Consider the following 72,089-nt stretch of genomic DNA (forward strand, 5'->3'; position numbering starts at 1 on the left):
TATTATTTGACTAGATATTTTTCAAGACACTTCTATACAGCTTAAAGTGACATTTAAAGGCTTAACTGGGTAAATTAAATGAACTAGACAGGTTAAGGTAATTAGGCAAGGTTTTGTATAACAATAGTTTGTTCTGTAGACTATTGAAAAAAAAATAGCTTAAAAAGGGTAATAAATTTGTCCTTAAAATGGTGTATAAAAAATAATATCTGCTTTTATTCTAGCTGAAATAAAATAAAAAATACTTTCTCCAGAAAAAAAATTATATAAAATATATTATAAAATTATATATATTTATATATATATATATATATATATATATATATATATATATATATATATATATATATATATATATGAGCAATATCGCACGAGTAGCAGTGCGATATTGTTGTATATCGGCACTGGTGGGAGGCATGCGTTGGCATGAGGCTGCAGGCCAAGTGCCTTAGTGCAGATATACAGCCATATCGTACTACTACTCGTGTGATATTGCGTTTATACAACAGTTTGACGGCAAATTTGTGTATATAAAAACAAAATCAAACATGGAGAATCTCAAAAACCCTTTTGTATGTGGACTACTTTTTTCCACATTGGATTCAAATCATAAGCTGACAGTTAAACAGTTGAGCGTGCATCTTTTAAACTTTAGATCTGTAGTGTCTGGTTTTTGCTGGCTGTATGTGGGCGGAGTAATACACAAAGGTTAAAGAGGCTGTAGGAGTTCTAATATTGCAGAATATCGCACGGCTATCAGCCAATGAGATTTGAGAACCAGAAAGAACTGTTGTATATATATATATATATATATATATATATATATATATATATATATATATATATATATATATATATATATTTTTTTTTTTTTTTTTTTTTTTTTTTAATGGAGATTCACAAAGAGTGGACTGCAGCTGGAGTCGGTGCTTCAAGAACTACTGCGCCATGACCTATACAAGACATGGGTTTCAGCTTCGGCATTCCTTGTGTCATGCCACTCTTGAACAACAGACAGCATCAAAATTGTCTTACCAGGGCTAAAGTCGGCACTGCTGCTTAGTGGTCCAAAGTTATGTTTTATGAAATTTAAGTATGAAACTAAATTGTGCATGTGCTTTGGAAATCAGGGTCCCACAGTCTGGAAGAAAAGAGGAGAGGCACAGAATCCTTGTTGCTTGAGGTCCAGTGTAAGTTTATCCACTGTGTTTTCTGAAGGCCAAGGTCACCGCAGCTGTATATGAGGACGTTTTAGAGCACTGCACGCTTCCTGCTGCTGACCAACTTTATGGAGATGCAAAATTTATTTTCCAACAGGACATAGCCCCTGCACCCAGTGCCAAAATCTACCAATACCTGGATTAAGGATCATGGTATCCCTGTTCTTAATTGGCCAGCAAACTCACTTTTTCATTTTAGAAATTCTTGGATATTGTGAAGAGGAAGATGCAATATGCCAGACCCAACAATGCAGAAGAGCTGAAGGCCACTATCAGAGCAACCCAGGCTCTCATAACACCTGAGCAGTGCCACAGACTGATCGACTCCATGCCACAGTGCATTGCTGCAGAAATTTGAGCAAAAGGAGCCCCAACAATGTATTGAGTGCTGCACAAGCTCATACTTTCATGATCATACTTTTCAGATTAGCAAGATTTCTAAAAATCCTTTCTTTGTATTTGTCTTAAATTTTCTGAGATACTGAATGTATCTGAGCACTTCATTATTTTGTAAGAAATTATTTAACCCTCATGATCTTTAGTCAAATATTTCCTCTCTTCCTCTAAACTAATTTTCTTTACTTCTGGTCACCTTTATAGTGGAGCTTTTAGTGCATGTCTTGCTCCTGCCATAACATTGTGGGACACAGTGGTTCAAACGATTAAGATATTCCTGGCTGCTGGTTAAAGCTGTTTTAAGCTGTTCATATGCTGGACCAGTTTAGCCATACAGCAACCATATTATACATTACATATACAGTGCTCAGCATATATACACCCCTCACAAATCTACCTTTTAAATTCATATTTTTAAAAGGAAGCTATACAATATTATATTTGTGCATATACATTGGAGTAGCGAGTACTGAAGCCAATTCTGGAGCTAATCTAACAAAATAACTTACGATAATGGTCCAAAAACTAGTACACCCAAATGTATATGTTATAGAAAAATATTAAATGCAAATAAAAAAAAGGAAAAAAATTGTAAAATAGTTGTTGAAATTTTGTAGGTTGCATTTTTTTTTTTTTTTTTTTTGCAATATTTAGCTTGACTTTATTTGTATTATCTGTCAATTTCTAAATATGTTCGGTGACTAAAATATTATTTTAAAAAATATATCTGTTTAATAAATCAACTTTGTTCAAATGCGCCAAAATACATTGCCTTTATTCACTGAGAAATAAATACAAATATTTATTTTCAAAATGGGGTGTACTCAATTATGTTGAGCTCTGTAGATATACATATTGTACTTTTAAACATACAACCAACATTTTTTCATCATGAAGATCATGCAAATTAGAGGAAAAAGAAACTCCTGTTAGTTTTATAATTACTTGATGAAAATTTCATACCACCTTTTATCATTTTAAATGCATTTCTATCCTAAGTTAGTATGACTGAGAAAGGATTTCATAGTTTAGTTAAAAATGTATATTATTCTCTGTAAGAAATAAAGGATAACTATAACAGAATAAGAGAAAACTTTAATGGCGTTGTTTAAAGAAGGCTTGTGATTAAAAAAAAATGGGAATGTACTTTAAAAAAAAACTCTAAAATGATGATTAAAAACCATTACTTTGATTGATTATACCCTCGAAACTCTGAGCTGGAAGCCCCTGCTGGCCCTTTTAAATCCCTCACTCACACTGACCAGCAGTTGAAATATGGCTAATAGTTTCAGATTGTTGTAAAAGAACTGTGTTTAATTTAATTATATGATTTGGATTTTATAAACTGCAGAATTAAAATAATACACAAATTTCAAACATAAGAGGGTTAAAAAACAACACCAATGCATCCATTTACAGAAGAGATTTCATGTAATATAGGCCTACACAAAAGAATATAATAAATGAATCTAAACGTGTTATATTTTGATTGCTAATTCAGATGACTTCATATTTGAAGAGTTCAGATGCAAGTGCTATCTTGAATTTTCTTCTAAAATGAGTTTTTTTTTCCTATGTTCATGTTCCGTTATTTCAGTTTAAAGGCTATGAATAAAATAGATGCTTTGCCATTAAAGTGAAATGAATGAACCAACACAAAGGAGTCTGAGAAAACTGCTCACTTTTGATAAAAATTTTCAAATGGCACTTGAAGGTTTTTGCACCTGAACAGTTCATTTAAGTCCAAATATTACGAAAAAGTATTTAGGGTTACAAAAGAGGCATCTTTTCAAAAGACAGCAGTGAACCAGTTTGATGCAGTTTGATTTTGTACATTATAATGCATCACCTCAGATTTGTGCTGTGGTGGAGGCCTCTACTGGTTAGCAGTAGTAATGCAACTTGTTTACCAATCCCAAACGATGCCGGAGAATGCCAAACCTTTCCTGATGAATGAAACGCCAGAGTTTCACCTTTGTTGTGCTAAACATTAAGCGATAGGATCAATAATTCAATCCACGTTGTCACTTTGTTTCTATCAAAGAAAATCTAAAACAGTCCAGTAAGCTTATTTTAGATCAATGAACCTTATACCTACAAAAGCTAATACACATATGGGTGTCCTGCAAATGTTGACTTTTTGAGATTCAAATAGGCTAACCTAACTTAACCTAGCATACGCCAAGTGCACTTTGACTGTAGCAAATCTATTTTTGTCAGCACATATCATTGATCTATTTAAAAACTATGTAGAGTAAATGTGTCACGTTAGCAAAGCCAAAGAGGCCTCAAAATCAATCCAGTGCATGAACTGAAGAATCATTACATTACCATATAGACAAAACATTAAACATCATAGATCAGTTTTTGTTTTATGCCTGTGTAAAGCCTGATATCAGAACTCTGCCAGCTGTCTATCAGAAATTGTGCAGTTATTCACAAATCAGTGTTGTTTCTTTTTGTCTGTGTTGATTGGTATTGAGGGGTCTGAATATATTCTTACGTAACATCTTTGCACAAACTTTTGCTTACTAGCCTATAGACTGGAGAGAGGTCAGAGTTGCTACTTATACTTTGTCTTGCATCATTGGTATTCCTATGGCTTGAGTGAGCAAAATAAAGCCTTATTAAATGGTTTATATGGATGTCACGGTGGCGCAAGTTGTTTTGTAAGCAAGAAGGTCGCTGGTTCGGCTCGGTCAGTTGGCATTTCTGTGTGGAGTTTGCATATTCTCTCCATGTTCGCGTAGGTTTCCTCTGGATGCTCCGGTTACCAGACATGTCCAAAGACATATGCTATAGGAGATTTGGGTTAGCTAAATTGTCCGTAGTGTATGTGTGTGAATGCAAAAGTGTATGGATGTTCCCTGGAATGGGTTGCAGCTGGGCATCCGCATCGTAAAACATATGCTGCATGAGTTAACAGTTTATTCCACTGTGGCGACCCCAGATTAACAAAGGGACTAATAAAATTTTTTGGGTTTAGGGAAGGAAGAGGGTGGGTCAATCGATTGGTCAGTCAGTCAGTCAAACAGGCAGTCAACAGCGGTCTCTGGTGGGTTTATGCGAGAACAGCAGGCGCGATTGGCACTCGCAAGAGATATGAGAATGAACCTGGGTTGAAATTTCAGATGGCACTTAGGGTGCTTTCACACCTAGACTTTTGTTTTGGAACCTTGCACATTTCCCCAGTTTTTGCTGTTTTATTGGGATATGTGAATCCAGCAATGGCGCTCGGATCTCGGAACATTTCTTTGTGCAAATTGCATTGTTTTGCACGCACACGCATTTTAAAAAAAATCCAATACTAGATTTGGTAAAAACATGAACTCGCTTTCCATATCAACTGAAATATATGTAAATGGCACATAGGGGCCTATGTTTGCTTTACTAATATTATTGAGAAGTTGAACATTACATATTCTATTCTAAAACATAAAATTACTTACAAAAGCTAACACGTATTCTAATATCATTTAAATCCTATAAATAAATAAATAAATAAATAATGAGGGTATTTATTATATAATGAAATGTAATATTTATTGTTTATTAGAAATAAAAAACATAATAATATTAATGATGATGATGATAACAGTAACAATTATAATTACTATTATTATTATTATTATTATTAAGTAGGATATTGTTTATTTATTTATTTATTTATTTTTTAAAAGTCTACTTTTACAATTTGACACATGTAAACCACTTCAGAAAGTTCTAACCAGCAGGCCCATGTCGTATACAGTACAGATATTTAATAAAAACCCACTAATTAAAAGAATTAACGTATATGCTTTTTGTTTTCACAAGCTTTTGGAGACGTAACATAAATTCCGCTTTTAAATAATTGGTCACCCTTAGCTTTCGTCATAAGGCTGTGTTCAAAATGACATCAATATTTTCAAAGTGCACTGCGAAGGAGCACAATTGTAAACATGAAGATCGCTAAAACTAAACTGTAAAAATAGTTCGAAAGCAAATTAGACCTAAGAGAGATGAGCTAAATGCTTTTTTATTTTTAATAATTCCAACTTTGAATGTTAAAATATTCTAGATGAATAGGGCATAGGGGGATAAGCGAGAATAGAACACAGCCAGGAACTATGCTTCTAACTTAAGCTCCAGAGCTGTAGTTGCGAGTGCTCAAGTTTGCGACGCAGTTTGCGAATGTTCGTTGGAGCGACGGATTTGGGAAACAGTAAATCAACAAACTATGTTTGTAACGACGGAACTTGCAACATTAGTTCGCTAACGATTGTTTTGGGAAACACACCCCTGATCGTATGTAGTGAGAAAGCAATACGATCCAAACCAGACTATATTACAGTGTATTATGGATTTGTAATAGGCAAATGTACGGCTATATGAAGAGAGAACTATGAGTAGGGCGGGATGTCATTCCTACCAATGTGCGTCTCATTTCAAATACAAAAGTGAAAGCATGTTAACTATTAACAAGAGTTGTTTATCGGTAAGTAAAATTAATTAAACTGCAGTCTTGGTTTATCTGTTATTTCTCTCTATAAAGTGTTGCCTATATTGTATAATTCTAGTCAACGACTATGCATGAAAAAGTCTTAACATTACCTCTGATTTAAATCTGGTGACGATGTCTGTGGGTGTCACTATTTAAAATTAAAGCACAGATATTCACTTATAATGTCTTATCTTATCGTCATAAATTAAAATAAAAACGAATTAGAGCTGAGCGAGACTCTGCAAAATAAACCGAGAAACTCTGACCAATGTGGGGGGAGTTTACTCGCACCCGACTTGTTTTAGCTCATTTAGTCCAATTAGAAACTTTGCCGTGTAAAAGTGAACCGCACCAAGAACAAAGAGCAACATTGTAACAATTCCTGTTGCAGAACAAGATAATCAATCCACAGGTGTGAAAGCACCTTTAGAGAATTTTTGATTTTATTGTATTTATTTATTTGTTTTTGCATCTGAGCTTTTCAAATTTGCTTTGGGTTCTTTCAAGACATTTACAGTCTTACAGTTGTTCAATTTTTTGTTTTGTTTTAGGAAAGTTATTGTCTGTGGTAAACATAACTTGACAATACATGTTTGCTCCACATGTATATTAGACACAAATTTGATAAAATGGCCGAAAATTCATACCTTAAGATCAATTTAACTTTTGTTGTGGGTCATGACCCAAATTTGAGCAAAAAGAACATGAAAACACTACAAATGGTGTACATGGTACATTCATTTATTCATTTTCTTGTCGGCTTAGTCCCTTTATTTATCCGAGGTCGCCACAGCAAAATGAACCGCCAACTTATCCAGCAAGTTTTTACGCAGCGTCTCCCATCTCTGGGAAACATCCACACATACACACACATTTCACACACACACTCATACACTATGGACAATTTAGCCTACCCAATTCACCTGTACCGCATGTCTTTGGACTGTGGGGGAAACCAGAGCACCCGGAGGAAACCCACGCGAAGGCAGGGAGAACATGCAAACTCCACACAGAAACATCAACTGAGCCGAGGTTTGAACTAGTGACCCTGTGACCTTCTTGCTGTGAGGCGACAGCACTACCTACTGCGCCACTGCCTCGCCCTGCATGGTACATAATAAAGTTATATATGTTCACGTTATTTCCCAGTGATGGGTTGCAGCTGGAAGGGCATTTGCTGTGTAAAACAAGCTTGATAACTTGGTGGTTCATTCCGCTGTGGAATAAAGAGACTACGCCAAAAGAAAATGAAGGAATGTTCACGTTAGGCCAGAGCAGGACTGATTCACCTCATTCAGACAGGTGAAAAAGCCTGCATATTGGTTTTAATGATCAAAAATATATTTTGTAAGAAAGATGCATGACTGAAAAATTAAGATCCACATTTTGTCAAAAAACAGATAAGCAGTGCTGGTATTTTCACATAGTGATCTGTTCTTTGGTGGCTTAGCTCATTCTCATGCTCCAGTCTCCACTGGTCTTTCCCAGTATGCGTTAACTTACGTAACCATTGTCTGCTTGCATTGAATCCATGCAGCTCGTCTTCCCTTAATCTCTTCTGCTTGATTATTCTCTCTCTCTTCCTAAGCTCCTCCCTGACACACTCAAGCTGGGGACACAGACGAGGTTTCTCTCTCTTTTACACACAAACACACACACAGAGACTCACTCCAGCAACCGCCGGGGTCCAGTTCTGAGCAGATCGGGAAGACTGAGGAAACCCGTCTGTCCCTCAGGGGAACGAAGAGGATTTGACATAAGAGTATCACACCATGCTATGTCACACACACACATACACACAATTGTAGAGCTATCTTTATGGGGACTTGCCATAGATGTAAAGATATATCATACAAACAGTATATCCTATCCCCATACCCCAAAACTCTCATATGTGGACATAACAAAATCTAAATCAAGTCATTTTAGCATATCAAAGTTAAATTTATGCACATTATATATATTATATATATATATATATATAGTGAAAATGCCATTACTAGAGTGAGAGTGACTAGTATTGTTGGTAATCTACTAGCCACAGTGGCTGGTGATCAAAAAAGTTAATGTCAGGCCCTGATGATTATTTTTATTATTATTAATATTATTATTATTATTATTACAGTAAAAAATTCAATAAATATGACTCGGTGCAACAGAGACAAGAACTGTGACACCGCAACTCTGAACATACAGGTTTGGTTTTCAGCAGCGGTGTAAAAGCAGCCTCCACTCTTTCAAACAAAACATTGACTCACTAGCTTTTCTTAATGGTATTCCAATAGTAGAATATAGCCTAACGTGGGTATATAAAAATTATGGTATGGTATGGTGTGTTATGTTGTGTGCGTTCTGGCCAAAACTGAAGCCTGGTTTATACTTCTGCGTCAAGTGACCGGCGTAACCCACGCCGCATGCAACGCACGTAGCTGTGCATTTACACTTCTGCGCGCTGTCTCTTTTGGTCTGCATTAACACTTCCAAAAGGCTAGTTGGCAGTGAGGTGTGAATGAGGCAGGAACCGGCGGACATGCAACAACTTTAACTATGAGGTAAACACAAAACAAAACTTTCCATCCGGAGCTCCTTCACGGGACTCCACACTTGTAAACAATCGCTCCATCAGGCTGTCGACATTCAGGCGGCTCTCGGTCCCGCCCAGATTCGTCAGCGCTACCAAGCCAACCAATCACAGAGCTTGCGCTATGTGTCGTTGCAACGTGTAGTTACATGTTTTGAGAGGTGCACGTAAGCGACACCGATGGCCACGGCGAAGGGCTATGCGTCAGCGCCGTAGCATACGCCGGCGTTTGATGCAGAAGTATAAAGCCTGGTTTATACTTCTGCATCAAGTGACTGGTGTAACCCACAGCACATGCAACGCCCGTAGCTGTGCATTTATACTTCCGCGCGCTGTCTCTGTTGGTCTGCATTAACACTTCCGAAACGCTAGTGGGCAGTGAGGTTCAAAATCGCTCATTTTGAGGCAGGAACCAGGAGACATGCAAGAACTTTAGCATACGCCGGCGTTTGACGCAGAAGTATAAATCAGGCTTAACTCTTATTATTATTAATCAATCTTTGTATATACTATTCCATATATTTATGATGTATTGTTTTTTTAACAAATTTAAAATGTTTGCCAATGTAAACATAAATATGTTGCATTTAGGCATGTTTATTTACTTATTTATGAACTATTTATGGACATAAAGTAAAAAAAATATATATCCTGGATTTGAAAAATATTGTGCTCCTGGCCTTCACTGAGCTCAAGTGATAGTTTTGTATAAAAATTGTGAATAAACTTGACTGTTGATGTCTTAAATAATAGTCTCAAATAACCAACATTTCTCAAAATGGAAATTTCTCCTTTTGCAACAAAGCTCTTCATATAGTGTTTATTAAACTGCTTTTCAAATTTGATGGAAGAATCACTTAATACGTCTAGATTCTTCGGCACAGGTTTACAGTAGGGAGTCAGGGCCTACTTACACTATGCTATCTGAACCGTGCCAAGGCCCATTTCCCGAATCATTTGAGAAGTGTGAGAGCTCTGAATTGGGGGTGGTTCACTTGGGCTTTGACGGGTTACGCTTGTGTGTGAGTGCAAAACGCACCCAAGCCCGAAACTGAAAGCAAGACTTGAGTTTTAAGTGACTGTTTCATATGGATTTATTAATCATTCTTACCGTTCAATGAACGCAAACTGTCGTAGTTTATTAAAGACACAAAATACTCACTGCACTACAGCTTAGCCTTCAGCAAACCTCCTAACTTCTGCAGCACGAGGACTTTATGATTGTTTATGAGCATCAAAAGTGGCGGATCTGTTTGGCGAAATATTTGACTGTGTGTCACCGCATCCCAAACGAATAAAACAATATAACTAGAGAAATCATCACTGTGCTGAGCAAGAGCGCTTACTGAACAGTGCATCATCGATGATGTAAAGCATGCGCAGGCCCGAATGTAATGTGAGCGCGGGCCGTCGGGGAAGAGAGGAGGGACAAGCATGCTTTGGCCCGGTTCAAGGCAACTGTACATAGTGTGAGTACGCCCTCAGATCTCCTAAACCAAACTGTTCAGGTTCAGCAGGACCTGCAAACTATTCTTATTAAAATGTAAAACTTTTGCAGACTAACTGAAAAAACAATATGTCTGAAAAATTGTTGTAGGTGTTGAATTTACACAAACAAATAATAAAAAAAAAACTTTATTTGTTTGTTTAAATTCAGCCCAGATAAATTGTTTACAACGACTTAACGTAAAAAAAATGGTTAATCCAAGGAATCATCTCTGAACCATTTTGTTTTCAATGTACCCAGACTTTAACTTCCTTTAAACAGCTTAGAAGAAAGTCTAAAGAGTTTACATCTAAGAGTCTGGGCAAACAATTTAAGTATCATCTGCATAAAAACGATACCCAATTTGGTAACTTTATAATAACTACACACTATGAATTATCTATTAAGCATTAGGAAATAGATAATTCATTATTTGTTAAGCAGTAACTCTACATAATAGATGCTGAGCAGTTTATAACTGCAAATACGGATATATAATACTGCAGCACACGTAAAATGTGCTTAATAATTGCTCTTTCATACTTAGTTACTGATTGTTTTTTTTTCATGACTTAATTATTATTGCAATATCTACAAGCCATTTGTATTGAGGGGAAGTAACAAACTATTAAAATTAACATTCATATGTTTGATTATTCAGGCATATACTAATAGTTCATTTCTATGTTAATAAATGCTTTATTAAGTCAATTTCATCCAGTTTTGTTACCAAAAGTGAGAACTATTTATACTTCATAAATCCTTGATGAATGACAGTTAAGAGCTTAATATCAAATGAACAATTAAAATTACTGTAAAGTTTAAACATTGCCAAATAACAGAAGTGTCAAAATATGGCATAAAATTTAATAAAACAACAACAATATAATAATTGAACAATAAATTATGATACACAATTTTAACGTTATTGGCGATGTTTAAACTGCACAGTCATTTTATTTTAGTTAAGTGTATTTTTAGATTATATATATTATATTTAGATTTTTCATTTGAGACTGATTCATTTGTGTATCTTCAAATAAATAGAAATAAATAGAAATAGAAACCAACTACTCTCAAATAACTTGTTTGTAAATAATGAATAGAGCATTTGTATCTGCAGTTATAAACGCCTTATAAAGTCTATTAATGTAGATTTAATGCTTTACAAATAATCAATGAAGTATTTGCTAATGCCTAATAAGTTATTCTTAGTGTGTAATTATAGGAAATGTTACTAAAAATTCCATACTTCTGAAAAATTGCCACAAAGGGTAAAATATACAGGAAAAATAATATACGGGCAAGAATAGATCCTTGCAGGACGCTTGGGAAAATTTCAAATCATTGTACTTTATCTTTTTTGTGACTCTCTCATAGACTAAATTGTGCACATTTCCAAACTTTATACCAAAATAGGATAATCATTGTGAAAATATTTGTCAATAGTAATTACTTCCTCTACAATATTATCCATTAAAATAAAAATAAAAAACAATCAAAACAAACTACAAACATATACGTATATATGGAGTATTTTGTAATATGTATTTCGTTTTTTGTACATGAAAAAATATGTTTTTTCTTTTTTTTTTTCTTCTTTTTTTTTTGCACAGCCTTCGCTCCACACCATTTCAACTGGTTTATTGCAACACTTTTTTTTTGTTTTGTTTTTGTGCTGGTATGCTAGGAATCATTATCTTGTTGCATGACCTATTTTGCTCTAAGATTTAGCTGTCAGGTGGGCATTGTGTTTGAGGACAGCCCCTTCCTGGTTAAACCTGACTTTGCACCGTGGACAAAGCAAGGTTCATAAACACTTGGATGAGTGCGTGTGGTGAAAAAGAATCTGACTGACTATAACCCAAAGAAAAATAAAAAAATAAAATAAAACACATATGGGGTGAATTAGACTGCAAACCAGGCCTTCTCATTGAACATTAGTAGCTATGTTTCCATGCACTTATTTTCATGCGCATTTTGCATATGTGCATAAAAAAACAGTTGATGGAAACGTCATGATGCGCATAAATTTTGAAAATGCGCATAAAAAACGTATGCAAACATATGTGATATTGCATTTATCAACAGCTAGACAGCATAGAGAGTCTTCGAAAAAAAAATTCTGCCATCATTTACTCATCCTCCTGTTCCAAACCTATTTGAGTTTTATTCTTTTTCTACGTCTTCAGTTAAACACAAAACAAGATATTCTGAATAAAAGTGGGGGGGGTCATTGACTTCCATAGTACTTTTGTGCCAATTACAGATGTCAGTGGCTGTTTTTTTTTTTTTTTTTTTTTTTTTTTTCAACTTTCTTTAGAATATGTCATTTTGTGTTCAAAAGAAGAAAAAAGCTCATAAAAGCTTAGAATCAGTAGAGTGTGAATATTGCTCGGGTGACTTCATTCCATAACATTCCACATTACTACAGGACAGCTCTTCTCCAGCAGGGCCTGCCATTAAACTTTACAGACAGTAAATCATTATCTCCAGTCACGTACTGTAGGGTCACGCATGATGCTCAGGATTGGCATGTGACTAATTGATGCTTGTAATCAGTTGTGCCATAAAACAATAACTCCAACATGCTGCAGACATCTGGATCATCACATGAACACATTCTCCAGAGAGCTCTTGCTGAGTCACATTATTGCTACATCCACAGTTTTTGGTATGAGAATACTGTGTTAAATCAATTATGCATTATAGCATAATACGGTTGTGCTAAAAATAATCCATATACAGTACATGGTGAAAACTTGCTCTATTTTATCTGTCATAAAAGTAATGTTACACTTGGTGTTTTAATATGACATTATCACAAGCATATATCTGTAATATTACTGCAGAAAGACTCGCTTAAAGTTCATTTCTGGTCTTCTAGATGGAACTTGTTAAAGAGATTGTCAACGCAAATTTACTCAAAAATGAAAATTTACTCACACATCCAAGTAAAACCTTTATGGGTTTCTTTCTTTTATTCATTCATTTTCTTGTCGGCTTAGTCCCTTTATTAATCCGGGGTCGCCACAGTGGAATGAACCGCCAACTTATCCAGCAAGTTTTTACACAGCAGATGCCCTTCCAGCTGCAACCCATCTCTGGGAAACAAACACACACTCATACACTAAGGACAATTTAGCCTGCCCAATTCACCTGTACTGCATGTCTTTGGACTGTGGGGAAAACCGGAGCACCCAGAGGAAATCCACGCGAAGGCAGGAAGAACATGCAAACTCCACACAGAAACACCAACTGAGCCGAGGTTCGACCCAGCGACCCAGTGACCTTCTTGCTGTGAGGCGCCAGCACTACCTAACTGCGCCAATGCCTCACCCCTCTTTTATTCAATGCAGACATTATTTTGGAAAAGGCTGAAAAACTTGATTGGCTTCCATAGATAAAAAGATACTATAAAAGTCAATGGTTACAGGTTTACAGCATTCTTTAAAATATTTTCTAAGGAGAAGAATAATGACAAGAATAATGACACCTTATGTATTTAATGTTTTTTTTTAACAGAGTCCTTTTTTTAATTATGCATTATAATACATTTAAATTTTAAAAATAAGTATTTTTCTTTTTTCTTTTATTTCTTATTTCATATCTTAAAACACTTTTTTCATAACTTGAAATTTTGATAATTCCCCATTTAAAGGCATACTTCTAAATAAACGCTTTGTGGTAAAATAGCATGGTAAGCACTTTGACAAAATTGTGGGAAATGTTTTTGTTGGATCAAAAAGTGTGGTTATGAGCACCATCTGACAAGCTAATGCAGCACAGATTAGGGCTTTAAATGTCACTAAAATGAAGTATTTAAACCTCACAATTTAATGGGAATTGAGGAGCTCAACAAAAGCTCAAAAAGAACCACTCCTTTTCACTAGGCTGGCAAGGGCCTGCCTATTAAAGCATATCACCACAGTGACAGCTTTTGTACCTTTATTTCTGAGAGTGTATACCTGATTTATGTTTGTGTCATAGGTTCAGTGTTTCCCACAGTTTAATTGAGCTTTCAGAAATGTGTATACCTGCAAATCTTCCTTTTTAAACACTGGATAGAATTCTTTACACAGTTTTGTCTCATTTTTCTAAATTTTTAAATGCTTTTTTACGTGCTTGATGATGAAAAAATACCATCACATTTGCACACATACAAGCATGTTCAGCCCAACACACATCACTGCTTTTTTATGTTTAATAAGCTTTCTGATTAATTATTACAGAAAGTGAACAACACGTGAAAAAATGCTTAAAGCAGTTAAATACACTATAACTGATGGCATCTCTGAAGTTTTTATTTGTCTTGAAACCTTCTTCTATCAGTTATTTTTACAATTTATGATGGCATATTGACCGCAGCCATTTGAATCTTTTTGGCATGAGACTTCCGGTCTCATTCACTTCCGTTCATTTTTAGACATTAAAAACTGCTCGTTTCCCTGTTTGATGTTGCAAACCGATATTTCCTTGTTATATTATCTATACTTGGTCTGTATAGTCATGCAAACATTTGTTTATAGAGCAAGTAGTTTGACCGTTTTTTGCTGTTTATTTATACTTCCATAGAACCTACATATCAATATTCTTAACCACACCCATCTTACCGTTAGTTTGCTATGGGGGAATAATGTGCAAAGAAAGCCCTGTTCCAATTAAATATTCTTTTCAGCTAAAGATCTCAGCAATTTCCAGTTTACCCGTATGAGGACCTATGTCTAACTTTTAAAAAAGGTTGATTCATCATGACCTTTTTTGTACCTTAATTTAAGTGTATAATTAAGACATCACATCCTGTTTTTTGGTTCATTTAGATGTCTTTGTTTAGTGTTGAAATTATATTTTAATTAAACTGCATTAAAGTCTATTTGGAGCTGGACCAAGACCTGTCTTCTCAGATGTTTCAGTAACTAGTATGGTCAAAAAGTTCACTAATAAAAAGCATTAAAATATTCACACCAAAGTTTGTTTTAACCCAACCATACCTGCCAAGTGTAAACACACCCTATAAGACCAGTTTCAAAGGACACAATGAAATAAAAGATAGTCATAATGTGCTGCTGATAAACACAAGTTTAATTCTAAAGATAGTTCAATGCTTACGCAGAAGTACTGTACTTGCACTTCAAGAGAAGCCATTTGCTCTTTGTTCGGGGTCATCTGATATTAGAAAGAGCTGTGAGTAATGAATGTGAGTAGTGCATTGCGTCACAAGATAATACCTGGGTCAGGTAAACTGAGATAGTGATGTGAGAGAAATAATCTTAATGACATATCTAGTATAGACTCCTTGGATATATGTGGTAAAAGATATGTGAGTTTATTTAAGAGATACAGTAATCTACCTGTGTGATACTGATACAAAGTGTCATGATGTCTTTTTTGTGCCATTGTTCTGGAACAAAAAGACTATTAAAGGATGGTACAAATAAAGTTTTTATAACGTACAATTTAAGCACAGATTTAAGACAATTTTTTTATTATTAGCAGCAGAACAGCAATTAGCAATACTTAAAATGGCAGATGGTTAAGATTAATACAAAGCTGTAATATACATTTGCATTTTTCCCAATGAAAACTTAGGAGAAAAAGAGTGTTATGAAACAATTGTTTCTGTAACAATCTGAAATATAGGCTATATTGTGGATTTTTAATTGGCCACGTTTCAGGTTATTGGATGTCAGACAATAAATGAAATGTCAGAGATTAAGAACAACACTGAACTCGTCTACTAAGACCGTTCTGTTTAATACAATTGGGGTGGGTGTTTCAAGGGAACCGGTGAAGAGTATGAGTTAATTATTTCAGATGAACCCATGTCTAATGGTATTATAAATTTGTGTCTGGCACCCTCTGGTGGTGAAAAGGCTAAATTGTTCAGAGAAGAAACTCAGAAAACCAAAGCAGCAGAGCTGATAAAGATAACCAGAAAAAAATAGCATGTTGGATGGATTTTTTTTTCAAACGATTATATGCAAGTTAAATGTTAAGTTAAAAACGTTAAAATGGCAGACAAAAGTAACAAGAAAAGATAAGTACATCCAGTTGATAACCTCGTGCCAGCTTTATGACATTTCACATTAGTAATTTCGAACCAACAGAAGGCGCTGTCGGCCGGTAAACCGCTGGAGAAGTCACTCGCGCTGATCCACCAAAAAAAATTATATATATATATATATATATATATATATATATATATATATATATATATATATATATATATATATAATTTATTTTTTTTACATTCAAAAGTTGTCTTTTTCGTCATTTTCTGTTAGCATTTGTTGGTGGAACATTAGCATATATTTATATGAGCTGAAACGAATTGCCATCTGACCTAGTTAGCTGTTGGAAAGTGAGTATTTCCCTTAAGGAAGTTATACAGCATAAATGCGTTAATTTCACGTAGAAATTTGAGCAAACACGGGCTATATTTAACATTACACTACACATTTACTTCTTCGAACTGCCATTAATTCCTATTCCACCAAACATTTCTGGAAAACAAGCTCCTTTACTAACAATGAAAATTTTTGCTGGTCAACCAGCCTTTCAGAGGGCTCTCTGCCTTTAGGCTGGTTTTGGTTAGGATGGGTCCTAACTGTTCAGACAGGCTTTGAAACCTGCGGTAATGACCAGGTTGACCAGCCTGGAAATGGTTAAAACCTTGACTTTTTACAGCAGGGCCGTGAATGAAAATAAACGGTTGTTCTAAATAATTTCTGCAAAGGGGCTAAAGTCTGGAAAGAATACATCTGCGGCTACTGGGCATGTGCACACAAATATACAGTGCCGTAAATTTTGTCACATGGTACAACAAGCCTTAAGCCTACTGTTTTTACATAATGGTGAAGGGTAGGTTTAGGGTTGGGGTAGGGTAAGGCAGGTGTAAACGTTAATAAGACACAAATTAAATAATCATATAAACTTCAGATCGCAGTTAAACCATTCTTAATTTACACTTCTAGTACTAGTAGAGGCTACAATGCCATCATTGTTTAATTGGGAAGTTTTACTTGTGATGTTTTTTTTTTTTTGTTTTTTTTTTAATTAGAAAGAAATAAAAATAAGCTTAATAAGTTCTTGCAGCAATACTTTTTCGCCCTGCTGTTTTCAGCTGTGGCAGCAGGTAAATTAATATGCGGTATAAAAGCTACAGAAAGCTAAACATTTCACTGTCACATGTCACACCTTGAAGCAGTACTGTATGTTCGTGTGCAGCCACACAGCAAAAATGTCACTGGTTTGAGTCCCAGTTGGCGTTCCTGTGTGGAGTTCACATGCACCCCCCTTCCTCTCCACACCCCCCGCATTTGTGTGGGTTTCCACCGGGTGCTCAGGTTTTCCCCACAGTAGATATGCGCTATAGGTGAATTGAATAAACTAAATTGGCCTTAGTGTATGTGTGTGAATGAGAGTGTATGATCGTTTCCTAGTACTGGGTTGCAGCTGGCATCCGCTGCATAAAATATATGCTGGAATAGTTGGCGCCGGTTTAGTTTGCTGTGGTGACCCCTAATTTGTCTGCTTTACTACAAATTAGCTGTGATCAGAGTGGCATCACTGAGAAGTCACTGTAGCCATGACTGGTGTTCCTACTCACCATTCAAAAAGTATTTAACACGTTTTGATGACAAATGCTACTTATCAAGTTCTGCCTCCAGTGTGGAGTGATGTAATATGAGGCTGTAATATTGCCAATGCAACCCAATCCCTAACCCCAACAATTCAAATACCCTGTTGCGAGCATAATCTGACAGGTATGACAAAATGACAGGACACCTGAATGATTTCAGTAGAATGAATATAGCAAAAACTGATATGTTGATAACAAACATCCACACTGCTGAGAGAAATATTTAGATATTTAAATATGTGCTGCACACTTTATTCTAAATTACAAAAAGCATCTGATCTTAGGGATGTGGATATATTTGCACAAACTCTACAGTTTACTGGAATTATGTTGACAAATGAAGTAATTAAAACCACTTTGTTCTGATAGTTTAAATATAATGTGTATTTAAGAATACAGACTCTAGATCTGTCGATGTGAGACTACAGTTTGCTTTAATTCTTTCATTGCATGGCTTTTTATGTGTCTTAAATAGGAAGAATGTCACTTGATTTTTTTGTCTTGATAAATGAAAATCAGTCTATAGACTTTGACAGACAGGCAAACTCGTTTTTCAAGGTTCGTTACAAGCTGTTCACACGTTTGCAATACTAAAAAGAAAAGTGTTTCAAATATGTAAATTCTTTCATACAGCCTTTTAAAATATGATAATTAGCTCACACCTGTCTTGTGAACCGTTTATAAAGCCAACACACTCTGATAGCAGTGTTTTTAGTTTTGGCTCATTACAGTTGCAAACAAAATGACATTAAGCATCGGGTAAAATTTAAATTCGTTTTTGAATATTTCCCAAGTACTAAGAAAAAAGAAATTTGCTTTAAAACATCTCTCGTGTTAAAGCACATTTCTTTCTTTTTTGCCAAGATTACAGTACATAACATTTTACTCTTATTGTTGCAAGATACAAGTATTCAGCTTTAAGTGAAAATTAAAGGCTTTGCACTCTACATTAACAATCTAGGTGCAACGTCTAAAGCGCATGGCACAAAAGCATTAAGGGCATGTCCGAATCCACTTTTGATATTTCAAGGACGGAAACATATGTTTTGCGCCGTGGCGCATGGTCTAACAGGGTTGTGTTTATTCTCTTAAAAAGTTATGGGTGTGTTTTGAGAATAAACCAATCAGAGTCTCATCTCCCATTCCCTTTAAGAGTCAGTTGTGCCATGGTGCATTTGCTATTTACATGGAAAAGGTGTTTGCCGCGACGTGTTGCTATTTTTCAGACCAGCACAACAGTAATTTTCATGATTTTTCCCCACGTTGTTTAAATAGTAAATCTATTAGCGCTATACTTTGTGGACTCATGGGTGTATCGGCCTAGAAACGAGGTGTGTTAAGGCACATTGTTGGAGCGTCGCCATTTTGAGGACCTAAAATAGACTGCGCAATAGACCAGGGGTCTGTTTCCCGAAAAAATGAAGTTACTCACGGGTGATCTATTATAGTACAATGCATCATTTGGGAAATGAACGATGTAGTGACAAGTGTTTGCCAAAACCCATACTTTCTCTGTCGCAGATCCATCATTGAACCACGTTAGTTATAACATAAAAGGCCCTTAATGCTGTTCTAAACGGGGTGGAGTAACAGCTTTCTTAAGAGAAGAACACCATAATTTATTTGTGCAAATGATATTGTTTTACACGCACATTAAAAAAATTCAATATTAGTTTTGGTAAAACACGCACTCATTTTCCATATTAACTGAACTATATGGAAATGGCACATTTGGACCTATGTTTCTTTTACAAATATTATTAAGAATTTTATGAATTCTATTCTAAAACACAAAATCACTTAAAAAAGCTAACACGTATTCTAATCATATATATAAATCATATAAATAAATAAATAAATAATGAGGCTATTTATTAAGAAATAAAATGTAATATTTATTAGGAAATGAAAAAAATCCTACTTTAATAATAATATTAATAATAATGATAATGATGATGACGATTATTATTATTATTATTATTATTAGTAGTAGTAGTAGTAGTAGTAGTATTAAAGTAGAATATATTTTTTTCAATATCTTTTTCAAATTTTTTTTTTAAGTCAACTTTTACTATTTGATACATGTAAACCAATGCAGAAATGTGCTAACCAACAGGCCCATGTCATAACAGTAGGCTACAAATGGTAAAACATTAAGCTACTAAAAATGAAAAGCATTAACGTATGCTGTTTTTTTGTTTTCACAAGCTTTTATTCTGCTTTTAAATAATTCTGCTTTTAAATAATAGGTAACCTATAGCTTTTGCCTAGAGCCACGACTGTATTCCAAATGGCATCTATGTTTTTAAAGTACACTCGGAAGGGAGCACAACTGTAAGCATGAAGATCGCTAAAACTGAACTTTAAAAATTCTTTAAAGCAAATTACACCTAAGAGAGATGACCTTGATGCTTTAAAAAATCATTCCAGGTTTAAATGTTAGACTGTTCTAAACACATAGGGCATGATGGGTATAAGTGGGAACAGAACACAGCCAGGAACTATGTTTCTAACTACTGCTCCAGAGGGGTAGTTGCAAGCACAGAAGTTTACGACGCAGTTAGCGAATGTTCATTGCAACGATGGATTTGGGAAACACCAAATCAACAAACTATGTTGGTAACGACACAACTTGCGACTCTAGCTGGCTAACGATGGTTTTCGGACACGCTTCCCAGCTGAAAGCCTCGCTTACACATTGCTTACACACAGGATGTACAGCAATATACAAACATCTTTACAACTGAAATAGAATTTAAGGAATAAAATATTACAAAAAATATATATTATTTTATACATTAATATAAAAAACACTGCCTCCATGGGTTCATCATCTCGGTGAGCTTTTTCAGTTTATTAATGACAATTTGCATTTGTATAATGCTATTATTAATGTGGCGCAAAACAGCAAAATTAGGGTTGCGTTGGTCTGAAAATAGCAACAAATTGTGCCAAACACGTCTTGCGCCTCATTGCACAATAGGACCCTTAATGTCATTAGATTTAGGAAAGTCACTGGATATCGATGGTTTGTTCTGTTGCCAAATGAAAATTCCAGACAAACTAAAAGAAATAATACTTTATTTTATAGAAATATACAATGCTTTTCACTGACAGATGGAATTGAAGTGGACATTCATGCTTTTTCAGGAATCATGTTTAAGTTTAGTATGAAACAAATCCAACAAACTTGCATCAAACTAATTCAAATGAAATCACCAACTTGCAAAATCCTCATTATGCTCAAGATGTTCCCTCAAAATAATGTTAGATGTGTGTACTTATTTACAATGAGCTGAAACATCTCAATTCTTATTTTTTTTGGGAGACAACTTAATTATTTTATGTTCAATCCACTTAAATTTGTAAAAACGAATTAGCTATTTTCTTTCCAGTACTGGGTTGTGGCTTGAAGGGCATCCACTGCGGAAAACATATGCCCGAATAGTTGGCGGTTGATTCCACTGTGGTGACCCCTGATAAATAAGGGACTAAGCTGAAGGAAAATGAATGAATGAATGAATAAATAAGCTAACTTAATTCCTTTATGTTGTCCCAACACAAATCGATTCCATTCAATTTGAACCCAGCATTTTTTACAGTGTTGTAGATTGAGAGGCTGATTTTGTTTTTGTGATATTTACCAGCTCATGAAAAATGTTTTGTTCCTGCATTGTAAATCAGTATTTCATTAAATATCACATCAGTCATGTGCTAAACAACTACCTATTTAAAATGAGCTGAACCAACACAATTCCTATGTTTTTAGGGGATAACTTCATTGTTTTATGTTCAATCCACTGAAATTTGTAAAAAGGAGTAAGTTAACTTAATCGATTTGTGTTAGGACAACATGAAGGAATTATGTGGAACCCAACATTGCACAGAAATCCTAACATTTTATTATTAGAAAAAAAAGTCACACCGCTCTTAAGAATGTTGCTTAAGTTTATTCTGACATGCCAAGAGATTTTTTTTTTTTCATAATAATGTCATATTTTTCACAAAGGAACAAAGTGAAGGGTTCAGAAAATGTAAAGACTAGAGTGAAAACAGGTGTGGACACAATTCTAATTGAATTATGCATGTGGGAGTTAAACAGTGTATAATTATGATGAGTACAACTTACAAAAGACAATTCAGTGCCAGCAATACTTAAAACAATCACCATCATTCATCATTCAAACACCATTTTACTCAACATGGCCTTCTGCCAAAAGTATAACAATAATGCAGATCAACATTATCAAACCTTTTCAACCAACATCGCATTGCACTTACCTCCATATAAATATATATATTTTTTTAAAACGTGTGACAGAAAGTATTGAACAGCATAACATCTCTAAAAGTACTGTACTGTACTGTAAATACCACATGAGCAAATGTTCTCATTTGACAATTGAGTAGCCCTCACTGGTTTGATCCTGAGATCACTGTCATTAAGGCAGCATTCAATTCATTTAGACGACAGCAGATGTGTACATGGCTAACAGCAGCTAACAAACAAAGGTGGACACAGTTCATATACACTAACATTATGAAAAGGTACTAATGTCTTCTCCTGAAACATCCCAAATGGAAAGCTCAATATCTGATTACAAACAACTGGAGCACTATACTTAAAATTTATTCTTAAATTCATTAAAGTCTTTGTTAAGCGGAAGTTGCTAAGTTTTTTACAGTATGTTGATGTATTTCCAACTGAAAGGGAATCTGCTTAAGTGATGACGTATGGGATACTGCTTCTGGGTTCAAGCCGCTACTCATTTGAATTAAGAAAGTATTTATTTATGACCGCTTTTTAGTCATATCACACATTAAATTGAATTTTATACAAAATCATGGTGCACACAACAGTCTCTGGACTTGCTGCATCACAAACACCAATATTTTAACAATTTAAAAAAAATATTTTTCACTTTCTGGCCATCGAATATTAGACTAGAATATATCTAGGGTATATATATATGAATAAATAAATAAAATAAATAAATAAATAAATATATATATATCACTTTGTAAACGTTATTGTTGCCATTATTTTTATTTGTTTACAAGTATATTATTATCATTTGTGGAGTCTCCCCTTTCAGTTTGATATAGCGCTTGGACTCGGAAGCCACTTCATGTGACGTCACACTTAACAAGCGGAAATTGAGTAGGGGGTGGGGCTTTATTTGCGCACATCATTTCTTTATTGACCATTTCAATGTGTTGATGTCATGGGCCCATGAACATTTCCTGCCTGTGGTCAAACTATTTTATAACTGTAACAAGAGGCAATTCAATCATAACTCAACATTAAAACAGCTGTCATAACATTATTTATCATTAAATTATCATGTGGATCTTTTGGGATTCTTGGAAGCTATAGAAATTAAAAATGTAAAATAGGAAATATGTTAGGACTGTAGTTTTTGTTTACATTCCTTTCAATGGTCTGTAGGAAAATTGGTTTAGAGGGGTGTGGTTAAGACTGAAAACAAAACAACAAAATAAATTCTAATGGACAGATTAACGCACAGATTAATTTTTAACTTAAAGAATAACAATATGCGCTAGCAAAATAAACATTTTAAATTTTAAGGATTTTACTTTCCGCCCGTGGCAACAGTTTATTGTTTGTTAGCATGCAGTTTATGTTGCGCTTCCCAACCTTAACTAGGCATGGGACAATAACCGTTTTCAAGGTATATAGCAGTTTCAAAAGAGTCAAGGTTTGAAAAAAAAATTCTGTTATACAGTTTCAAAAGATATCCAAAGATGTCATTTTAAAATGTAAAGAAATCTGTGTTTTAAAACCAAATACATCAGAAGTCAGTAGCTATGTTTCCGTCCAGAAATGTAAATTAAATTTATGAACAAAACTGGATTATTGCATAAAACATGTGCGCCAAAAGCAGCGTTTCCATCTAACAAGTTAAAGAGAAAAAAATCGTCTCTTCCTAATTAACTGGCACCAAATATCATCAGTAAAAATGGAATTTGCTGCAGTAGGAGAAGCTGTGTCAATCTTTTCTTCATTTAGTAAATGACAAATGCCATGACACAATAAATGTGTGGTGGTGTTTGAAGGCCTGAGACGCGGAGCACAGATGCTCTTGACAGTTCTTGAGGTAATTACTTATATAATAAAACTAATACTGAAATGGTTACGGCATTTTAGAATGACCAAAACCACTTTTCAGACAATTTACAGTGTGCTCAGCCTGCTGGTTTATCCATTCACATGCATTTTTATCATCACAAAATCACATGACGGCAATTCATTCGATAAAAGTGTTTCTATTGTAGTATATGCACATTTTTTCTTCTCGGATAAAAAAATGTGTCCTACTCAGTTATGCGCATACATTTTTTATGCATTTTCAAAACTTATGCGCATCTTGGCGTTTGGCCTTTTATGTGCATATCCAAAATGCGAATAAAAATAGGTGGATGGAAACACAGCTAATGATTCGTTTAAATTATATAGCCTGACATGTTTACTGTTTTAAATTTTTTTAAATGTTTCTCAAAATAAAATAAATGTGTATTTTATTATAAAGGGGCGAAAATGTGTTAAGTTTTTTTACTAAGACATTTAAAAAGGTGATATTTTATAGCAGTAATCACAATACCATGAAATTGTGATATTGTTTGGCCAAGGTTATCATACCATGAGAATCATATACCGGCCTATGCCTAACCTTAACCCACTTGACTTATGATAAATGTGCCACACTATATTACACAGATAAAAGTACATATTATCAGATGCATTGGCACTTTACAGAAAATTGTCAGTAAAAATCAGCCCTTTCCTTTGCTTAGAATTGTTGAATATATAATACCAAAGGGAAAATCTAAAACCGTCAAATGTTAATAGAGCATTTTTACTTTTTAAAATGTATACAGAGATAATGTCCTTTTCTTTTTAAGCTTGTACAGCCCCCGAAACTGCTTTCAGCTGACCTCTCCGCTAAAATCAACATGAGGGAAATTGTTTCGCTGTTCAGCTTGAACTATCATGGCGGGTCAGCGATAGAGGGCATGTTTGAGAACAGTGCTGGCTCTTGCTTTCAAAGAGCAAAGGAAAACCAGGGGGCACAGGGACAGTAAGATAGGAGGGAAAAAAAGAGATTTGAGAGGGAACACTGTGAGCAGATGTAGGTAGTATAGTTGAATGTTACTGTGCTGTTGACGTAGGACAAGTACTGACAACCGAAGACAACAGAAGAGGGAGGGCATAACAGCCTTTGGCAATCTACAAGAAAGAAATATTGTTTTACTTGGCATAAAGTATAAACCACATTATAAAATAAAGACTAATGGCTTGTGGCTATATTACAGAAAAATGGGCTGTTGGTTCATTATTTCAAGTCAAAAATCTTAACATCAAACAAATTGCAACAACAGTACAAATTCAGCTCAACGATGCCAAATATTCGCCACACAATGTCAGGCGAATCACACCTAGAATGTAGTTTTCTTTCTGCCCTTTTTGAACTTGCATTTCAGTCCGATTTTAATGCAAACTATACTGCTGCATTAAAAAAAAACAGCAGAGATCTTGCACAGTGTCACGGATTATTTATAAATCCAGTATTGACAATATTCAAAGCGTTCAGCCACGGAGAGTGATCAAAAAAGAACCATTCGCTCTTGAATTAATTTAAAATGATGAAGAGAAAATATTTAAGAGAAAAAATACAACATCTCTATTTTGATTCTTATTTTTTTCATCCATACACTAGCATATGACAACACACAGTGTCTATCTCCATTCTGTTTCTTAGGCTCGTCTCCAAAGCCATCTTTACACAACAGCTGATTTTGTCTCTTTTGAGCGCAGTAACTGTGAATGCTCTGAGTAACAGTGGCACAGTATGAATATGTGAAGCACGCCTCAGTGATTCACCTTTCAAGGCTCTCTCTCTTTGGATACAGAGAACGCAAAAAGCTCTTCATATGCTTCTCGCATACCACTGTCATTTCTATCAGGAACACATGGGTCTCCGAAAAGCAACCCATTGAATTTATGCGAGCATTTCAATTGTTATTACATCTCGTGGCACAAGCCAGCTGTGGCAATCAAATGAATTCTTCAGACAAAGTGCTTGTCTTTCCTTGAGAGAACTATTTACATAACATAATACCAGCCCTTCTCCAGAGAGCGACCTAAACCGGCACACTTAAGTGGCAGCGCAGTCTGAGGGCAAAGTGAGCCGGACCGCCCCTCCACCCCCTGTTGAAGCAGAAAAGGCTGCCGAGTTTGGTCCGTTGGCCTCCATAGTGAAGAGTTTGCAGGTTCGTGGAGGGCCGTAGTCAGGGGCAGGAACAGTAGCATTTGCGGCGGTGGCAGGAGCCTCTCTTTCGGGACTTGAGGCATGGGAGGAGCAGGGAGAGTTAGTGGGGCTGAGCTGCACGGCTGTGGTGTCCTGCATCGTGTGCTCGCTGGTCTCAATCTCAAACGCTGCCCCTCCACCCAACCCCCCTCCACCTCGACCCATAAAACCCAAACCGCCACCTCCTTTAGACCGGCGAGAACTCTGAGGTGGAGGCAGTCGACTGCAGATGCAACACGCCCCGAAGAAGGAGAACGCCACCAGTAGGAGAATCGGTCCAATGATGATTGGAGGATTGCTGGAGGGCACGAGCGTACTGAATGCGAAGGCGCCAACTAAGGTGATGTTGATGCCTGCCAACATGATGCAGAGTCCACATGCGCAGCAGAGGGCAGGAGAAGGCAAACCTTGCGGACGAGATTTCCGCTTCTTGCGGGTCTGTGTTTCCTTTTTGGGCACTGATGTGCCAGAATTCTGTTCGCTGCAAACCATGTTGGTGAGGATCGAGGTTCTAGGGTTGCAGCCACAACCACACTCACACCCGTCGTCCCATTATCAGCAAATTGTAGAAGAACAGCATCGCTTCTTCACCAGAGCTTGCTTCACAAAGCAGGGATGCTACCTGTAGTGTAGAATTAAAAAATGTTTGACATCCAAAGCTGAACATTCTTTCATCATTTACTCAAACTTTACTTGTTTCAAACTTGTTTCTTTCATCTGTTTAACACAAAAGACATTTTGAAGAACCTGAAGCTATTGGCTTTTTAGGGGGGACAACTTAATTGTTTTATGTTCAATCCACTTAAATTTGTAAAAACGATTAAACTGATAAGTAAGGATGAATATATATACATTTGAAGTCAGAAGTATTAGCCCCCCTAATAATTTTTCTCCAATTTCTATTAAACAGAGAGTAGATTTTTTTTCAACACATTTCTAAACATAATAGTTTTAATAACTCATCTCTAATAACTGATTTCTTTTATTGAATTGAATTTATTGAATGGCATAGCCCCTTGAGATGAACCATCTAATTTTCGAGGGGTCCCCCTTTTATCTTTGCCATAATAACAGTACCTAATATTTTCATTTATTCATTTTCTTTTTGGCTTAGTCCCTTTATTAATGTTGCCACAGCGGAATGAATTGCAAATTATATAACTATATATCCAGCATATGTTTTACGCTGTGGATGTCCTTCCCGCTGCAACCCATCACTGAAAAGATCCATACACACTCATTCACACACATACATTACACAGCAAAATCCTCAGAGTAAAATTTACTCAGTTCAAAAAATATTTGGTTTCTCTCTAAATTGAGTAAAATGTACTCAGCAGCAGAGTTAAAGTAAATGAGACAATGAGGGGGTTAAATAAGTGTTGATTGAGCACTGATGATGAACACCTGCTGTTAATAAACAGAAACAGAGAAGAGAAACTGAAAATTACAGCTGACTTCAGTCACAGCCGTAAATGAAATAAACTGAAATAAAACACATCAAATTTCTCAAAATCTCAGCAGAGGATCATGAAGCAACTCCACAAACAACAGCTTTACTTATTTACAACCTGTTTGGCCTTACTTCTGCCACACTCTACAAAATTCCATATAGTGATGTTATTAAGAATTAACTAAGTAATTTTTTACAACAACAATAAAAAACACCACTTTTTGGGTTTTAAGCTGTCACCCCTGAGGAGAACAGTAGTTGCTTTCCTTGGGCTCTGACTCGATTTCTAATGTTTCTTTCTCTTGGTTTGCCAAATAGTGTATTAGGGCAAATGTTGTGTAAAGAGACCAATTGTGATCTGGATATTTGATTCAGGTCAAATGAGTAAAATTGATTTTGACCTATTAAGTTTAAATAATGTTTAACCCCAAAAGTAGCACTGTATCAATAAAATGAAACTCAGTAATACTGTTATCATATTGCAAAACACATTGAACATCTGAAACACTTAAAAAACACAGAGATAACGAATCAGATGGATGTTGTATGATTCTATTTGCATACACTGCAGCCAAAAAAAATGTCTAACCACTGTTGAGATAGAATTGCTGATTATTGATGCCTGTGTCTCTAACGTGATTCAGATGCTCAATGTGTTTTAAAATGTATAAAACCACAGCTGAGGTCAATTCTCTTGAAAAACACTGAATTTTGTCTCTTATATGATAAACCAACATTTAAATATAGTTTGTAAAGTCAAACGTAATCTCTTATCATTCTTATTAAGAGTTAGAATCCATGCAGGATCAATGAATCTGATCATATTTGCTCTCTTTATACTAGTCATTGCAAGCAAAGAATAATCAACACAATTCAAGTCAAAGGGCCCAAGTAAATCAACCACTTTTCTCCATGATGGTGACATCTGGGGTAAAAACATGTTCTTTTGTTGTTTTTTTGTAAAATGTAAATATTTAAAACAGTTATTTAAATCTCATATGGACTTTTGTGAACATCTGACAGAAATAGTCAAACAGGTAAGCAATAAGCAAAGCTGCTGCTGCTGCTTTTCTGCTGTTTCTGCTTATTACAGCAGGTGTTCATCATCAGTGCTCAAACATCCCTTAATTAACCCCATTATTGTCTCATTATCTTTAACTCTGCTGCTGAGTAAATTTTACTTAATTTAGAGAGAGACCAAATATTCTCTGAACTAAGTAAATTTTACTAGGATTTTGCTGTTCATGGACAATTTAGCTTACCCAATTCACCTATACCGCGTCTTTAGACTGTGGGGGAAGCCAGAGCACCCGGAGAAAACCCACGCGAACTTGGGAAGAACATGCAAACTCCACACTGACATGCCAGTTGACTCAGCCGAAGCTCGAACCAGTGACCTTCTTGCTGTAAGGGCGATTGTGCGATTCACTGCGCCACTGTGACGCCTGCTTAATATTTTACTAGATATTTTTCAAGACACTTCTATACAGCTTAAAGTGATAATTAAAGGCCTAACTAGGTTTCTTAGGTTAACTAAGCAGGTTAATTAGGCAAGTTGTAAGTTCAGTGGTTACAGGTTTTTAGCTTTCTTTAAAATATTTTCTTTTGCGTGTAACAGAATGAAGAATCATAAAGGTTTGCAACAAATGAAAGGTGAGCAGCCTTGTTATTGTTGCATGTAGAGAAATGATATGTAATTACATGAGTAGTTAACTGGAAGGCCAAATAATGACTTAAAGTTAAGTTGGTCTCTTTAGTAGTTGTGCAATAATACGAAACAGGAGAGCAAGTAAAGATGACACTATAAGGGTAACATATTATATGACTATGAAAAAAATGTGATAAATATCAACTGCATGTAGCATAAACGTTCCAGTTTACATGATCATATTAAGATGAATATAAAGATAATAATTGATTGTGCACAACAATGCCACATCTCTTAATAAATTCAAGATGTTGTAAACAAATTAGATTATGTTTTTTTTATGTATAAAACTATGCTTGTTTTTAGGGATAGGATTCTTGATTAGGATTACATTAATAGAATATATTTAAAGGTTTTGGGTCAGTATGATTATTAAATACTTTTATAATGATGAATTAAAGAAATGTACAATTAATTTGATTTAAAAGAAATACTTTTTTATGTTTCAATGGAAAATGTATCAGCTTTACAACAATATTAAGCAGCACAAATCTGTTTTCAATATTATCAATATAAGGTGTTTCTTGAGCTGCACACCACATAGAACAATTTGTGAAGGATCATTGACACTGAAGCTTACAGTAATGATGCTGGAAACATCACAATATATATTAAAGTAAAAATGTTTACTTTAAATTGTGATATTTCATATTACTGCATACTGTATTCATACAAGGCTTAGTTTAAGAGATCCACTTCTTTTTTTTAAAAATAAAAATAATTAATTGCTGTTCCCAAACTTTTGAATGGCATTGTATCTGTGCATATACACTATGTGCATCTTACTATTGCAATAGCTTACCCTTAACTTGTTATTACTATATCATTGTACATATTTGTATATATTATTCAATTTAAATGAATGTTATTTATTTTTTTTAACAGTGAATGCCTCATTATCCAATGACAAGAGATTTGCACAATCCATTTGCCCTATATTTTGAAGGTTTTCACAACACCAAGGTCACATTTTTGGCTACTTCTTGAATCAAACTTGTGCTATCATTTTACACATACCCGTTTAGATCACACTGTCATTAGCGGTGTAAAATGAATCATTAAAATGCGTAGGTATAAATAGGAGCAATGAGCATTGAATGCTGATTTCTCCCCCTTTTTACCGGATGTGATTAAGCTCATGAGAGGCTTAAATGTGGTTAAAGATATTATTTACAACAAATGTACATGTGCTTTCCAAGATGCTGTGAGCTGTAACCGTTATAGGAAGACATGCGGTGATTTAGAAATATGACATGCGTTTCTATTTGGATAAGAAAACGTCTTACCGCTGAGTCGATGTCCAGAGGAATCACACTGGCTTGATGATAGATGTCTCCTTGTACGTGCAAAGCCTGTATTCCCTCTGAATCAAAAACGCCGATCAAATAAATCCGGTTTTTCATGCGAGTTCTGATGCCCGACTCATATTAAGATCATCACTCCTGTCACTCAAAACACGTCACCGCTCCGCTCCGCGCGCTGGATTCGAGTCTCCGCTATCAGACTGACAAGACTTCTCTCAGTAAACGAATATTATTTGTTTATCTATTACAAAACATAACGAAAATAGAAGAAATGTGTGTTAACATTGCCCTTTATTGCTGGCAGTAACAGGTTGCTCGGAAGCCCGTGTGTTGATGTGTGCAGTGATGCGAATGAGCGGGTGTGCATGTGTTCAATGAGTGTGTATGGAGGAGGATCCTCTCATCATCAGCGGCTCCCACTGCTCAACGTTTCTTCATGATATGCCAAACTGTAAACCCAACACACGGTAAAAGACACCCTAAACTAGAAATAAACATTTTGAGGGGGTTATATATGTTAAACTTAGGATTACACTTAAAAATGACGTTCTACTGGTTATTCAAACTAAACAACATAATTATTAATTCTTATTGTTTTGCTCAATCCACTTAAATTTGTAAAAACTAAGAAGTTAACTTAATCCCTTCACGTTGTCCTACAACATTATGTAACCCATTTTATTATTTTTATTTATTTATTTATTTTATTTAATTTTTTTTTTTTGCAGTGTATAAGTGTGCTCCAAAACAGTGACCCATCACCTTAAACTTTCTTTAGATTAACTTCCAAATATATTTAGACTTACAAACTGATTTATACGCTCAAAAAAAAAACAAAAAAAAACTTTCATTTTTATTAAACAATCCACTTTATGTTAAGATGAAAACCAGCTAATTGTATCACATTTGATTATGGTATAAATAATATGATTGTGTAATGAATACAATTGAATAAATAATACAGTCACAAACTGCAAACTCCTTATAAAGTTTTATAACCCATCTCAACCTTAGCATCTGTTAAAATTCCTAAATGTAATACTTTGGAGGTATTTTTAAAAAATGCTTACAATGTCAACATTTATTTGACCAAAACTACAGTAAATATTTCATTATTTGCAAATGTTTTTAGTTTTTTTTTCATAAGCATGACATCTAAATCTGGAGTAATGACTGAAACCAAGGGCTCTATTTTAACAATCCAGGCGCAAAGTCTAAATCGCAAAAACATTAAGGGCATGTCCGAATCCACTTTTGCTATTTTAAGGAGGGAAAAATGCAACACAATCTCACGGCAATTCGTAACTTTTTGATTTAGTGGCTAATTCGTATGAATTCGTACAATCTAATTAATACAATTTAGTACGATTTGCTCATCCCCCAATGATGGTTGGGTTTAGGGGTGGGGTTAGGTGCCACGCCTCCTTTTTAAAATCGTACATTTTTCTACGACTAAACTCGTATGAATTCGTACGAATTAGCCACTAAACTAGCAAAACGTAAAATATGTTTTCTCATGAGATCAGGCTGGAAAAATACGCTAACAGGGTTGTGCTTATTCTCTTAATGAGTTATGTTTGTGTTTTAAACATAAGGTGCATTAAACCAATCAGAGTCTCATCTCACATTCCCTTTAAGAGTCAGTTGCATCACACCATGATTCATTAGCTATTTACATGATGGACTTTATAAGGGGAAAAACTGAACACTTCACTAGCGAGAAAACAGAAACAGACTATCTGCAGTGCAGGGATAACGAACGAGCCTTCTCCATTTGGCCTCTTTACTTTCACTTTATTTTACTTTTACTCTTTACTTTCGGGGATAAGGAAACGGTATTGTTCGCACTCCACTGAAGACATCCATTCACCTACATATTTAATTTAGTTTGTTAAGCACAAAGATTTGTTTTAAAACTATTTCTAAATTCAGTTCTAATTTCCAGCAAACTAATAAAGGAACAATAGTAATGAAGTGTGGTCAAAAAGAGTTATATCCTAACACACGTCTTATACCCTCTATGGTCTAAACCCTGACAGGTGGGCAAATCTAAGATTGTTTTTAATAAAGCAAATATAAATATGCATATAATAATAATATCATTATATAAAAGCAAATTGTTATGAATAAACTAAAAAAAGCCCCCTAGATGAAGGCGGTAGATGCCGGCAGTTGTTTATATATTTATGTAGAAAATAATCATTTTTGTAATTAAGGCAAGGCAAGGCAAGTTTATTTATATAGCACATTTCATACACTGTGGCAATTCAAAGTGCTTTACATAAACAAGAATAAAAGAAACAAGTAAAATAAAAACAAAAACAAATAATAAAAATGCGTAAAAACAAAACAAAACATAAAAACAGGTCAAATGTGATATAAAAGAATGAAGAAGAAGAGAAAAACATGATAGTGCAATCTGTCGGACGCAGCACAGTGCTCATTCAGTAAAGGCACAGCTAAACAGATGTGTTTTCAGTCTTGATTTGAATGTGCCTAATGTTGGAGCACATCTGATCATTTCTGGAAGCTGATTCCAGCAGCGATGGGCATAGTGGCTGAAAGCTGATTCACCCTGCTTTGACTGAACTCTTGGAACTTCTAGTTTATATGATCCTAAAGATCTGAGTGATCTGTTAGGTTTGTATTCAGTTAGCATATCTGTGATGTATTTAGGTCCTAGGCCATCTAGTTATTTGTAGACCAGTAATAATACTTTAAAATCTATTCTGAATGTAACTGGCAGCCAGTGTAAAGACCTGAGGACAGGTGTGATGTGCTCTGATTTTCTGGTTCTGGTTAGAATTCTGGCTGCAGCATTATGGATGAGCTGTAACTGTCTGGCTGTCTTTTTAGGAAGACCAGTGAGGAGTCTATTACAGTAATCCACCCTGCTGCTGATATAATTAATAATTTGCGTATTGTTGTACATCCTGTGTGTATTAAGCAATGTGTAAGTGTTAAAGGCGCACAACTAACGTGTTCTGTGTGGACTTTAGACTAGCTTTCAGTTGGTCAATTGCTCAGTCTATTTTAGTTCATTAACAATGCGCCTTAACAAACTTCCTTTCTAGACGGGAACACTCATGAGTCCACAAAGTGGTGCAAATGGATTACTATTCAAACAACATGGCGGAAAACAGGAAAATTAGGGTTGCATTGGTCTGAAAATAGCAACAAAATGCACGAAACACGTCTTACGCCTTATTGTGCCAGGTATATTATAAAGTCCTATGTCTTGCCATTTAAGGAATTCAAATTACATTGTAAATTTTTGTAAAATGGAAAGCATGTTTTTAAATTGTAAAAATGTTTCACAATAGTACTGTTTTTACTGTATTTTTATTAAATAAATGCTGTTTTATGAACATAGGGAGATGTCTTTCAAAAATATTTAGAAATAAAATTTTAATTATTCCAATTTTATTGATCAATAGTTTATTTTTCACATACATGTTCCCTCACAAAATTGTACAATGGTGACTCTAATGTCTGTCAAATACAATGTTTGTTATTACATTTTGTTGATAACAGTTATGGCTGCAAGTGATAATATTATGGTAATCTTCAAGCTCTAATAGGCATTTGGCATTTGAGTCTCTTGAATCTTCCCTTACAAAACTGTTTGACAAATTATAGTCATTGTGGACATGACACTTAAACCTGATAACATGGAAGCATATGCATGTATAACATTTGGTATCTATACCACCATAAATATCGATTTTTGTTCATACATTTTGCACACTTTTGATGCAGTGAAAAAAATAGTAGTAGCGTACCTCTAGTCGCTGTTGTACTTTGAATATGGTAACCATGGAAAATATTTCTAAGGAAAAATACAAAAGAAGGTCATCTATAGAAAACAGCACAGTATGAAAACCTTTTATCCTTTAGCATACTTTAGACCATGAGGTGAAATATATGTATCTATGTATCAGTGTGGCCACCGTATGAGCATCGTAATAATTATAATACACAATTCACTTCTCCTTCAATTTCTTTGTTTACTAGACACTTTTTGGTTAATTACATCTCTAGTTATCATTACTGCCTTGATTAACACTGTTTTTTTCATGAACTAATTTTCTTCCCAGTCGCCTGAAACTTGTCTCTATGATATTGTGTGAGACGTCCAGTACAATGGTGTATAATTCAGTCATTAGAGTACGTCAGAGCTCTTGGCAACAGCAGGCACCGTCTCTCTTCCTTGTCGCCATGCAAGGACAGATACTGCATATTCAGCCTTAGCGTGTCACTGATGGTCTGCGTGGGATGCACAATGAATCTGTGCCGCGCACGTTACGTGTTCATACACTACGTGAGCGCCTGAGTCATTTCTAAAGCTGCAAAAGGCTATGGCTAAGCTTTAGTAGGCATGTCAGAGACCAAATCCAACAGGTAAACAAGTGTGTGCTGAAATGACACTATTAGCTTAATTTACAATTGACATAAAATGAACTGATACAATGTGTTGGTAAGTTGTTCTCTGATATCTCAATAGAAAGTGTGTGGTTTAGGTAAGTGTGTAAACAGTGTCACTGATTAAGTTAGTGGTTCTGTCTTATGGATATCTTACGTCCACCTATAGATGTAAGTGGTTGCAGCTACATTAAGTGCAGTTTACATTGGTGGACAAACAGATGTTCTTGTAAAGATGCAGTAGGTGTTTGTCTTCAGAAACATTTTTTTTTTATGCTGATTGAAAGTCTCTTCACATTCCAATACTAATGATTAAAGTAAATAATCTAAATGTGTTTTTATGACTTTTTATATTCTCGGTAAGGCATAAAACTAAAATATGTTTAGTAATTAAATATTGTCGGGCCAACAATTCCCATAATTCTGGTAAGGAGCTCAAACTGTCTGTCAACAAATATAGATTTGTACATCTGCGCAACCATTCATGCAAATCCGCCAGAGGAAGGATGATATATGGCTAAAGTATTTCTTTTAGACAGGTAATTTTTTTTTTGGTTTTTAAGCTGTTTCAGTCATGTAAAGCATGTAGATTGTGTTGTTTTATGAATGGGTTTTATGCAACAAAGAGTTGTTCAGCCACTGAAATCTCTGAAATCCAGTGTAAGATTGATGACTATTTTTAATTTCATAAGGGACCTTTTACAGCATCGACAATGTAGATTTTTTATTTAGTTTAACAACAAAACATCGGTAAATAGCGTTATTCCGCCTGGCCTGCTTTACTGAGGAGAAGTTGTTTTTTTTTTATTATTCACATAGCATTGGTTAATTTTTGAACAATGACAACCTGTGACATGCTCCCCATATTGTTTACCATGTTACTTTGAATATTTGGTCTGAAATAGCATGTAAGTATGGCTTAGTAATAAGTGTTATTCCGGCACCCCACCAGCCAACCACTAATCATACAGTAGTCTCAAGGCTGATTTATATTGCTGCATCAAGCAAAGGCATTTGTTCCGCAGCAGCCTTTGCGTGGTCCCATAACCCTCAACGTGATTGTCAGCAAGGCTGACGCGCACCTCTTTTTAAAAATGTAACTACACGTCATAACAACGCGTAGCACAAGCTCTGTGCTTGGTTGGCTTGGTAACGCTGACTAGTGTGGGTGGGACCTAAAGCTGTGCAAACCCATTGGAGTGATTGTTCACAAGTTTACTACCGTAAAGGAGATAAAGATGCAAACTATTGTTTTGTGTTTACCTTATTATTAAAGTTTTTGCACATCCACTGGGTCCTGCCTCAAAATTAGTGAGTTTGAGCTACTTGTACATTAAGGTAGTGTTCAGAAAAAACAAAACACCCGCAAAGAAACTTGACACAAAGGAACATAAAAAAATACTGTCAGCTATAGTGTTTTGGGAAGTGTTATTGCAGAGCAACACAAACAGCATGCAGAAGTATAAATGCACAGCTACGCACAAGGCATGAGCCGTGGGTCAGGCCAATCACTCAATGCAGAACCAAGCTTAAGGACAAAGTATGTGAGAGAGTGAGACCAGCGATAATCACATGCATGAAATATTGCAAATTACAACAAGTTTCGCTTGCTAATCACACAACTTAAAACGTGCTACACATAATACAGATTTTATTCAGAATTGTAGTATTATGAAGTACTATAAAGTTTTCTTGACATGATTCAGTAGGTTGTCTGCTGTCATCTTTAATGTGCGCGTTCACGATTTCAGGAGGTGTGGTTTTTTTAGACGACAGATTAGGCTGATCACGTACTGCAAGTTTATATTTTATAATATTCAAATAATATTTATTAATATTCTTATTAATAATAATAATATTGATAATAATAATAATAATATTAATAATAATAATAATAAAAGCCTCGTGTTGAAGGGTTGTTGTTGTTGTTTTTTTAAGTTTGCCATTTGCTTCCAAGTCTACAATCTGTCACGCCAATTCAAGCACAGTTCACCTCTTTTAAACCTACATGAATTGGATTTATCAGAATTTGGCTTTATCAGAATTATTCTCTCTCTCTCTCTCTCTCTCTCTCTCTCATTTTATGTCTTGCGTCATGTACAGTATAATGAAACAGCTGCACAGAAGACAGTGTTGCCAGATATAGCTTTTCCTGCCCAAAAGCTGCTCAAAACCCATCCAAACGCACAAAAAAATGCCCAAAATATTTGATTGATATTTGGATTCATTTTAATTTATTTCAATCTGAATTATCTTGTACTTTAACTGGTATAATTTTTTAATTATCCAGCAACCAACATCAGCAGTCACAGAACCACAACATAACTGGATCACATTGAAACACTGCCCCCTCTGACCCACACAATGCACTTCATGGTGTGTGTATTACACTACCTATTAGAATATGTTTTACTTTCGAAAAAGGGGAATACATGGTTTATATTTGGCGTTTTAAATTCTTTTGAACATAATTAGGTGCTGCTTGTCAGTCAGGCAAAATTTCTAAGTTTGTTCTTGCTGTTAATTGTTGAATAAAGATAGATAAAAGTGTCATGATAAACCGCTGTGAGTTTAACTGTAGTAGCAGCGTGATGCGCGTGCCGTGCACGCAAAGGGGAGACAGATTTGTCCAGGGAGTCAGATTTTGTTACAACTTTCCTTCACCTCCTCTTGCAGGCACTGTAGAGGCCCACACGGTTTGCACTATGCACTGGTCTTTACTAACTTAATGTAGGAGCACACAGTTATGTTTTGTTATATACTGTAAGTTCCATATCAAATTTATGTTTCAAAACCTCCCAAAATTATCTATGCAATTTTTTTTTAATGAAATTCAAAACCACCCAATCTGGCAACACAAACACAAGAAAAAAATGTCTGGGACTTCATGTAGTCCATCAGAATCTGATTGTGAGTGGTTGGTTGTGGTTTGCTATTGCTGTGATCTTGTTTGGCATTGTTCTTCCTCAAAAATATGCCATCGAAAAAAAGAATGGATGTCATAGCAAGGATAAGGGAAAGTTACTTTCATTAAAGATATCATAGAGACTTAAAAGATAACTTTATCTGGAAACCATCTGTTGTGTTCACTTAAGTGAGCACTTAGCTGCATCCTACTGACTCTTAAAAATATGTCTTCTCTAGTACGTTCACAGTTTCTTAAATCCCTTTCTTAAATCCCAAGACCATGCTTGAAACTTTCTGTTGCTAGTATATGTGGTGGTATTGAATTCATAAATAAGTATTCCTAAAGTTGGTGAAAAAACAATACTGTATGTGAGTAGTACAGTGTGTCCGAATTCACAGGGACTCAAAAAAAAGAGCAGACTAGAAGTACTGTACCTGACAAAAAAGACTGTCAGCTAGATTCTGCACATGACTGACACTTCATTCCATGAGGCCACAGATAAGGATTTGTAAATAGCAGTGAACTGAATTTGGTGGGTCATAATGAGGCAAACTGTACTCCAATCTGTATGGGTCCCTACAAAGACAATTTGCATTGTGCCTAGTTAGTGAATTGTCTTATTTGATTGGTAGAGCATCTAAAAATAGTAGTTAAGTAATCATGGGTTTGATCAATGAACACATGCATTTGTCAAATGTGTACATTTGACTGACTGTTTATTATGTTCCAGATGCTCTTTTAAACAGGTAATGTAAACAAAATTCTCTTAAAAATGATGTTTGGACCCCAGCCTAGTTTTTGAAATGTACTTTCATTTATTAAGCATGACCAGTTCATCAAAATATATTCTTTACACTCTAAACAATTTTGGGTTGTTTCAACCAATGCAGTCTCATGGCCATTCATTTCTATTTGACTCTACTGGCTGTTTTGTATAAATTTGTACACTACACAATTTATCTCATTTGTACATTATTGTAATTTATGTTCATCCAATTCAACCCAGGGGAATTCAGAAAATATACCTCTATATACATTTCCTGAGAGTGCCAAATACACCCAGTTATTTTATTTTATTTATTTATTTATTTATTTATTTATTTATTTATTTATTTATTTATTTATTTATTTATTTATTTATTTATTTATTTATTATTATTCTTTTATTTTTATTTTTTTTGTGAATCCACCAGATGGTCCTGTGTAGGCTTTTTGAAGTCTCCAATTTCTCTCCCAAGTGCCATTCATGCATACCCATCTTGCATAAATCCATCAGAGGCTGCTGTCGACTGACTGACTGACCAATCAACTGATCTACCCTCCCCTTTCCCTAAACCAATCGATAGTGTTTTCAAAAGCACCTATTGACCAGCACCCACCCACTTTCCTAAACCCAACTGACAGTGTTTTCAAAAGCAATCCAGAAAATAAACAGCCCTTATGGCAGCCTGATTTTTACCATGTTTTCAAATTTTACAATATTCCCAGCCTGTTATTTACTTCTTTCTTTTACTTTTTGTCTTTTTTTTTTTTTTTTTTTGTCTTACCTGCTTTCTGGAACCATTTTTCACCAGACTCAAATCCCGTTGTCGTGGTTAACTCTGTTCTGAGTCTCAAGTACGCTGATGTATATGGTGAGCCACTGGACAAACTGGTAACAGTGGAAAAACTTTCCATACGGAGGTAAGCGTTCAACTGTTCTCGCGTAAAGGAACGGCATCATACCACCCCGTAGCATTCACTTTAAAGATTTAATTGTCGCTAAATATAGTCTGAGGCTTGTATTTGCAGTGGATTGAAATTGCAAGTTAATAAGCTCATTAACAGGTTTGTGATCTCATGATGATCAGCAAAAGAACAGACTGCACAAAAAACAAATATCTAGCATGACAAATATCAGCCAAGTGATGGTTGACTGTTCTGTTTTCACAAGCTTAACAGAAATGTCAGTGATTGGCTGAACTGATCATCAATTCTTGTTCTCCATTTAATGACAGATGTGGGATCATGTGAAAGTCAAGTCTATCTTAACCATTAAGTTAAACTTAACCATGCACTAATAAGTGGTACGGTACCATACGGTTCAGTACTCTTTTATGGCCATTTCCACTGTCAAAAGGAACCAAAAAGTTGACCATACCGTACCACTTTTTGGGTACCCTTTGTATGACAAAAGGGTACCAAAACAGGCAGAGCTAAAGATTGACGCTATTGGTTTACAAAGAAACGTCACCAGCACATACACAAGCAGGAGAATGATAACAAAGGAAGCACCATTTTTAAATACACAGCCGAGACATTACATCATAATAATATACATATCATAGAGAGCCATGGTCGACCCAAGCTTAAACAAACCTTGTCATCGTCATGATAAACAGCCACAAAGCCAAGCAGAAGAGCAGAATTTCTCCTGTGCATCGTAGTTATTTACAAGGCCGACTAAAGCGTAAGCAGTTTCGCTTTCTCAAGAGAGAGAGAGAGACAGAGAGAGAAAATGTGCGCGTCTATATTTAAAATAACAAACTTCTTGAGCTGATGATGATAACATGCATGTGATTATTAAAATTCTTCTGACATCCAATCCTTTAAAAAATGGACAAACGCATGATTGAAGCGTGAAAAAACAAAGGAGGAGCCCAAAAAAACAAAGGCGCAAATTATTTTTTCAGCAACCTAAAACATGAACAAACTGCCATGTGCTGGTGAACACTAAAGATGCAGATTAGAGGTTTGCACTGACTATGGGCTATATGCTTTGTGTGGTTTTTGAACCTAAATAACGACTAAATGTATGATGTGTGTAGTTTTTCGGTTATTTATAACCAATCAGAGACTGTAAGGGTCTGTATGTGTTCATACTGTATATGTTGTATTTGTTTATTTATTTTATATAATCGCAGATGTTACAGTAGGCTATTTTAATTTTTGTAATTATCATTGATCTGCAGTTATAATTAAGTCATGTTCATAGAAAAGTTAGTAATGAACATTTAGACACAAGTATTTATATGAGAAATGCTTCTCATATGATATGTTAATATGCTATTCTCAAACGAAAATGACGTAAACTAAAACTTTCTGTTGTACATGCTATCGGTACCATTTTGGCAGTGGAAACGCAACCCTGATAAAGGTGACCCATACCGACCTGTACCATAATATCCCAATCAGTGAAAACGGGACAATATATGACTGATCTACTGATGGAGGAGCTGATTGACACGGCTTTATGACACTCCAATTGATATTTTTATTGCAATAACCAAGTACTACAGAGCACTAGATTGTTTTTCTGATATGTCAATGGAATTGGACCCCCCCCCCACCCCGTCCCATTACCCAGCCCCAATGTCAACCATTATAGTAAGTAAATAATGACAGAATTTTTCTTTCTTCATTAACATGGCTGTTGCTTCTGCATGATTTTCAACCCGCTTTCATCAAACACTGTTTTCATTTTATATCAGACACACTGTTTATATGTGTGATATCAGATTGCACACTGTAATGAGCTGTAAGCAGAGATCAGCTTTGCTTATAGTGAAATGAATACTGTTTGCTCTTTAATGAGACTCCTGGATCCAGTCATTATTCTTGATCAGAAGATGGTGACTTAAACTTTCGCCTGCCCAAGATATCTGGAACATCAGCTGAAGGCCTAGAGGAGAAAAAAAAAACACACAACACTGGATGCACGTTAACACAGGATAAGCGTGTGTGCTCACTTATCTAAGTTGAATAGGCAGAGCCAAGTCCTCTTGCAACATATATGACATTATGAGTGAAGGCAGTGGTGTAAGTCGCCATGACAACCACATCTACAGCAACTTCTTTGTTGGTTTGAGACCAATAAGCTCATAATGGGAAGCTGTCAACACCTTCCTTTCTCCATTTTTTAAAGATCAGAAGAGACATTCAGGCTCCAATCTATGTGCAGAATGTAAACTCTAAAGGCAACTCACGCTGGTGGAAAACGGGGCAATCTCGCTACTCTGTAGTGCTTCTTATATGACCATAAAAATGTCACAGAGAGGGTCAATCAAAATAACGTCCTGGAAGTGATTGGCTCCAGCGATTGAATATAATGCGAGCCCAATAGGGAAGCGAAAAAAGCCTCTCTCAAAGCAAGTGGAAATCCCAATCACTCCGTTACTGTTGTGAACCACAAAGACGTGGGCTGTTTGGCAGCGCTGCTTGCGAGAAGAATCAAATTACTCTCAGGCCCTAGAGAGAAACTGCCATATTGTGAGAGGGAATTCATTGTGTTGCCAATGTAATGAGGGGAGTATACGTACGCGTTTGTGTGAGTTTAATTTGCGCCTGGTATACCTCACCACTAATGCAAAGTTATGAGTATGTGAATGACAAAATGATTTACAGAGGATAGAAGCTGTTTGGATGTATTAAGTCATTAGCATTTAGTCGTTTTAAGCTCCTGTGCTGCTGGTAATATTGAGTGTTGTTTTGTAATATATTTAGACTGTAAGCGCATGTCTCACCCGTCATCCTGTGAGCCCTCGGCGGCTGTTGAAGCTGCTGTCTCCACGAATGTCCCCATACGACTTTTCGAGCGCTCTACATTAAGCTGACTTTGAGTCCCTAGAGAGACAGAAGAAGCAACAATGTGATTTTTTATTTATTTATTTTTTTTGCCACGATTCAGCTGTGGCAACCCCAATAAAGATATTAATTTATTTGTTTTATTCACTGGTCACTTTATTAGATAGTATGTCAAACTGCTCAATAACGCAAATTTCTAATCAGGCAATCACATGGCAGCAACTAAATCCATTTAGGCATGTAAACATGGTAAAGATGGTCTGCTGCAACACAACCATCTTAGGGGTTTATAGAGAATAGTCCAAAAAAGGGAAAAAATCCAATGAGCAGCAGTGCTGTGGGCACAAATGTGTTGTTGGTACCAGAGGTCAGAGGAGAATCGCCAGACTTGTTACAACCCTGGGATGCAAAAGAGCATCTCTGAATGTACAACACATTAAACCTTGAGGCTGATAAGCTACAGCAGAAGAAAACCACACCCCGTGCCACTCCTGTCAGCTAGGAACAGGAAACTAAGGCTACTATTTGCACAGGATCACCAAAATTGGCCAATAGATGATTGAAAAAAACGTTGCCTGGTCTGATGAGTCTCTATTTCTACTGCAACATTCGGATGGTAGGGTCAGAATTTGCCATCAACAACATGAAAGCATAGATCCATCCTGCCTTGTATCAATGGTTCAGGTTGGTGATGGTGGTGGTGGTGTAATTGTGTAATATTCTTGCCACACTTTTGGCTCATTTATACCAATTGATGTGTCAAGCCTACCTGAGTATTGTTGCTGACCATGTGCATGACTTTATGATCACAGTGTCCCCACTTTCTGATGACTGCTTCCCGCAGAATTACGTGCCATGTCATAAATCGCAATTCATCTCAGACTGGTTTCTTAAACATGACAATGGGTTCACTGTACTTAAATGGCCTCCACTGTCACAAGATCTCAATCCAATAGAGCACCTTTGGCATGTGGTAGAATAGGAGATTTGTTTCATGGATGTGCAGCCGACAAATCTGCAGCAACTGCATGATGCTATCATGTCAGTAGGAACCAGAATCTCTGAGGAATATTTCCAGTGCCTTGTTGAATGTATGCCTTGAAAGATTAGGGCAGTTCTGAACACAAAAGAGGGTCCAACCCAGTAATAGCAAAGTGGTAGGTAAGAGAAATCAATGATTATAATACGATCATTTATTATTACGACAAACATAATGAATTATTATTATTATATCATTATAACATTGTTGTTTTTATTTGAATACAATAAACAATGGAACAGACAGGTTTGTATATACAGTGCTCATTTTAAGATTTTATAATGGGTGCCTTGTTGTTGTTGCTTTGTCTTGAAAAAGGGCCATACACACAGACAAAAACAAACATATGAGACTGCTGGTCAGTCGTCCCTGTTGACATGATTCAGCGCATGACTGCTGTGTGCTCTGGGGGCATAATAATGGCTGTGAGAATTTAGTGTATAATCATACTTTTACAGCCTTTAGCTGCCAAGCCACATGCACACAATTTCAAAGAACACTTTGGATTCATATAAAGCCTGATAACATAAATGTCTTTGGTGCATAAAATAAACATGAAAATAAGCTGAAGGAAATGGGGCATCATATCAAATTAGTTTCATCTTTTCCAAATTATAAAATCTACTCATCTTATAACAACTGTGCATGACGTATGGGGCAGGAACAGATGTGTGGACTGAAGGAGGAAATGGCTATTGAGGAGGCAGCAAGGACACACAGTGCATGAGTGACAATGCCGGCTGGGATTGACAAGTGCCAATGTAATTTCCACAGCAGGGCAGTGAGTAAGCTTTTTGAGTAAATGAACATGGTTATCTGGCAGCCCATCTCATGACTGCAGTCATTTCCTAACTAAAAGTACCCATGTCAGGGTTCAGGCCAAAGCCATGGTGCTCATTTGCGAATCTGAACTACCGAGACATCATTGTCACTGTCAGCTGATTACTGGTGAGGTCTCATAACTAATAGAAATGTTATTGTTCAGTAAACACTGAAAGGCAAATCCATTGTCTACAAAAGCTTTTAAAAGGTCCACTAGGCCTAGTTATGTTTTTAATCTGTTTTATATCTATGGGCACTCCTATTTCAAAGATAGAGATGAAGAATCCGTGCAAAAGGCTAAAGCTGGGGGACAGGGGGGAGCAGTGTCAGAGTGACTTAGGTCGTACTCTCACTTGGCACGGTTGCTTTAAATGCAGTGCACGCTTACGTCATCGATGATGTGACTGTTCACTTAGCAAGAGCAGCGCTCTTCCTCAGCACAGTGTATATTGTTTTAGTTATATAATTTTCTATCATTTTTTGTCATTTGGTACAGTATGCCATGACATGCAGAAAAAATATTTTGCAGAACAGATCTTTTGACGCTCATAAAAGTCCACATGCTGCAGGTATTAGGAGGTTTGCTGAAGTTGGCAGCTGATGTACAGTGAGGGGTTTACATCTTTCATAAACTATGACAGTTTGTGCTGATTGAAAAGTAAGAATGATTAATAAATCCATTTGAAACAGTTCCTTAAAAGTACAGTTGTGTCTTCAGTTTGGCAACGGAACCGCGCTCTTGCACAACTCTTCCAACCGGGCCAGGGCCAGCCAACTGAATCATGCCTGGGCCAGATTCGGAGCACTCACACTTGTCAAACGACCTGGGAAATGTACCGTGGCACAATTCGGATAGCCTAGTGCGAGTGCGCCCTAAGTAGCCACTTTGGGGTGAGTTGGTCCAAGGGCCCAAGTTTAGTCTAGGGCAGGGCTATTCAATTGGCGGCCCGCGGGCCGAATCCAGAACCCGAGGCACTTTGTTCTGCCCCTCCAAACAGTGTGACCAAGACATCAAAAATAAATTTAGTTCAGTCGACAAACAGCCGCTATAGCTATGAAGTTACGTGCGTCTGTTCAATAACAGCACAAGCTGCAGTTAAAGGCAGCACAGAGCGTGAGTCATCATAAGCGAGTGGTGTGGACAGCTGAAAACATTTGATAGAAAAGGCTATTTGTACAATGCACTGATATTGTTAATAGGGATGCAAGGATTAGCCGATTTCACTATTAACTGCGCTTTAATTCCTCACAGTTTACTAATCGTAAAGTCTTCTCTAAGCCACATTTCTGTTGCACCGAACGAAATGAAACCGCTGCAAAATGCCAAGTTGCCTGTTCCCTAGTTTTAATTTTGAAGTAGTGTTTACCAGTGCTGGCTTGCGGCTGGAAGAGCATCTGCTACGTAAACATATGATAAGTTGGCGGTTCATGTGGCGACTCCTGATAAATAAAGAGACTAAGCCGAAAAAAAAAAAAATCAATGAATGTTTAGAGAACTAAGATCAACTAAAGAGGAACTGATGGACTCCCACAAATGTTTGCTTTAGTGAGCTGTTCTGAACTGCCAAATAGAACTAAAAAAAACTTAGATTCTGGCAGATTTTATTTCATTCTTTGATTTCTTTTAAAGTGTATATGGGCCTTACTCTATGTAGTGCATAAGTGAACAGCTGGAGATCCCCAGTGGCATAGTCTTAAGCAGGTCCTCATCAAGCACTCTTCAAAAACACCTTGAGTGTCTTTTCATTCCAGGGGACCTGATGACTTAGTTCTAAACAATCTTCATCAAAATTCTCAAGAGGACATCCCACCAATAAAGTAAGAGTAGCTGGTCCTCTAGAGGAAAGCCTTTGCTCTATCCATTTTAAGCAGTTGGTTATTTCATCAAGGACAGGACAAGTTAAAGAGGCTACTGTAAGGCAGACATAAGGATACAATGACAGTTTTATATCATAGAAACTAGGTACAAATCTAAAAAGAAATCTTTTTTTTTTTTTTAAGCCATTCAAATTTCAGAATTTACGGAGAACTCTAAGTGACTTCCAATCCAATGATAGACAAACAAATATGCATAATGTCAGTTTTGTATAAGTGTGGAGGAAGTTTCCATAGGCTAAATTCAGATATAATGAGCTTTGTTTCTCTGCAGGTGGTAGACCAATCACAACAGACAGTGCCATCTGACCAATGAGAGCAGAGTAGACTCTTGGAAAGAACATTGTGTCAAACACTGAGAGAAAAGGGCTTATTTTAAAATAAAAGAATAGTGTTTTCGAACTTGGATGGATATAGGTGAAGTTTACTAATTACAACTAATTTTATGAGGATCACATGCCTATGATTGACCACGGCTGGCCTCGCATTAGCTATCATATGATTTACCAATCAGATGAATCCAAGTGCACATAAATAACCAGATCTTATCTTACCTTATCACAATTTACTTCACCTCGAAGAATCCCTCATCCACCCTTACTCTTCCCCCTCTTTCCTAGATGAATCCAGGACAGGGGTGGCACGGTGGCTCAGTGGTTAGCACTGTTGCCCCACAGCGAGAAGGTCACTGATTTGAGTCCTGGCTTGGCCAGTTGGCATTTCAGTGTGAAGTTAACATATTTTCCTTGTGATTGCGTGGGTTTCCCTGGGGTACTACAGTTTTCTCCCACAGTCCAAAGACATGTAGTATAAGTGAATTTAATTAATTAAATTGCTACAATATATAAGTGTTTTAGTGCTGGGCATTCACTGCATAGCTATATACTAGTATAGTTGGCAGTTCATTCCGCTGTGACAACCCCTAATAATCAAGAAACAGGCAGAGTAAACAAAGCTCTCAAGACCTACCTGAGCTCAGACTCCCCTCTCTCCCAATGAAATGGGAGGGAGCCCCGGGCTTAAGGATCTTCTGAGCTCAGGGCTCTTTACTGGGACAGCATGCCAAACTTGCAATATTATCAATAATCAAGTCTGAACTCTTGAAACTTATTTTAAGGCCCAATGCCAATTTCAGTTTTGTTCCCCTTCCTCTTGACCCTTGAAACAGAGTTTTAATGGGATCAAAATGTGCCCCTAAGAAATGAGATACCACTACAATACGTACCTGCCTGCCAGCACACATCATCATACATCATTGTGATCTCTGACTTCATATGAGATTGACGATGGTGAGTTACTCTATATAGTTATTCCAGTTGCATTATTTGGTATTTATCTTTATGAAATCACTAAAGGCAACAATATCAAGTTATTATAATGATATAATGTAGAAATAAGTTTGTAACTGTACTGCACATTTACACTGTGGCCATATTTATCTATGTAAACACAAGAAAACAACATTAACGTTAAACCAGACAGTGTAAAAAGGTCATTCCCTGCCACTAGACTTTTCTAACAGTGTATTCGAGTCTGTTGTGGGACTATTATACAGGAGTTGTTATTATGGATTATAGCAAAATTCTATATTTTTAAAATTATTTTGAAGCATGATGGTAAAACACGAACAACGTAATGAATGTATTAAAAAATATGCTATATTGTTGTCAAAATTCGTAATAATGACAAAAAATACTAGTTTGTTCATGTACTGACTTTAAGGATCATGACAAATATACTAAAATAAGAAACTGGTTATTAATAGTGAGTTAGGAATCATCTGATTGCTGAATCAATCGTAGGCAAATGCGAAACCAGCCATGGACAATCATGCAGTTGATCCCTTCAAAATTAGTTTATAAATAATCACTTTGTTTCCCAGAGATGGGTTGCGGTTGAAAGAGCATCCACTGCGTAAAACTTGCTGGATAAGTTGGCGGTTCATTCCGCTGTGGTGACCCCGGATGAATAAAGTGACTAAGCCGACAAGAAAATGAATGAATGAATGAATGAATGAATGAATGAATGAATGAATGAATGAATAATCACTTTGAGTGTGGTCCTGGAAAATCTCTGTTTCAAGGGGCACATAACTCTTCTCCTTAGCCCTATGCCTTCAAGCTAAAGAGAATTGGGACACCCCTATCCCTTCACGTAAATGCTCAAAACAAAGGGTAGGGCTAAGGGGAAGGGCTAGAGAGACCTTCAAAAACAAAATTAAGAGGCACAATTTGTGCACTTTATGTTCAACAAGGGTTGGAGCAATTATGAAACAATACAATTAGAATGTCTTCATTGAAACTGCAGCTTAATATTACCGATTAAACCCATAATGCCATTTCACATGAAATAACCTAATAGAAAGGTTTTATATTGGCTTGAAACACAACCCAGGACTTATATCCGGCAGGCCACAGAGAGTGTAAATGAGAAGCCGCGGACAGCTCTACACTGACCCTGAGAAATATATTCACTTTAAAATGGTGTCATAGGAAATCAGCCTTCAATTGTCAGACTGGTGTACGTGTGTGTGTGTGCGTCTCCATATGGATTAGGCACTTACCCTCTCGTGTGAGAATAGCCGCTGGCTGTTCAGGGGCTGGATTTGAGTTTGTAGCCATTGGGTGCACTCTGAAGTTGCCTGAGAAAATTAGAGGTTGTCATATTAGCCCGAGTGGTCCAACATGGTCTCTTATCATCACAAAGCAAACTAATCTAATGTTAAACAACATAATCAAGATCACCGCTCTAGTTAAATGAAATAAAGTATTTAAATTTAATTGATTGGCACAGTAGATTGTGTTCTTTTTAATGTTCTACTTCCTCAAAATTGAATCCACAAAATTCTCAAAATAATCAATAAAACCATATATAATACGTAACTGGTATACTTAAATTGCCTGGGTCTGTTGGCGTTCCTGTGTGGAGTTTGCATGTTCTTCCCGTGTTCGCATGGTTTCCCCTACATGTCCAAAGACATGTGGTATAGGTGAATTGGGAAGGGTAAATTGTCCTTACTGTATGTGTGAATGAGTGTGTATGGATGTTTCCCAGTGATGGGTTGCAGCTGGAAAGGACATCTGCTGCGTAAAACATATGCTGGATAAGTTGGCAGTCCATTTGGCTGTGGTAACCCCAAATTAATAAAGGGACTAAGTGGAAAAGAAAATTGTTTTATTCTATTACCTGTTGAATTTCCCAGTACATTATCTTAATAAAAGTTAATAATATAAAATTTAAGAATCTTAAAATGTCTTAAAACATCTTAAATTCTGCATTGTGCAAAACCATGAAGTGTTACAGATGCTATAATATAATAATGTTTAATCTCACCTATATTGGGCAGTATATGATGGAAGTTGAACCATGCTCGTATGAACGGGTAGACTGAAATGAGGAGACCTGCAGAGCACAAACAGAGAAAAACAGAGGTTGTTGTCATCCTTTATGTGTACTAATATGATGTGCATATTACCCACTAGGTTTAACCAAACAGACAGCATTGAATTGCACTGTTAATTGCATCAACGGTGCAACTAGCCAACCGTCAGACAGAATTTTGCATGTGCTTTGTGTTTGGTGTGAACCCAGCAAGCCACCTGTGGCTCAAATATACAGCTAATTATGCAAAAGCCCTAAAGCATATATTGTCAATTTATTTTGCTTTATGACTCACCAGCAGCCATCTAATTAGCTAGAGTTTAGCCAAGGCAATATATCATGGACATACAGGCTGACTTAATAGTTATGGCTCATATGATGATTTAAAACCAACACAGGTTCATTGTAAAAATATAGCCCCGTATACATTTCTAACCCAGGCTCATTGTGAAAACGTACCCACGTATACATTTCTGGAGAGAGCGGAATATGTAGCCAGAGCTACGTATGGCTACATTTCATCTTTAAAATGAATGCTACGGGGCAGTATGACGCCCCAAATGGCCTCTGTTTCTTTGCACACGAATAGCTAACCGATTACCTTGTGTTCCGATGTTACCAGTTTTCTCAGTAGCTCGCCATGTACATTAGAGCAGCAAAAAAAAAAAAATTTTAAAGCAAATGATATATGGGCAAAACATGAAAGAAAGTTGTGTTGAAATAAAAGTTGAATGCCTTGAATTTTAATAAGGCTCAAAGCAATCTTTTCAGATTCAATTTTAAGTAAGATGGCGATGGAACAAAATGGAATGTGTAAAATATGTCAAAAAGAAAACGAAGTTTTTTTTCATATGTTTTCATATTGTCAAGAATTGGAATTGTTTTTAAAAGATTGTAAATTTTTACTAAAAAATTAATTGGGATGAAAACAAAACGGAATGGAGCCAGTGTTGACAGATTATGCCTAGTTCAGACTGCGTGATTTTAGCCCCGATTTTGGCTCGCTGACAGGTTTTGAGAAATCGCCGACAAATGCCTGAAATCACAGGCAAATCGCTGCTCATGCACGTGAGTGACAATCACACAGTATGAACTTTCAAAGACGCAATCTTAGAGAATCGCCGATGAGTCACCGATGCCTGTGAGATTTTTGGCATGCTAAATATCTGGCGATTTAAATCATGCGTGTGAATTGAGTTTTGACTGAAATAACATCAGCGATCGCCTACAGCCAATGAGAGAGAAGCTTTCACTTGTGTGTGCGTGTGTGTATACCTGCTGCAGGCCAGGGGGAGGCTGAGGGAGAAGTTAAAAGCGCTCTTTTTCGGTTTATTTGGACCCACGAAATGGAGGAAAAACCTGGTGGAGGTTTGACAGGACTCAGGAGCAACTGTGTCTGTTTGACGTTTCATACAGAAAGAAATTAGTTCACTATCAACATTGAGGAGAAATGGCTAATTCCCTTTAAACCCAGGTGAGCAAACATGTACATGTTCTACCCCATTAAAGGCTTCTTTACCGTTATATAGTTAATAACAAAAGATATACTACATGTTTTTGGCTGTGAGACGTAGTTTGGACGAAGTTGTCGGCGATTCTTCCTATAGTAAAGTCATGCAATGTGAATGTCCCTGTCGCCGATCCATCTTGCAGTGTAAACAAAGCAGCGACTAGACGCTAGCCCAGATAGTCATGCAGTGTGAAAACATCTGTGACACGACTACTTTGAAAATCATGCAGTCTGAACTCGGCATTAGCTGACTGATTCCTGCCTAAAAACCATCCAAAACCCATCGAAATGCAAAAACAATCGTCCAGAAATCTGTAGGCTATCATGAGCGGTTATAAAGTGGTATCATTCCTCTTTTGGGTGTTGATTTGGTTCTGTAGAGGTGAATATAAGCAGGTGATAAGTTAAGACCGGGGGATTGGGGGTGTCTGGGGCTGGGGAGCGCGTCATTTCAAAACTGCCCAAATTTCTCTATCCGCCTATGTCATTATTTACCCGCACAATCAAAATACAAAACCGCCCTTTTTGGCAACACTGAATGGAGCAAAGTGGTGATGTTGGGATGGAATAAGAAAAATAAAAATAAGAAAATTGTAAACCTGTGTATTAGAGCTGTGAACCTACACTGGTCTTACGGTTCGGTTCGGTTACGGTTCCCATGCTATTGATTCGATTCAATTTGATATGTCGGAGCATTACGGTGCCTTGACGATGCCTTCCATACACAGTTTTATATTTTCTTTACAGCACAGCAATTCTTGTATTAAATGTATAAATATGTTTATATTTATATACTAGTTGTAATACAATTTTGTCCTTTAATACAAACAGTCAGGTGTATAAACTGTATATAGCAAATAAACAAATTTAAATATCTCACTCGCTGAGCCTTGTTTATCAAGTTTTTACACCCCTTTGATTGGTCATGCGCTCAACAGAAAGAGCTGCGATTGGCTCCTCCACACAGATGAGTGACACTGATAAATGGTGATCACAGCTGATCCCTGATAGGCACGTTGGAGAAAAACATGCGCTTGTGTCTGTCTCCAGAACTATTGTTGCAACAGCCAAGAGGAGAGGAAAAGCCACCCCAGCAGGTCAAATGGGCTACAGCAAGAAAGAGAAATGGAGTTTACTTTTATTCTCTCAATCACAGAGAAATAGGGGCTTCTGCTGTTCAGTGTCAGTGAAAGACTGTCCAACAAACACACACGAAGTTAAATTGTGCACAGCTTCTGGGTTTTAAGTAGTTGGAGCGTTGTAAATACCCATGCTTGCCTCCCTTGCCATAGTAAGCTATATGAGCATATGAGATAAATGATTATTACTGAAACGAGACCAAATTGTCCGCGTCTGCATCGCGGTGCACTGAAGAAACAAATAAATTTGACACCCTTACTGTTTCTAATGCTGATGAAATATGCAATGTGGAAAAGGAGAATATTGGCAAAAAAGCGAAAATTGTGATGGATGTATGGGAAATTTTTAAAATGAAATCAAAGGGATATGTGGAAAAACTATGCATATTTTAAAAACGAGAACATGCAGGGAGAGATGCACAAAATACTAATGGACAAAACATGAAGTTTTTAAAGAAATGAACTGGAAATCGCCATGGTTTAAATGTTTTAAAATGTTTTCTTTAAAATGGTGTGGTTTTAATGTATAAAATTGTAAGTGAAATTTCTTTAATTAAAGAAAGAATGTATGTTAGTGGACTAAAGACGCAGAGAGGAGTTGACGGCAACAATTTAGTTAGTCTGGTGAAAAACTGTTCCAGAAAGCAGTTAAAAAGAAAAGCAAAAAATAAAATAGACAAGTCATTAACAGGGTGAGAACATAGTAAGATCTGAAAACGTGGTAAAAATGTGGCAGCCGCAAGGGCTTTTCTTTTTTTCTGGATTGCTTTTGAAAACACTGTTGGTTGGGTTTAGGCAAGGGGGTGGGTCAGATGATTGGTCAGTCAGTCAACAGCGGCCTCTGGTGGATTTACACAAAAACAGCAGGCCAGATGGCACTCGCAAAAGCTTTTTGAGGTCTGAAAAAGTATACACAGCAGCCTCTGATGGATTCACGAGAAGACAGTGACTTGGCCAGTGATGAGCATCTCTGCTTTTTTATCTTTCAGGTTTGTATGATTTTTAAAAAACTGGAATCTGCTTGAAAGTGGTCCTGCAGGACTATATTTGCCAAACGTTGGTATTAATAATGACAAAACTTAAGGGTCAAAAGGTTAAGAGCCACTGCCTGATATATAAAGAAGTTTATTTATTAAAAGATGGCAAGGTTATACTTAAACCCAGGTCACTTGTTCTCGCATACTTTCCCAAAGTGTATTGTACATTCCTGTTGCAAGTGAAGGTGTGCATTTGAGCTCTTTGTCTTCTCTCTGTCCTCTTGTGTTTCCAGAGGTCTAAGGCTGATGGCGAGACTGTCATAGACTGCAGACACTGTGCTGGATTTTGATTATGAACCTACTATTCAAGCTGTGAATCAATTCCTGTTTGAAAAGGACGAGGCCCCTCTGCTGGCTTTGTGTTTTGGCCAATTTCTTTCATGAGAGGCCACTGGCTGGCACGATTGCTGCATGCGGAGGGCTCCTTTGCCACGTGCTTTGCTTGTGTATGCTTCATTCGTACAGTTTTCTCTTTCAGGCTCTTCTTTGTGAATTCTGTCCTCTAATCTCCTTCAGTCTTTCCCTGTTAACTCACCCCAAACTTATTAATCCATCAGAGCGCTTGATGCTTTAGTGTGTGCTGCCGCAATTGATCGGTCCCATTTGGCAGTAAAGATGTCCATGCACTAATAACTTATTTGTGCATCCATGCCAACAATATCTTGATGAGACAGCTTCAACCAAAGATTTTAACAATTTTATTTTATTATTTTGAAAACATGAACGAACAAACAAATTTATGAAGTTAAGGCTGGCACTGTACTGTCATTGTAATGTTGCATTAATGTTATGTTGCTATGTAAGTTATTGAAAAAGAATTTAATAGTAGATAACTAAATTACTAATGTTAAATTCTGATGACAAATACATTTTAAGTTTCTAAAAATCTAAATTGATTTCTATTTTTGTACACCATGGAAGGATAATGCGGTGCAGCCCAGTTAACCCAAGGGCCAAAAGAATGAGACATGTTCAGTCCAGCGCCCACTGCTGGAAGTGGCAGCTAGGGAAGGCCAAAAACTCCCGGGGCGGTTCGACTGTCAGCCTCTTCTCTTTCACGCTTCTCTTCCATAATGCCGTAAAAAAAACAAAAAAAAAAAAAAAAAAACAAGGCTCAGGTGAACATAATAGAAAACAAAGTAAACATTCATTTATTTATTTTCTTTAGGGCTTAGTGCTTTTATTAATCTGGGGTTGCCAAAGCGTAATGAACCGCCAACTTCTACAAAGCATGTTTTATGCAGCGGAGGCCCTTCCAGCTACGAACCATCACTGGGAAACACCCATACACTCTCATTTACACACACATTACAGTCAATTTTAGCTTACCTAATTCACCTTTACCGTATGGAAGCTGGAGCACCCAGAGAAAACCCACACAAACTCTGGGAGAACATGCAAACTTCTCAGAGAAACGCCAACTTACCCAGCCGAGGCTCGAAACAGTGACCATGTTCAGCATCATCGCGTCACCCAAAGTAAACAGGAAATGATTAATAAATGGTAGCACAGTTTACCGGTATTGCGGTATTATCGCGATACTATGACTCCAAAAGGTCACACTTTATTTTGATGTTCCATTTCTTGATTTAAGTTACATTGCATCTACATGCCAATTAATTCCCATTAGATTATAAATAGACTGTTAGGTTGGGGTTAGGGTTAGTGTAAGTTGACATGTACTTGCAAAGTTTCTTATAGTTGAAAGAGCAGTATCAGCAGATATTAAGCAACAGTCTACTAATACTAAAATGGACCATCAAAATAAAGTGTTACCCTCCAAAATGCTGGCAGTGCCACTGTGGTTTGTAAACGGTAGTATTGTCATTAATAGTTTATCTACAATAGATAATGTTGCCAGTGGAAAAGTCACACATTATGCTCACACATTTGTGCAACAATAGACTATTTTATTTGAATAGTCTGTGGAGTCTTATAATCTTAAAATGTGTGCAAAATCACCTATTTTGTCATCGCTTTAGACATTATGCTCTAAAAAGACATTTGTAGCAACGATTTCTTCTGATGGCAGAAGAAAGTAGTTCCTTATACAAAGGGTTTTTAGACTCTCTGTGTTTGATTTTCTTTTTTATATACACGATTATGCCGTCAAACTGCTGTATAAGCAATATCACACTCGTAGCAGTGCAATATGGCTGTATATCATTACTGATGGGACATTAGGTTAAACTTTAAGAATCAATTAATTTTCATTTATTGGAGTAAAGCTTAAATTAAATGTAAATATTTGATTTGTAAAAATGCTAATGTTATGCTAAAATATGCTAAGCTAATAAACAATACACACTAAAAGCTTAAAATATCAAACATTCAAAACATTATAAATGTTATAAGATTGTCTAAATAATTATAAACAAATAGGAAATAATGATTTTTTAAAGTCTGCTTTATTGAGTCTTGCACCTAATAAACATGGCATCCGCTCTAAATTAAACTTATAGATGCCAATCAGATTGATCACTTGACATGACAGTAACTTTAATGCACAGCATACCATCTCCGAGGGTATGTAGAGGTAATTCTAACTACTAGAAGTACACAATATGAAATGCAGCTGGCTTGTTGCTCAGCTCTATTGTGACAGGGTCTTGTGTAGATTACATACCCACCATGGTAAGCAGGTGGCTTGGATTACAGAGCTGGATCAAATGATGGATGAGCTTCTTTTTTTTAACCGAACCTCAACAGTGAATAACTCCAGGTGATACTTCGGTAGCAAACCTCTATAGCATATCGAAAAATGCAAAAATTACCAATATTCTTGTTAATATGGGTTAATATATTGTTGTTGTGGAAAGGCAAGGGATAATAGTGGAGAAGATAGAAGTGTGCTGATATGGAGCAGAGATTAGATGTAGTGTTAAAAATGCATGATATGCAAAAGAGTCATGCACTGGGGAATAGTCACTGAAGCAGCAGAGCACTACCTACCAAACCCTGCAGATTCATCCAGCAAATTCAAAAAATAATTCACCCAAAATAAAAATGATGTAATCCACACACTCTAGTGTAATTGCCAACATAAAACGTGTTAATGTCAGACTACTATTAATCTAAATGTTAGTGCTGATATGTTCCTTCAGATTTCTATGGTGTTTTTGCCCAAACATACAAGAGAATTTATAATTTAACAGAGACCGTCTGGTACAAGTTATTTGGGTCAAACTCATTCTCCAACCTCAAGAGGTGCACAAGTAATTTATGCTAAAGTCTGTGGTCTTTAGCGTCATTGATAGATGCTTCCCATAAAATTCGTTCATTCATTTTCCTACGGCTTAGTCTCTATTTCAGAAGTCTTCAGAGCACCAACTATTCCATCATATGTTTTACGCAGAGGATTCCCAGCTGCAACCCAGTATTGAAAAACACCATACACACTCATTCACACGCACTCATACACTACAGACAAGCTTACCCAATTCACCAGTAGTGCATATCTTTGGACTGTGGGGGAAACCACTGAGAAACCTTGACACTCTTTCCCATAAAAGGCTAGATTCTTAAGTTGTAGGGCATGCAGAACCAGAGAGATTGCATTTGGTGCTGTGACAACACATTTGAGGGATGGGGTGGGGGAAGTGTAATATGGAGCTCATAAAGTACGAGTTTAACACTCACCTGGATTATATGTTTATATACTTACAAGGTATATGAGTGAAAACTGCAAAGGAATGTGGTCTTTGTGATGCCAGTTCCAATCATGCTTGCAACTAAAAGAAAACAAAACTTCCCTTCAGCGATTGCAAAAGACATACAAGTCACTGGCGCTAAAGCCTGCAGTCTTTAGAGTCACTGTTATATTGATTGCTCATGCTGGAAGCATAAGTTTAATTCTGTTCTTTGTGGGGCAATTAGAACCAGATGGGTTGCACTTGGTGCCGTGACCCGGATATAGTTTTTGATTAGAGGTGGTTGTAATGGAAGCCAGCGAGTAAGAGCTATGTATTAACATCACTTTCCTGGCCTTAAAAGATGCACTAGTAACTAATGCCAGAGGATGAGATCTTTAAATTTCATTCATCTTGTTGTCTATATCTAACGTCATTCCCCGACTTTGGTCATTGGAATCTATTACTTGTTCTCAGGTAACGTGTTTTGGCTAGACGCAAAGATAGGTTAATAACTAATGTAACCACGTAGCCTACATTCTGTATATTGACTGATCGCTTGCCTTTATTTCCTATAATGTATGAACTGATTGTATGTTATACTTTTATAATGGCCATTATCGGTTATTAAAACTGATATTCAGCAAAAGAGAAGGCATGTTTCGTATTTTCACTGAAATTGAAAGGAGGCAGTGAATTTATAGACTCCGTTTTGTTATAAATATCCACACAGTGAAGATGACGCTCATAAATGCAGCACAACACCTCAACATTTCTGCTGTCTGTTAAGCTGCTAATATAAAAATGAAAATAGGCAGTTTAAATCATGTTTTGATTTTATTGTTGTGAAAGTGAAACAACGTATCCAGGGTGATGTGAATGAAGTTATAAAGTACACTGTTCCCTTTGACGATTTACCTGTGTCCTTGGTAGTCTGTTTTCCATATCAAACTGAGGAGGGGGAGACTGCAGCCTTGATTAAACTTGCGAAGTCTGAATTTACAAGGAGAGGATGCAGGACTGAACTGTGTGTAACATTAATCGGCGACTTAATATTGAGGAAAAGCTCCAATCAGATATGCGAATGTCAGCAGCCCCGGCTCCGTTTTCAGATGTCTCTATTTTTCCCCATCCACACTGAGACGGAGCAGCAGTATTTTAGAATAAAAACGGCCTCTCCAGCATTTCCAAAACGCTCCATTTTCGGCACTCGAAAACTCCGGCGTTGTGTGGGTGGATGGCGTAACCGTAGAAAAACATATGCGTTTTAAAACGAAAACGCATTCATTAAACGGGGCCTAACATTGTTCGAAAAGAAATGAGCCTAAGCAAACTCCACACAGAAATGCCAGCTGGCCCAGCCAAGGCTCAAACCAGCTCAAATCTTCTTGCTTTGAGGCGACAGCGCTACCTACTGCACCACCTTGAGCATTAACCATGTTAAAAAAACAGATGCTTGTTTGTAGTAAAAACCCTTATTATTTCCATGTTTTACATTGGGTCTCCTTGATTACTTGGGCAGCCATGTTTCTACTGTAGCTGGTGTATTCAAAAACATTTCCCATACCAGTTCATTTGTAAGGTTTTCTCAAAGAATCTTAAAATAACGTGTTATCTGGAACTGGCACCAACCCCAACCCCTTTAACCAAGAAAAAATCAAGACACCCATTCTCTTTCACATAAACCAACAGGGTAAAAATAGGATTCGTCTTTAGTGAGGTGATTTAGGGATGAGTTAGGGCGGTAGCTAGTAAAACCTGTGTGGATAAACTTCACTCCACTGGACTAAAGATGTGCATTAGACACTAACATAGAGGCTGTGGTCTTCCATGTTAGTGCACCTCCCTCTCATAGTAGAGATGCCAGTTTAATCTTGCTCAAAGTGGGCAATAAAAATAATACAATATCAACAGAATGTATAGCAGCGTCTCCATAAAAAAGGTCAGATCTGTGTAATTGTGAGCAAAAGAGTAGCATGGAATTTCTGCCCAAAATCTTCCTTTGTGTTCCAAAGGAAGTCATACAGGCTTGGGGCTACATGATTAATCTATAATATCAGGCTGTACAAATAAACCAATCACTGGAAAACCAGTGTCAGATAAACACAAATCTAAATATTGGGAAGATTGCAACTTACCGAGCCCACCGGCCCCAAGGAAGATGCCCCCCACAGCATCAGCATCACAGTCCTTTGACACTCCAATGATGATGCAACCTGCTACTATACTGAGCAGGGCTGAGCCCACCCGTAGCCCATGGTACTCCCCAATACTGACCGCGTTCATTCAGCAGGTGGAGCCCCCCCACCCAGCCTGCCTGTCTGTCCCACAGACACCCTTTTAAAACCTGCTTACACAACAAACACTCACGAAGGTAGATCACTGTATGAGAGTTTCACTGTTACTGAGATGGGTTAACAGAGACTCTATTTCTCCTCAAGGCTTTTCATACATCTTTAAACACTGGGCTCTGGTTACATTGCCGAATTCATGCTTGTTCCATTCAAACTAATTTGGGTCTGATTGAAGGCGACGAATCATTGGAGTAAGAAGGCCAGGTCTAAAAGACTCATGATACTTGAGTGTTTACGCTGAATGGCTAACAGGGTCATGCATTTGTAAGCAAATAAACACATATAGTCAACCGAACAATGTAGTCTGCTTGATCCTTAAAAATCCATTGTTGTGTAGTGCACAATAGGAAGTGTGGTGCATTAGCAATAACACGACCCAGAACATCTCATCTCAGCTGCTCATTATAAGGTAATAAGCATGCACAAAGCAAATTGTGGGCAAATACTTTTTATTCATCCATTCAGTTCATGCGAAACACATGTTTTTTTCTCACTTTTAACTAATCCAATGTGTCAAATGTTGTGCGCTTTTTTTTAAATATTCATCTACATAAAGGACTAAATTACCTGATGTTCCCGATCTCCCGCAGAGGATGTTTTCAAGTGCTGCCTACGCAAGAGTCAGAGTGTTACCACTGGGGACAAAGGATATAATAAAAATAAAAACACATTGCATAACATGGGCTGAGGTCACTGACAGACTCTGGGCAAATGTATGTTTTATGAATGAAGCTCCTGCAAGGTTTTTCCTTTAGCTTACATGAACTATGAAGAATAGGTAGGGTACAACAATGTCCAGAAATGTATTGCAACTTCACATTGATAAAAAGCTAAATAAAGCTAGTTTAAGACTACGCACTATCAGGCTGTTTTTTTTTGGGGGGGGGGCCAGTTTGACATAAAGTATTGTGGGGATTGATTTGTTGTCAAATAGGATGCAAATATCAATCATTTTGTTTTGTATAAAGGATGATAACTGCTGCAGCACCTATGTTTATCCAAAACATCCGAGCATATTTTCTTTACTTTATTCAGTTATCTACACCACATTTGTGTTTTTTTCTTTCCTTTTGGTAGCGAATGCTTCTTTCTCCGTTTGCCAGATCCACCTTCTTGGTGGCATCACGTATTCTATTACAAATAGAAGGAACTGACAGGTTGGGAAGTGATGTAGACTGATCTGTTTATTGTCCATGACAGAACAATAAATTAAAGGGGACCTATTTTCCCCCTTTTTCAAGATTTAATATAAAAATCTCATCAGATTATGCATTATACCTTATTAAAACTGGAAAATTTAAGCTGTTAGATCATTGCAGCATAGGCGACGCAGTGATGCAGTAGGTAGTGCTGTCGCCTCAAAGCAAGAAGGTCGCTGTTTCCATGTTCGATCCTCGTCTCAGTTGGTGTTTCTTTGTGGAATTTGCATGTTCTCCCTGCGTTTGCATGGGTTTCCTCCGGGTGCTCCGGTTTACCCCACAGTCCAAAGACATGCGGTACAGGTGAATTGGGTAGGCTAAATTGTTCATAGTGAATGAGTGTGTGTATGTGGATGTTTTCCAGAGATGGGTTGCGGCTGGAAGGGCATCCGCTGCGTAAAAATGTGCTGGATAAGTTGGCGGTCCATTCCGCTGTGGCGACCCCGGATTAATAAAGGTACTAAGCCGACAAGGAAATAAATGAATGATCATTGCAGCTTATCTCCCCGCCCACCATTCCCAAGTGTGTGTCAGAGCCACAGAGATCTGTCTGTATTTCTCTGATGCATATCTCCGCATATTAGCCGGCAGCTAGCTCTCTGCAACTCTCACATGGTCGCCCACTGAAGCTAAGCAGGGCTGCGCCCGGTCAGTACCTGGATGGGAGACCACATGGGAAAGCTAGGTTGCTGCCAAAAGTGGTGTTAGTGAGGCCAGCAGGGGACGCCCAACCTGCGGTCTGTGTGGGTCCTAATGCCCCAGTATAGTGACGGGGACTCTACACTGCTCAGTGAGTGCCGTCTTTCGGATAAGACGTTAAACTGAGGTCCCGACTCTCTGTGGTCGTTAAAAATCCCAGGATGTCCTTCGAAAAAGAGTAGGGGTTTAACCCCGGCATCCTGGCCAAATCTGCCCACTGGCCTCTGTCCATCATGGCCTCCTAACCGTCCCCATATCATGATTGGCATATCATCACTCTGTCTCTCTCCACCAATCAGCTGGTGTGTGGTGTGCGGTCTGGCGCAAAATGGCTGCCGTCGCGTCATCCAGGTGGATGCTGTACACTGGTGGTGGATGAGGAGATTCCCCCCCCCCCCCATTGTGTAAATCGCTTTGGGTGCCCAGAAAAGCGCTATATAAATGTAACGAATTATCTCTTTTACGTAGATAAACAGTACAGTGACAGACAACAATGATGCAGATCTCGCTTACTACATTAAGAACTTTCCCAAATGTTACTTCATATATTTGTTGGGGAGTTAATTCAAGCATTTCTGCAAAGATGAGTCACGCACAATGTCATTATAAAGCTTAGCTCTGCTGTATGGGTTTCCGTTATGTTAATGTACAAAATAAAGCAGCTTTAAGTCTACACACTGGGATTGAAACATCTTCTTACATAATTGTACTGACATGTAGCTGTAATGATGATTTACGTAGCGATTTTACAGTGTTTATTACTAACATCCATTGTTTTAAAAACATTTTAGACTTGTAAAACTCAATCTTGAGGTGCAGATGATCAAATAGAGCTGAAATCTTTTGATCCCAGTTGCTTTGCGCACGTCCTGTCTTGTGGATATGGTTATTACGACAGAGACATGTTAATATGGATGTGTCAATCAGTTAGGTGGGCAGAAAAACCACATTCCTATATCACGTTGTGATGGGCCTAAAAAAAAGGGGGGATTTGGATCCTATCTTAAGGTCAGGAAATTTTTAAAAAGGGACCTATTAGTTTCTATCACTCCAGTATAGTGGACACACTATATCCACACGCAGTTCTGTCCAAACAGCTTACAAAACATGACTTTCTTCACAGGTGCCCTTTAAATGGTGTAATCTGACACAGTTACTGTGAAGGGTATGCCATAAAGGGCCACATTTTGAACAATATAATGTTGCTTGGCTACTAACCTTGTGTGGGTGTGGTCTTTTACCATGGATGCTAATACATCTATTGATATGGCTATTGTAATAGTTATTGTTCTTTTTTTGTGAAAAGATATTTGTTGTTGCTAAATCATTATTTATGAAACAAGTTGAATAACTGCAAAAGTTATTGTCATGATTTACCTCAGTTGTTTCAGTTCATCTCAATGTTGTAAAATTAGTGTGATTATCCATGTAAATATACAATTACTGAAAAGTAATGGTCTTTTAAAATCCAACAACTTTTTTCTGCTGAGCCAAAATTTTTCTAAAGTTGTAAATAAAACTACTGGGCTTAGAAATTAAACTGTACAATGAAACTGAAACTATTTGAGGATTCATGGCAAAATTTGACCAGCCTGGTTTTCAGTCTTTATTGATTTCTTATTCCACCAGTAATAGTAGAGTGTGAAGGTTTAATCAGCAGATGAATAGCTCCATTTTGCTTAAAATATTGCAATGCATGCAACATTATGGAAGACCATAACACAGAGTTGGTACACATCTCGCTGACACATCTGTGACCAAGACAGCAAGTCTTTGTTGTATCAAGAGCCACAGTATCTAGGGCAGGGGTGTTCAAACTCGGTCCTGGAGGCCCAGTGTCCTGCATAGGTTAGCTCCAACTTCCTTCCACACTCCTTCCTGGAAGATACTAGTATACCTAATAAAAAAGGGATTGTTCAGCTAGTTCAGGTGTGTTTAATTGGGGTTGGAACTAAAATACCCCGATTTCCAGGACCAAGTTTTTACAACCCTGATCTAGGGTAATGCCAGCATACCATCAAGAAGGATAAACCAGGCCCAATAGGAGTAACTGTGGACGCAAGAGAAAGCTGTCTAAAAAAGGATGTCCAGGTGCATAAAATATAAAACCACAGCTGCCCAACTCACTGCAGAATTAAATGTGCACCTCAACCCCTCTGTTTCCACCAAAGTTGTTTGTCGAAAGCTTCACAGGGTCAATATACTGTACATGGCTAGGCTACTATAGCTAAACCTTTTGTCACTTGTGCAATGCCAAATGTTGGTTTCAATGGTGCCAGCAGTGAAAATCTTGAGCGGTGGACAACATGTATCGAAATATGTATTGTTCTCTGAAGAGACCTGTCTTTCCCACATCTGGTAGAGTTACGGTGTGGAGAAGTCCCAGAGAAGCGTATCACCCAGACTGTACAGAAGAAAGTATGGAGGCTGGATCCATGATGGTTTTGGATGCAATATCAAGGCATTCCCTAGGCTCAATACTTGTGCTAGATGGCCGCATCATACTGAACCATTCTAGAAGACCATGTGCTTCTGTAATAGCTCAAACACTTTATTCCTGAAGGTGATGTGATGTATCAGGATGAAAATGCACAAAAACAAACAGCAAGACAGGAGACAGAGTGGTTTGATGAACATGAAAGTTAGGTTGAACAACTCCCATGGCTTGAGACCTGGTCACTGTTCTGAGAGAAGAATTGCACAATATCATTCTGGCCACTGTGCAGAACTTGCATATGTCATTCCCAAGATGAATTGATTCTGTATTGGCCGCAAAATTGAGGCCCTATACCATACTAATAAATTATTGTGGTCAAAAACAGCCATTTCAGTTTCATTGTCCAACCCTGTACATCAACATACTGAAATAAAAGTCTCTGCAAATACTGGTTTAAGCTGACTTAAAAATTTAAAATAGTTTCAGCACCATTTTGTTTTTGCCATACATTAAAACGTAATGATGCCATTCCCATTTTGGTGACAACTGTGTCATTCAGCTAATTCAAATTCAGCAGGGACATTAGAGGAGTTCACTCTGGTATGCTGTTTTTAATCTCCTCCATATTAGAAAAGGAAAGGTCATCGTGTTCATTTGGTCTCTTTAATGTGGAAGTGCTGAAGACTGATGATCAGACCCACTAATGTGTTTATGTAGTCATGCAGAGGTTGCTGTAGTCGCCCGTTTTGACTGATTTGACTTGAGCTGGAAGGGAATGTGTAATGAGTCTCCGCCGTCAGGACCCAAGACCATCCACAAAGGCCCCGAGTTGCCATAGGGATGGCATATCCATGGCAACAGAAGGAGCCGGGGTGAGCGGGATTAACACCAGAGAGTTGGGTAACAAATGACGTTAACGGGTGAAGAAGTGACACATTTCCTGTTTGTGCGCCGGGCCCTTCAATGCCTTACAAGACACTGCAGGTGATTAAAGTATAACCAATTGTTATCACCATACATTCATGAGATGATTGATTACATTAATCATTCAAACATGTTTTTGTATTACAGGTTTTCTGCTTGAATTTGCAAATGAGGTGTTATTTCTTTAAATATGCATTCATTTGCATATATTTATAGCTGAAAATATCTAAATTAGTCAGGTTTTCAAAGGAGATTTTGGGAATCATTTTTTACTCTTTATGTTTGAACATATCTTTTACGTATTATGTTTGAACATGTTTGTAAAAATCATGATGAAATTGATACACATAAAATGGTTAACTGTTTATAAGTGATGTTAAAGGTGCAGTATATTACCTGCCAAAATGCTAACCGCTTAGCATATTATCTTTGGACAGCGGGGAGGGACTGTGATCAAAGCCACACCCCCTGAAATCGTGAGCGCGCGCACCGCGTCACAACAGCAGATAGACAACCCACTAACTCATGTCATTTGGCAGTTAGTTAGTGTCAGCGCGGTGCAGAAATTACATTTATTACTTTGCCACATTTATATGCTATTTCAGAGTGAATATTCAGAGTAGCATGGTCAACAGTATAGGAAGGCTGTCATTGTTCAAAAAGGACTCAATGTAAATACAAAACAACTTCAGCTCAAAGCAGGTTAGGCGGAATAGCACTATACTTATTTTGTTGTTAAACTAAATATAAATCTACATTATTGATGCTGTAAAAGGACCTTATGAAACTAAAAATAATCACATCAATCTTTTACCGGGAGATTTCAGTGGCTGAACAACACGTCTGTGCATACAAGTCATTAACAACACAACACAATCTAACATAAGCTTAGCCTGACTAAAATAGTTTTAAAACAGAACATTACCTGTCTAATAGTAATACTTCAGCCATGGTGTCTTTCTTCCTCCGGCGTGCAAAAGTAACTCCAATATTGATATAGGTTTTTAAAAGTTTCAGTTCAGCATTTGATTTCTCCCGATGTGTCTCGTGACCGTGCGACCGCTTATGCAGGTGGGCACATGCGAATGGCGGATCTGTCTGAGCTGCTGTCTGACCTTTAGAGAGTCCTTATAATGCATTTAAAAAGGTCATATTTTGGTTTTGGGATCTACAACAACAGACTGATATGCATCAAAAAACACTTTCATTGACCTAATATCCATTTGTTTTTACCTAATCTCAACAACTCCCATATGATTCATTTAGCAATTAATTTGTTCCCAAACCCCTCCTAAGCGCGATGATCTGCGTTGATTGTCGGATGACCCAGTCTATTGCGGTTGGTCGACTGTGTTCAGCATGGGACAGAGTGAAATGCCCACCACCGCTTATCAACAATTTTGAGGTACATAAACCACCACATGTGTGTAGAAAAGCTGATAGTGGCTATAGCAATGACAAACGGCAGAGAATTGCAAGCTCACAAACACATTTAAATCCAAAAACAATGATGCACACACCACATTTTCAACGTGGTTTTAGACGTGATATGTGAATATAAAGAGTTAACAAGATACAGTACAAGCAGATACAAGTAACAAATCACAACTAAATGCATCATTTGCTAGCTAAAGAAAACAAGGAGGCAGCCATTTTAATTGCACCTAATTACACTTACTGTGTACTGTAAAGTTCCTGTCAAGTTCTGACAAAGTCCCATGCATACATAGTTTTTTCTTATCCTTCCTTTAACAAATGTCAGGCAAAACTCCCATTGTAAGCATGTAGATTGCTGAAGCACTCATCAGAAAAATGATGGGAACACAGCACAAGGCTGAGGCCATAATGCTGAGGTGTTTTTGCAAAAATAAACTTCAACCACTGACTCTTCACAGCCTCATCTTTGGGTAGTGAAAATAACCCCAAAATTTCCCTCACACTTCAGAGCACAGCGTCTTAGTGACATGATTCAGCTAGCTAGGATTTGCTACAGTGTTTGTCTTCTTATTTTTCTTTCTACAGTGTTTGTGGGCGGGGCTGGGGGTTTTAATTTTTCCAGGTCTGTTATGAGTCGATTCTTTTATAGGTGAATCAATAGTTTTAAACATGATGCACTTTCAGATTTAAGCCTTAGCTGGATATTTTACTTCACTTAGAGCTGTGTTACACCCTGCATGGAAGGTTGCTTTCAAAAACCCATAATAGGGGCTCTTTAAAGTGTAGATATATACAGGAGAAAAGACTAATTTTAAGAAAACTGCCTTTAAAAACATATTGTCATTGAAATTTAAAGTCACCATTTGATAATGAGCAACAAAAAGTGAAAAGCCTGTTGGGATTTTTTCTGTACATTAGACAGATAAAACACGTTATAAAAACCTAAAATGAATGATAAAACAGCGTTTTCGCTTGCAGTATCTGGTCTTGAGGATACCATTCAATTTAAAAATGTATGTTTCCTGGAGCAAAATCACACAGGGTAAGTTATGTAAGAGAAAATTCAATTAAGTTAGGTAACTGAAATGAATGACATCAGTAGGGCTCATATTTTTGTGAATTTAGCAGCTGGTAATTCATCGCAGAGACATACACATCTTGAGAAGGGTTAGAGAAGGCACAAACACAACAAGCCAATTCTCTTTCAACAATGACAGCAAATATTAAGTCGAAGCCATGGACAAAACTTGCTTTTCATAGATCAACAACAATTCAGTAGATCAGACAAACATGTCTGCTAAAATTTAAGGGAAAAATACATTACAACATCATTGGATGCATCATGGCAGACATCATCTAAAATTGACAAAGAATTATTAAGTCTTCTAAAAAAATAAAAGCAATAAAAGAAATGTTACTGACTAGTTGGTTTGTAATAATTCTAATAATGCATGGATTAATGTCATTATCAAATCACAAAGATGGCACAAAATGTGTTGTAATTAAAGAATTATGAAATGTGCAGCACACTAAATCCTTTATTCCTGCAACTACTGTCAATTTCAAACACTTCTAACGTGCAGTTGAAAATGTTTGTGATAACAATAGTTTATAAATGAGTTATCATTTAAAGTGTGCCTACGGTTTTCAGTCAAAAAAAAAAATGAATAAATGAGAAATAACTCTATAGATATATATATACATAAATATATACACTCTAAATATGACTCTATAGTTATATATATACACATTAGAAAAAATTGATGTCTGCAATATTGTTGCAAACAATTTGTGTGTTGAATTTAAACAAACAAATTAAATTTAGTAATGCTCAACTTAATTTGTTTGTTTAAATTCAGCCCAGATAAATTGTTTACAACCACTTAACTTTAAAAAATGTATTAAATTCAAGGAATCATCTTTGAATATTTTTTTTTTCAGTGAGTTGAAGTCAGAAATATTAGTCCCCCTTTGATTTTCACAGTGTGTGATAAAATTTTTTCTTGTGGAGAAAGTCTTATTTGTTTAATTTAGGCTATAATAAAAGCAGTTTTTAATTTTTTAAAGCTATTTTAAGGTCAATTTTATTAGCCCCTTTAGGCTATATAAATGTTTTTTGTTTTTTTTTTTGTTTGATAGTTAACAGAACAAACCATTATTATACAATAAATTGCCTAATTACCCTAACCTGCTGTAACCACGGGGAGTGACACTGACAACAGAAGGTAGGATCCAAATGCAGGTTTAATCGTAGTCAGGCAAGCAATGGTCAATACAGGTGTAAACAGGTATATTGAGACAGTCCAGAATTGTAGTCATATAACAGGTCTTAAGGCAGGCGGCAGACTAAGACAAAACAAGGCTCAGGTCAATAAACAGAATAACAAGACAAGGAGAACGCGTTAGTGTTACTAGTACAGTTAACAAAACTCGGCCATGTGACTGAGTGTGTGCGCTGCTTAAGTACTGTGTGTAATCAGTCTTTGACAATCCTCACCCCCCCCCCCCCCCCCCCACCCCCAAAAAAAAGAAGTTTTAATGTAGCCCACTAATAAACCTATTCTAATCTTATTAATAAGATAAAAAATGGTTAATGATAAATAAAGGGTTTATAAGACTTGTAAAATCCAAATAGGAAAAAAATAGTCTGTTATGAGCCATATCAAACCTCTTGAGCCTCCTATCTCCTCCTGATTTGAAGTTTCTGTTTGTTTTTTGAAAATGTAATTTTCTGCATGTCTTCAAATCTGAAAATATGTTTTATTTTATAGTGTGAGTTGTTATCCAATGTGATACAAAGCTACAAACATGTTCAATCGGACAGAGTGATTAACTGAGGTGAAGTGTTGTCAAAATACTGGAATTTCTAAATTTAATACCTCGCAAAATATTGATATTCAATAGGCTACTATTTTTTATATAATAACAATTCTATCAAAAATAGTAGGCTACAAATAATAAAAATAAAGATCTATATGCTAGAAATATGTTTACTTTAAATTTCTTCAGAGGGATTTTTTTTTTTCAGTTTTCCTCAAAATAGGGTGATGTGGGCATTGTAGCACTTTAAATGCATCTAATGCCTGTTTTATTCATACTTGACCAGAAATTCTATATATTCCTCAGAAAAGTAGTAGAACATTCTAGGAAATCCCTAATATGGATGAAGGCATCCAGCTATTGCTGTAGTAGAATAAAAATAAGATCTGAATAAAAATAAAAAGGCTTTAACTGATCATTTACACGACTGCGACAATAAATGTTTTATACAGTTGAAGTCATAATTATCCTTTGAATTTTATTTTCTTTTTTAAATATTTCCCAAATGATGTTTAACAGAGCAAGGAAATTTTCACAGTAGTCTATGTCTGATAATATTTTCCCTTTGAAGAAAGTCTTATTTGTTTTATTTGAGCTAGAATAAAAGCAGTTTTACATTAAAAAAAAAAAAACATTTTAGGGTCAAAATTATTAGCCCCTTTAAGATATATATTTTTCCTATAGTCTACAGAACAAGCCATCGTTATACAATAACTTGCCTAATTACCCTAACCTGCCTTTAAAGCCTTTAAATGTCACTTTAAGCTGTATGAAGTGTCTTAAAAAATGTCTAGTCAAATATTATTTACTGTCATCATGGCAAAGATAAAATAAATTAGTTTTTAGAGTTGAGTTATTAAAACTATTATGATTAGAAATTTGCTGAAAACAAACTTTCTTCGTTAAACAGAATTTGGGGGCTAATAATTCAGACTTCAACTGTATGTGCTCTTACAACCATTTTAGGTATTTTCATAAGAAAGTCGATTTATAATTTGATGCAAACTGACAAAGCATGTTACAGTAGAATATAGCTATATAATAATAAGCTAGATGCATAAACTCACTGTGATTTAACTATTACAGAAACAGATGTGACTTGCTATATCATATAAATATCATATCTAGAAAGCTAGTACAATTTACGTTTTTTTTTACTTACTCGCATGTATTTACATTGATATGATGCACATTTTACTGATTATAGTTATTTAATGTCTCCAAAAGTACACACATTTTATACTGTGGAAACAAACTTCATCAGTAGTTAACTATTCAGTTTTGCGAAAGAGTTGTATTATTACCTCATTAGCTTCAGCTCCTCAAATTAATGAATGAATGAAGTGCAGTGGCAGGATTTTTGTTAACACCATGTGACAATAGAGCCACTCCCACCTGCCGGTAGAAACAGGTACTGCTGAACAGCTGATGATTTAATTACCTGACACAAACAAACGCTGCATTAAGTGGAATGTTTGATGTATGTGATAATATTCAGTACTTAGATAACAAAATAAATGTTATACAACATATTTTTATTTAAGTGCAACATATTCCAAGAGATAAGGGGCTTTTGACAATACATCAGGGGCTTAAGACCCCCCCCCCCCCCCCTCGCAACGCCACTGGGCAGGTGTGTGTGTGTGTGGCATGACTGAATATATAGTCCATTTACAAGCAGATTTGTAGTTCTATCAGAGTGAATGTTTTCCAGCGACCTCTGGTGGTAAGAGGTCGCTGGTGATTGTGACACCTGCCTAGTTAAACTAATTACCCTAGTTAAGCCTTTAAATGTCACTTTAAGCTGCATAGAAGTGTCTTGAAAACTATCTCGTAAAATATTATTTACTGTCATCATGGCAAAGATAAAAAAAAATAAGTTATTAGAAATTAGTTATTAAAACTATTATGTTTAGAAATATGTTGAATAAATGTTCTCTTTGTCAAACAGAAATTGGGGGAAAAAATAAACGCGGGCTAATAATTCTGACTTCAACTGCATATATACAGTTGAAATTAGAATTATTAGCCCTCTTTTGAATTTTGTTTTCTTTTTTAAATATTTCCCAAAGGATGTTTAACAGAGCAAGGAATTTTTCACAGTATATATGATAATATATTTCCTTCTGGAGAAAGTCTTATTTGTTTTATTTCGGCTAGAATAACAGCAGTTTTTAATTTTTTAAACAACATTTTAGGGACAAAATTATTAGCCCCTTTAAGGAATTTTTTTTTTCAATAGTCTACAGAACAAACCATCATTATACAACAGCTTGCCCAATTACCCTAACCTGCCTATAACCTAATTTACCTAGTTTTTAGCCTTTAAATGTCACTTTAAGCTGTAGAGAAGTTTTGAAAAATATCTAATCACATATTATTTACTGTCATGATGGCAAAGATAAAATAAACCAGTTATTTGAAATGAGTTATTAAAACTATCACGTTTAGAAATGTGTTGAACAAATCTTCTCCGTTAAACAGAAATCAGGGAAAAAATTAAACAGGGGGCTAATAATTCAGGGGGCTAATAATTCTGACTTCAAATATATATTCTGAATTCATATATATATATATATATATATATATATATATATATATATATATATATATATATATATATATATATATATATATATATATAATTAAGGAAGGACACTTCAAAAGTAATAGTTTTTTCATTAAGTTTTGGCCTTTTTTTTCATTTTCTGTATAATGTAACACAATTTCTCTAAATTCTGTGAGTTTTTCCTCCTTTGTACCAAAATGAAAAAAAAAATCATAAGTAATTTATAGAAATTACTAAAAAATGGTTTTCGAACCATAAAGTGTAATTTATTATTTACAATACTTCGTTAATGATTGCTGCAGCACATGGGAACACAATGAATTGATAATTTTTTATAGTTTTGTTTTAGAAATTAAAAATATAGCAATATCCACGTAACACAACAAAAATGTTTCTTGGGGACCCAATAACATGCCAGACCCTAGTGAGATATGGATGTGGTATTATTGTAAATAGGCTTTAGATAGATTAGCACAGTGGTCCCCAACCTTTTAAACATTTTTTCCGTGGCCCGGTGTGGAGGGGAGATGTAAGTAGATTGCTTGTGGCATTCTGAAAAGCTGAAATGTTTTTAAGTACTGTAGGTGCATCTGGAAAATGTGAGCCTGACCAATAGCTTAACAGGCTGCATTTAAGAAAACGCATACAATTACAAAAAAGCCACCAAATTTAGAACAGATCTTCATCAATTTCAAAGCATACATGCTGCAAATAGTCACAAC

At 36.5% G+C, this 72,089-nt stretch overlaps 2 protein-coding genes across 5 annotated transcripts; both read right to left on the reverse strand.

Moving 5' to 3' along the window:
* Positions 1-22,864: 22,864 nt before the first annotated feature.
* On the reverse strand, positions 22,865-30,960 carry tmem275a (transmembrane protein 275a). The gene is made up of 2 exons (XM_005171200.6): positions 30,586-30,960; positions 22,865-26,760 (listed from the first exon to the last, which is right to left on the reverse strand). Exon 2 carries the CDS (start codon positions 26,628-26,630, stop codon positions 25,986-25,988), a length of 645 nt encoding a protein of 214 aa, XP_005171257.1. The 5' UTR covers positions 26,631-26,760; positions 30,586-30,960; the 3' UTR covers positions 22,865-25,985.
* An 8,153-nt stretch (positions 30,961-39,113) lies between these two features.
* On the reverse strand, positions 39,114-59,393 carry kncn (kinocilin). Of its 4 annotated transcripts, XM_073910739.1 has the most exons (6): positions 59,067-59,333; positions 56,964-57,030; positions 49,566-49,634; positions 48,796-48,873; positions 42,436-42,535; positions 39,114-41,594 (listed from the first exon to the last, which is right to left on the reverse strand). In XM_073910739.1, the coding sequence occupies exons 4-6, from the start codon at positions 48,851-48,853 to the stop codon at positions 41,525-41,527; spliced, it is 228 nt and encodes a 75-aa protein (XP_073766840.1). In that variant the 5' UTR covers positions 48,854-48,873; positions 49,566-49,634; positions 56,964-57,030; positions 59,067-59,333; the 3' UTR covers positions 39,114-41,524. The 4 variants fall into 4 exon arrangements, with proteins under 4 accessions (XP_073766840.1, XP_021334161.1, XP_073766849.1 ...); XM_021478486.3 differs by lacking the exon at positions 56,964-57,030 and having other exon boundaries at positions 59,067-59,393; XM_073910748.1 differs by lacking the exon at positions 49,566-49,634 and having other exon boundaries at positions 39,474-41,594; positions 59,067-59,334.
* Between the last annotated feature and the right edge of the window lie 12,696 nt (positions 59,394-72,089).

Source organism: Danio rerio, chromosome 2 (assembly GCF_049306965.1).
Source record: "Danio rerio strain Tuebingen ecotype United States chromosome 2, GRCz12tu, whole genome shotgun sequence".
NCBI lineage: Eukaryota > Metazoa > Chordata > Actinopteri > Cypriniformes > Danionidae > Danio > Danio rerio.

Bases quoted from the DNA above. Each gene is read 5' to 3' on its own strand.
- tmem275a (XM_005171200.6), bottom strand. From the start codon at position 26,630: ATGGTTTGCAGCGAACAGAATTCTGGCACATCAGTGCCCAAAAAGGAA.
- kncn (XM_021478486.3), bottom strand. From the start codon at position 59,214: ATGAACGCGGTCAGTATTGGGGAGTACCATGGGCTACGGGTGGGCTCA. The intron at 49,635-59,066 runs GTAAGTTGCAAT...TGTGCTCTGCAG, and splicing joins CCTTGGGGCCGGTGGGCTCG to GTCTCCTCATTTCAGTCTAC. The intron at 41,595-42,435 runs GTGAGACATGCG...TTTCTCCTCTAG, and splicing joins GAGGGCTCACAGGATGACGG to GCCTTCAGCTGATGTTCCAG.